Source organism: Mustela nivalis (assembly GCF_964662115.1).
Source record: "Mustela nivalis genome assembly, chromosome: 4".
NCBI lineage: Eukaryota > Metazoa > Chordata > Mammalia > Carnivora > Mustelidae > Mustela > Mustela nivalis.
In genome coordinates, this window is record NC_139023.1 from 19,773,278 (window position 1) to 19,845,366 (window position 72,089).

Sequence of the window (72,089 nt, forward strand, 5' to 3'; positions counted from 1 at the left end):
CAGGAATTACAACTAACTTTAAAGTACTGTCAGTTATGGAGCCATTCCAAATTAAAATTAAAAACAAATTTTAACTGTTCATGTTTCCATAATTACAAATATAATTGAATTATTCAATTTACTACTCTTTATCATGAATTAATAACCATTTTTCAATGCATTACATATTTTACCAAAGGTTTTACATAAAAATATGGAAATAATCAGGGAGATTTGTTTTCTCAAATTTATAATTTTTGTGTTTTATTACCTCTCTCTACCTCTCTTTGTCTCTTTCTGTCTCTGTCTCTTTCTGTTTCTTCCTTTTGTTTTGGGGTGTGTGTGTGTGTGTGTGTGTTTTCTTTTGTTTTTTGTTTTTTTTGTTTGTTTTGTTTTGTTTTTAGCACTAGATTTCAAACTAATTCTTGGTGATTTATAAAATAGTTAGCCAAATAAGTTTTCTTGGTATGTACAACAGATAAATACTGTAATATGATTTCTACTAAGATATTTGGGAAGTTTTTCCATTGGATTAGAAACAACAATACAGAGAAGAAAATACAAGAATTTATTTCTTCATAGAATTATCACTTAGTGACCATAATTGAAAGCACTCACCTCACAATAAAAAGTCCATTACCTGTTTCTATCCCTGGAATTTCCTTAGTATTGTATGTTGAGAGGCAGGTGAACTTACTGAGAAACACAATTAGCTTCTCTCTGCTGGCATCTGGACTGGTACCAATTGTAGACAATAAAAATGCCACAGAAAACCAAATTCTATCTCTATTGTCACTTAATCTCTAACATAGTTAAAATTTTAACTATCATTAACAAAACTTATTTTAATCTTTAAAAGGCCTGATTATGCCTCCACTTACAAAAACTTGTTTTATATAAGTTTTGAAGTAATAAGGTCTGTATAATTTTTGAAATATTATAATATATGTAATTGTATATTATTATTTTAGTCATGTAAAACATTGGTTTTAATTTAGAGACACATTTTTAAACTAAATAAAGCAACTAAAAAACATAACAACAATGACATAAATAATGTTATTTTTAAATTCAACAGAATATTCCTCAGAACCACACTGAAGTATAAGGAACAAGAGACTACATGTTCTCTCAGGCAATTTTCAAGTAAAGTGAAAATTTATATTTCTTGAAGGGTTTATTCCTGGATTTTTTTTTCCTCATGTTTTCTCACATAATGACTATGATTTTAAATACTCCTTTTTTTCCAGGAGTATATATTATGAGCAGAAAGGAAAATGCAGATTAAATCAAAAGGTACACAAAAGCCAATTACTTTATTCTTTAAGCTTTCTCCACAAATTTTGCTTCATTTGTATTTTTCCTTTTTTAATCTTTCAGTTTAAATGATAATGTTTCAGTTGTAATGGTAATGATTACATGAATTTTTTAATATCAGTGAAAGAAACATATATTTGGGATTTTTATGGCTAAATATTGAATTGAAATAACATAAAATAAGAGTAAGTATTTTTAAAAGTTGAAATACATAAATGAAAATCTCAATTTACTTTTTCTTATATATAATATTAAATATTTATCTTTAATTCAGCTTGTCTTTATTCTAACTGATAAGAGTTATGGTTAATTATATTAAATCTGTGTATAATAAATATGGTTCCCAAATAACCATTATATGAAAATGAGAAAGCAAGTCACAACTATTTTTTAAATATCACCAAAGGTCAGTACAGTTTCTATCATATTTGACAATGAATGTATGTTGACTATAGAATTATAATCATTTTCAAATTAAGTGAAAATTCATATCTTGTTAAGGTAGTATTTATCGTAAAAGTGTTCTTTCCCAATTGCTAGAGTTAATCTTACAATTAAAAATTAAAAGGGAAACAACAAAAGAGTGACTAGGGGATCAAACTGTGTTTATTTTATTATTTTTTTAAAGATTTTTTGATAGAGAGAGAGAGAGAGAATGAACACGAGTGGAGGCAGGGGTCGAGGCAGAGGGAAAATCAGACTCCCCACTGAACAGAGAGCCCAACACAAGCTTGATCCCAGGACCGGAGATCATGACCTGAGACAAAGGCAGATGCTGACTGAGTCACCCAGGTGCTCTTCAGACTTTGTTTAAATTCATAGATTGGTTCTTAATGATTTTATAGATATAATTCTCCAAATTCAGCTTTCATAATAGTAGCAACTTGGTGGGATTTTTGTAAACATTACTGGGAAAATTTATGTAAAATATTTATAATGTATAACATATAAGGTATTCGACAGGTATGAGCTACTATTGCATATAATTCTTGCACTATAAGTTTTTCTATCCATGAAAATAGTTTCTCTCCTTACTTTCAAGACCTTATTCTGTAGCTCAGCAGTTTTATTGTTTATTTTCTTTAGGAACAACATATTTTTTTTTTTTTTTTTAAAGATTTATTTATTTATTTATTTGACAGAGAGAAATCACAAGTAGTTGGAGAGGCAGGCAGAGAGAGAGAGAGAAGGAAGCAGGCTCCCTGCTGAGCAGAGAGCCCGATGCGGGACTCGATCCCAGGACCCCGAGATCATGACCTGAGCCGAAGGCAGCGGCTTAACCCACTGAGCCACCCAGGCGCCCAACATATTTCTTTTTATCTTTATTTCTTGTTAGTTAATCTTAGGTTTTTCGATTGCAAGTGTAGGCTTTTATTATGTATTCAAGTTGATTAATGTTAATATAAAGAAAATACATGGATTTTTACATAATTATTCTATAATCATCTTTTCTAAATTAACTATGTAAGTCTAGTTTTTTGTAGTTGGTTGAGTTTCCACTATCTTTCATCTAAGCTTATTTTAGTTTTGTGTCTCTTATTTCGATGTTAAGACTTTTGAGAATAATATTAGATGAAATATATATAATGAAGCATCTTTATTCTCAATATAATGATAATGAAATTATGATTTCGTAGTAATTTTGACATTTGCTGTTGAGCTGAGATAAATTTATTTACATGCTGTACAAATCTTTCTACTCCTAAATGAATAGCCACTTTAAAAAAATCAGGAATATATACATTGAACAGGAATACATAAAGTTTTAACACTTTTATGGTAGAAAATAATTGTTGTTATCCCTCATTCCATCTGTATATGCTTCACAACAGAGTGCAAAAAAACCCATAGTCAATAGTGTTGACTAACTATGATCAGTATTAATTAGTGCATATTTGTTTTAGATGTATAAATTGTATTAACAGTTAAACCAATAGTTAGAAATCATTGACTAAACTGTGATCAATAAATCACAGTTTATTGATTATAAACTGTGCCATTCTGAAATAAAACCTATAACAATGACGTTTTTATATTTTAAGTAATAAGACCTCATCTTAGTCAGTGTGGGATGCTGAAACAAAATATTGTAGATTTGAGGGTTTAAGCAACAAAGATTTATTCCTTACAATTCTGGAGGTTGGGAAGTACAAAATCAAGGTGCTGCTTGAGTTTGGGTCTGAGGCGAGCCCTCTTCCTTGTTCGTAGATGGCCACCTTTCCTCTCTATCCTCACATTATATACAGGTCTGTTTTTTCTTTTTCATTTATGGGCACTAATCTCATTATGGAAGTTTCACCTGCATGACTTCTTCTAAACCTAGTTACTCCCCAAAATGACATATAAAAATCAGGGTTTCAACATAGGAATTTGAGGGGTAAGGGTGAGACACAAACATTCAGTCCATAGCAGAGCTGCAAACAGGTTTCTTTATGAAAGAAGAATATTCCTAATTTTTTATCTAAATTTATAGCCATGATTTCCAGATTGTTGAAGCTATTGTGTTGTAAAAAAAAAAAAAAAAAAAAAAAAGGCAGGGGGAGAAAGAAAAAAAATGTATATGATTGGCTTTATTCAGGTGACATTTGGTAATACCTGTAGTCAATTTTGATTGCTACCACTGGATTGGGAAGTGTGTTACTAACTGCACAAATGAATCATCAAAGCCAAGGACACTGATAAACATTTACAGTGCACAACATAACCCCCTACAACAAAGAATTTTTCAATCCAAAATGTATATAGTGCCATTTGGGGAGATATCAATATAAAGAAAATAAACTATAATTTGGAATGTCATTTTTGTCAATCTTATTTGAAGACTGCATAGAAATTTGAGATTAGTTCTGACAAAGTGACACATTTTTTTTTCTTTCATTTTATGTTCTTGTAAGTATAAAGAAAAACAAACCAACGGTGATTTCTGTAAATTTGTATTTACTTATTTTAACTAATTTTATTTAAATTAAATTAGTTAACATATGGTATATCGTGAGTTTCAGATGTAGAACTCAATAATTCATCAGTTGCATATAATACCCAGTGCTCATACCCTCCTCAATGCCCATCACTCAATTACCCCACCCCCCAACCCATCTCCCCTCCAGCAACCCTCAGTTTGTTTCCTATAGTTAAGAGTCTCTTGTATTTTTTTCTCCTTCTCTGATTTGTCTTATTTTTCCTTTTCTTCCTCTATGATCCTCTGTATTGTTTTTTAAATTCCACATATGAGTGTAATTGTATAATTGTCTTTCTTTGACTTATTTTGCTCAGCATAATACCCTCCAGTTTTATCCATGTCAATGTAAACAGATTTCATCCTTTTTATGGTTGAGTAATATACTAATATTGTACTGCATATATTTATACCATAAATTCTTTACCCACTCATCTGTCAATGGATATCTGGGCCCTTTCTATAGTTTGGCTATTGGGGACATTGCTGCTATAAACATGGGGATCCAGGTGCCCCTTCTGATCACAACTTTTGTGTTCTTTGGGTAAATACTTAGTCACTACTCAATTGTTGGGTCATAGGGTAGCTCTATTTTTAACTTATTGAGGACCCTCCATACTGTTTTCCAGATGAATTTTTAAATCTTGTGACTAGTTAAATTAAACTTTCCCAACAACTGCAACCCTTTGTATTTATAGGGTATGGTGGGCCTCATTCATATGTAGATTACCAGCCAAGGGTTCTCTGTGACCTACCTCTGAAGAAGGTGTCACACACATGAGGCATGGACAGTTATTGATTTTACCTTCATGTATTTTATCCTGTTACCATTTTCCAGGAAACTTTTTATAGAGTTTCATGTAACACTTTATATCTGGGTTTTGTTCAAGTAGAATTTCATGGTTGGAAAGCATTGCAGAGTAAATACTGAGTCTAATTTAAAAGGAAACTGGAGAAGCACATGGGTATTGGGAGAAGACTTTGAGTACAGTAGGTAGGATCACCTATTAAATTATATTTCAAAAACATACTGTTAAGTGCTCAAAAGATGGAAACCTAGATTCTACATTGTGCCTTATCAGGGATGATAACTATGTCTATTTAGATAATTGCACACTAGTTGGGAATACATAGGAAAATGTAAGCTTGTAAGTGAGTTATGTTTAAAATGGTGCTAATAAGGTCAATCATGTGGATGCTTATAAATTTCCCTTATCAGGTTTTTGGCTGTCAAAATTTAAATTCAAGAATTCCTTATAATTGAGGGCATTCCCATGATAAGGAATTACTATTCTTTGACAAGTAAATTATGTTAAATTCAAAAATTGAGAAGTATAACTATGAAGATCATTTTGCCTCTTTCAGAAAATAACACATTTAAAAGAAGAAAATCTTAGCAACTTACTAAATATAGTTGTCATGTATCTTAGATATTCCCAAGAAGTACATTTTTAAGTATTTTATTATCCGGTTAACTATTTTTTCAGACCATATGGTATTTGTATCTATAGTATATGAACAAGTACACTCTGAATAATTTTTTAAAATTATTTTCTCCATCTGCTTGTTCTTATTTTTTTTTAATTTTCTCTCTAAAACATGATTTTAGAAAATCTATTTTTTATAAATTTGAGTGCATAAGAAACCTAATATCTAATTATTTAACAAAATCTGCCTATATCCTTTTTTGGTGGGAACAAGCAACTAGATGTTGAGTAAAAAGCCAGGACAATATTTTCTAACCCATTAATGTTAATGTAGCAGGTACTCTGTGTGTGTGTGTGTGTGTGTGTGTGTGTGTGTGTGTAGGTGTATAGAGCTGAGCCAGATAGGAAGATCAGTTTAGAAATGCTGTCCTTCCTTTTATCTTGAAATTCATCAATGCTTTTTAAATAAATTTTAACGCATTGCTCCACTAAAAACTGCCCCCTTTTTGTCAAACTTATCCTCATGGATGTTTTTGTTGTTTTTTTTCCAATTTGTACATGATAACTTATTTAAGTATAATCTTGCACATATGTTGCTGTTATATATATGTGCAAGATTATACTTAAATAAGTTATATACAAATTGTATAATGATTTGTAACCAATAATTTTGATAATTTCAATTACTGATGCTAAATAACTAATAAGTGGTTTACCTGGAATTTTCTCTAGGGTTAACTATAAATTTCTTAGATATTTAACCATTTTGCCCCTCAAAAATGCCAAATTCATATGGCTTTACCATAATATATATGAATTCATGTTATTTAAGTTTCTGATACTAAAAAATGTGTTTCCTAATCTCTCCTTTCTACATCCTGTCAGTTTTACCATCATTTCAGAATAAATTATTTGAACTTCTCTTCTAGCTTCAATAATTCTGTCTTCCGGTATATATATTATAATGACTAACATATCCATTTAGTTTTTACTTTCAATTCCATATTTTCCATTTCTTACTTTTATGCTTTTAAATCCTCTTGATGATTTTTATTTGCTGAATTTCTTCCTTATTTTCAAGCTTCACTTTTATATCATGAAACACAGGATTCCATTTTTATTATCTGTGAAAGATAAGGTCAATATTTGAAGCATTCATTTGTCTGAGTCTGCTGACTTTCATTTGTGGCATATATGCTGTTTCTATGTATTCTTTTTCTTCTTCCCATTTATTATTATTATTATTATTATTATTAACATTGCATCCATGTTACCAAGGCTTTTATCTAAGGTTAAAGTTGGATTTTTTCCAGTGACAAATTGTGTTTTCTTCTGTCTGTTGCCTAGGAGCTCTTCTTCTTTTTTTTTTTTTAATTTTTTAAATTTATTTATTTTCAGAAAAACAGTATTCATTATTTTTTCACCACACCCAGTGCTCCATGCAATCCGTGCCCTCTATAATACCCACCACCTTCAAACCACTCAGACCACTCAGATTGTTTTCCAGAGTCCATAGTCTCTTGTGATTCATCTCCCCTTCCAATTTACCCCAACTCCCTTCTCCTCTCTAACACCCCTTGCACTCCATGATATTTGTTATGCTCCACAAATAAGTGAAACCATATGATAATTGACTCTCTCTGCTTGACTTATTTCACTCAGCATAATCTCTTCCAGTCCCGTCCATGTTGCTACAAAAGTTGGGTATTCATCCTTTCTGATGGAGGCATAATACTCCATAGTATATATGGAGCACATCTTCCTTATCCATTCGTCCATTGAAGGGCATCTTGGTTCTTTCCAAAGTTTGGCGACCGTGGCCATTGCTGCTATAAACATTGGGGTACAAATGGCCCTTCTTTTCACAACATCTGTATCCTTGGGGTAAATACCCAGGAGTGCAATTGCAGGGTCATAGGGAAGCTCTATTTTTAATTTCTTGAGGAATCTCCACACTGTTCTCCAAAGAGGCTGCACCAACTCGCATTCCCACCAACAGTGTAAGAGGGTTCCCCCTTCTCCACATCCTCTCCAACACATGTTGTTTCCTGTTTTGTTAATTTGGGCCATTCTAACTGGTGTAAGGTGATATCTCAATGTGGTTTTAATTTGAATCTCCCTGAGGGCTAGTGATGATGAACATTTTTTTCATGTGTCTGATAGCCATTTGTATGTCTTGATTGGAGAAGTGTCTGTTCATTTTTTGATATGTTTGCCTGTTTCGTGTGTGTTCTTCTAATGCCAGAATGTAACCACCATTTCCACAATGATTTTTAGAGCACATAGATGCCATTACTTCAACTGCTAACATATATAGTTACAGACTTCAAATGATTAATTGTCGGGGTGGTAGTTTTCATGCCTTTCATACCTATTTCAAGACATACAATTTTCCTTTGTTGTGGAAGTTTTATACCTAGGAGAAGGTGTGCTCTGTTTGATGATATTTTGTATTTTGGGAAAGATCTCCTATGTGATAAATGTGAGATCACATTTAGCTTTATTTCCTTATTCCAAAACCTCATATAACTCTAAATAAAAGAACACACAAGGTCTTCAGAGTTGGACAGAACTCAAGGGAAAACATGTTTTTAAAGTTTGGTCTTAGGGCATCTGGGTAGCTCAGCTAGTTAAACATTTGGATCTTGGTTTAGCTCAGGTCATGATCTCAGGGTCTTGGGATAGAGCCCACTGAGGGCTCTGCCCTGAGTGGGAAGTCTGCTTCAGATTGTTTCTCCCTTTACCCCCACTTCTTCCTTCCCATTCACAAAGTTTGCTCTTTAACAATGTTCTTTCTTTTGTATGAGTCTCTGTTCCTCCCAACCGGACAAGTTTTTCAAAATACTATTTTTACTTTTCCCTGTTTGCTTTAACTATTTTATTGTTGAGATCAGTTAAGTAGAGGGGATTCTCCTCTTTTCTCTCTCTTCCTGTTGGTCCCTAGTTAAACTTAGGCAGTCCTATAGAACAGTTGTGTCCTCCAAACTTCGCCTTCTTAGTCTAACCCCAATCTATCCTTATCATAATTTAGCTTATTAAGCTGAATGTCTAAAATTCCCTCAATATTAGCATGGCTATATTCTGCTTCTGTTAAAATGACTTTTAACACATCGACTGGCTCAGAGTATAAGATAAATTAGGTAAGGAAAAGTCAATAATTTTATAAAATTTAGGAAAATTGAAAAACTGGGCCAAGCTGCCTTTAGATGATTCACATGACTAATGAAATTAACCTTGCTATATTTATACCAATGCAAGTTATAAATAGAAATGCAATTAGTGATATCTCACAGAGATATTAAATAGGCTGTGATTATTCTATCAGAAATCATAATGTTAATATAAGTAACAAAACTGTTGTTTTATGTCATCAAGAAAACAGTTCAGGGACACCTGGGTGACTCAGTTGGTTAAGCAGCTGCCTTTGGCTCAGGTCATGATCCCAGTGTCCTGGGATCGAGTCCCACATCGGGCTCCTTGCTCAGCAGGGAGCCTGCTTCTCCCTCTGCCTCTGCCTGCCATTCTGTCTGCCTGTGCTCGCTCTCTCCCCCCTCTCTCTCTCTGATAAATAAATAAAATCTTAAAAAAAAAAAAAAGAAAACAGTTCATAATTTTTCTCTACTGTCTGAGTGAAGGACGCCAAGGGACTGAGTTTCAAGCTTCATCCATAACTCAGTAGAAAGCAGGTAGATACCACTTAACTTTACTCTGTCTCATTTGACCTCTTGGTCTAATGAATATAAAATGATTTTAACCCCAAATGGTGAAAGAACTGAATAATTCATAATATATTTCATAAAAAGGACTGGTAAGAAAAAAAAATAATAACAATGGTGGGTTAAAACATCTAGCTAGTGATGTTTAAATAGAGAACTTTGCAGTTGGAGATAGATAGATAGATATTCTAAGTTAAACTGGTAGCTTAATAGAAGTTAAATTCTAAGTTAAACTGGTAGTTTAATAAAAGACATTATGATTTACCATAAGTACTTATAACAGTAGTCAAATAATGTGAATAAATAGGAGTGGGAGGGCAGGGAGCCTAGGCTGTGTTTAATATTAACTGTTACTATTAACTGCCTCATTACAAGAAATTGCTTCTTTAAGTGATTTGTGAATAGTGGTTTCACTTTATAGAAGATGATGTTATTTCTAGCTTTCTCTATATGCTGTTTCTTAAGGTTGACTTAACTGATCTCTGGTATTTCAGCAATATTATTCCAAAGAACTTGTATTTTGAACAAGTCACTGCTTGTTCAATGTACTGTATCTTTTCACTCTGACTTAGTCTCCACAAGGTAAATCTTCTTGCGGCATTGCCTATGAATTGCTAGGATTTATTCATCCAATGAAACTGGAAAGTTAATATTCTTAGCAATGAAAAAAGTGTATCTTGGGATTTTTGATCCTTCTTAATCCTGATCTGTGTTTTCCTCAAAGACAGTAACACTGGACAACTCTATATAAAATAAGGAGGTAGCTCTCTCTAAAGTATTAAAATCCTTCAGTTCAAAACACTAAAGTCATTTTTTGTGTATTTGTTTTGTTTTCCAGTTTTGTAGTTGAGAGTTTTCCATAGGCCAAAGCAGAGGTAAGATCATTTTGCAGACTGGCAAACTTAACTCAATGGTGTCAGTTGTAAATGGTGCAAAGTAGAGAATTATGACAGTCTGGGCACATTCAATTAACTAATACAGAGATCAGTGAAAATCTTAACAGTATTTTAAGATGCAAAAGAACAGCCCTCTTTAATCCCCATGAATGGTGTATATATTTTTTCTTATTTGTATTCTGCTGTACATGCATAATTTTATCATAAAAATATAAAATCATCTATAATCTTTCTACTTACATCCTAAAAGACTATAATCTTGTGTGAATTTGTTGTGCTATAGTTCCATTATTCTCTTATTGCTATTTACATGGTCTATTTATGAAAAATTTTAAATGACACCATAATAAACATCTATGATTTATTGCACATTTTGCTTATCTATTCATTTGATGGACACCTGGGTTGCTTCCCCTTTTGGCCTACTGGGGGTAATGCTATGATAAACATTGATGTAAGAATACCTGTTCAAATCTCTATTGTTAGTAGGCTGAATAGTGTTCTTTCAAAATCCATAAATTAAAGACCTAAACCTTAATAGCTCAGCATGACACACAATTAGAGATTGGGTCTTTAAATGGTTAGGTTAAATGAGGTCATTAGAGAGGGACCCTTAACCAGTATGACTGTTGTCCTTATAAGAAGAGAAGATTAGGACACAGACACACTCAGAGGGAAGACTATCGTGAGGATAGAAGGAGAAGATGACCATCTACAAGTCAAGGAGAGAGGCCTCAGAAAAAGAATATCAACCCTGCAGTCACCTTACACTTGACTTATAGCCTCTAGAACTATGAAAAAAACAGATCTTTTATTTGTTTGTTTAAGCCATACAGTCTGTGGTATCTTATTACCGCAGTCCTAATAAACTAACACACTTAAGTTTTTGGTAAGTACCTAGAAGTGGAAAATCTGGGTCATGTGTTTATTTTATTTATTTTTATTTTTTTTAAGTATATGTTTATTTATGCTAGGTCACATATTAACTATGTTTAGATTTTTGAGGAAGGATTCATTTTTTAAAGATTTATTTATTTATTTATTTGAGAGAGTGGGGAGAGAGAGCATACACACACACGTAGGGGGAGGGGCAGAGGGAGTGAGAGAGAGAGAAACTCAAGTAGACTTTGCACTGAGCATGGAACTCTGATATGGGGCTTGAGCACTGGACCCTGAGATCATGACCAGAGTCAAAACCCGGAATTAGTCACTTAACCAACTGTACAACCCAGGCACCTCCAAGAATAATTCACTTTTTAATAAACATTTGAGCATTTACCCCATGCAAAGATTTTGAGCTGTGTACTTAAAAACCCTGCTGAATACAACATATTTCTAAGGTTATACTTAAAATATCAGAGAAATATAAAATATGAAGCTAAATGCAATGACAGAAATGTTTGAAAGATATTAAGGTTTCATTCACCATGCCCTTAACAACACTGAATGATTTTCTCTCTCAAATTTAATAAACAAAATGGCAACAGCCCTATAGTAGTATCTTTGTACAGTATGTTGTAGAAGTCAAAAACTCCCTTTTTTAGCCATCCTTCTGTAATATGAAGGTGCATGTCCTCCCATCAAGAAATAGAAGCTATTTCTCTACCTCCTGAATCTGTTTTGGTCACATGACTCACTTTGGCCAATGCTTTAGGCAAAAGGATCCAAGCATTCTTGACAAGACCGCAACTATTTCTGTTGGGATCCTTGAACAGAAAACTTAATTTAACCTTCTGGAAGATGAAAGACTGTATAGAAAACTGAGGCAGCCCAGTGGATACCTGGCCAACTGCCAGACACGTATGTGAGGCTGTTAAGAATAATCCAGCCACCAGCCAGTCTGCTATCTGAGCACCCAAGAAGCCTGAAAGAGCCCTAGAGATTGCTCAGACCAAGCCAGATCAGAAGAATTGTTCAGCTGACCCTCAGAAAGAGGAGCTAAAGAGCATGGTTGTTATTTTTAGTTGGTAGAATGTTAGGCAGCATTTCAAAGGCTACTTTGAAAATATTTCACATAATTATATTTATTTTGTGAGTTAATTACCCTTTGTCCTTTTCTATATTGCTGTATCAGGGTATTCTGATCAATAGATTTGTACGTACATTTTCCTAGATGATCAAGGTCAATTTCTTCAGTATTCTGCCTTTGCCTTTAGTGAAAATAGAACACTAATTAACTGTATGTTGAATGAATTAAAGAGCTATTTATAATCAATATATATTTACCCTTTGCTATACATAATTTGATTTCTAATAATTTTTCAATAACTTAATTCATTTTGAAATGTTTCTTATATGGAAAAATTTAATCTAGATACCTGAAGTGATACAAATGTCACTTCAAATTTTGATATTGGTATTAGTTTGCCTTTGTGAATGTGCTTCCATTAATCCAGCCTTCGGAAAATTATCCTGGTGCCAGAAAAACCAGAAAGCCAGATTAACTATGGGGTTCATATCTTCTGTTTCCCCTCTTTCAGGGGTCACTGTCCTGTCATTACCAATGGTTAGTGCTTGAAAACCATCATAAGTACATCTTATCTAATTTATTTTTAGTTGTTGAAGACAAAAGTATAAATCTAGCCCTTATTACTTCATTTGATCAGAAGAAGACCTGAAGGAAAAAAAAAAAAAAAAAAACATAAGAAATCTGATGTGAACATCAGTCAAAGTAGACTTCAGAGGAAAAAACACTACCAGGGATAAAAAAGAACATTCCATAATGATAAAGAAACAATTCATCCAGAAGACAAAGCAATCTTCATTGTGTGTGCTTTTAAAAATATAACTTCAAAATAAATTCAATAAAATTTGACAAAACTAAAGAGAGAACAGACAAATCTATAATTGAAAGATAATTTAACACCCTTCTAATATTATTTGATACAATGAATACCCCAAGATACCAGCAAGTATATAGACTAATTGAAAACAAAACAAAGCGAAAATAAGTGTGTGATGCTTATAATCAAATAGCTCCAAAATACACATTTTTAAAATACTTATGAAGCATTCAACAACGTAGAATATACATACAATGAGCCATAAATCAAGTCTCAATAAATTTGCAAGATTTGAAATTATAGTAGATTCTTCGATCACAAGCATGTTAAGTTAGAAATCAATAAAAACAAGGTATCTAGAAGAACTGCTGTCTGGAAAATAAACAACACACTCTGCACAGTCAGTACAAATGTCACTTCAAATTCTGATATTGGTATTTTGTGTTTTTCTTTATTTCCAGCTTTACTATGTGTTAAACACATATATTCATCTTTTCAAAACTTAAATTTAAAATTTTTGTATTCTTTCTGTCTTTATTTTCTACTTTTATTTTTATTGTTGCCATTCTTCCTTTTACTTCAACTATAATATATTTCTGTCTGTGTAGCCTCTTGTGGATGCCTAAATCATTGATTTTGTACCTCTTTTCTGTAATATAAGTATAGGAAATTATAATTTTTTTGTTTTATAAATCTCTAAAAAGCTATACATTTCCCACAAGTTTTGATATAGTGTAGTATAACTATGATTCAGTTCAAAGTATTTTTTAAGTATATTTTTAAATGTTTGTGTGTGTGTGTGTTTTTCTTCAACTGATGGGTTTTGCAGAAGTGTGAGAGGCTGAAAAACACACTTTTGAGAGACACACACTGAAATATACCTGGGAATAAAGGGATACTATGCATCCTATTATAAGGAGGCACCAATAAGGCAATTATAGGGAAGTTTCAATTTACAGTATTTATTAATACTATTATGACAACTTTTCTGGAAGGCTGAAATCATATCAAAATGAAAATTTTAAAGAAAGAAAAGAATTTCTTATTTGTTAATTAAACAAAAATATTTATTTTAGAAACAAAAGACAACATTTTTTTGTCTAAAAATTCTTTTAGACAAAAAAATTTATTTTAGAAACAAAAGAAACAAAAGAATAAAATAATTTTTAGAAACAAAAGAATTTTTTCAATAACCAATAACAATTGGTTATTGAAACCAATAAGTGCATTTCAATTTATTAAACTATTAAAACAGAAGAACTAATTGGTTACCTTCATTGTATAAAACAGTGTTAAAATTAAATATTTATTCCAAATGAAAGTTAATAATTTTTGACAACTAATAAATAGAAATAAATTCTTTGGTAGACTACATCTATGAGAAACATACTGTCATCATGTTTAGAGCAAAATATTAAAAGGGTACCTTTAAATTAAATATATATATAGAGAGAGAGATTAAGATGCCAGGTACCATAACTATTATTGAATGTTAAACTTAATATAATTGCCAATTAAATAAGGAAAATAAAACTAAAAAGTACACCAAAGGACAGATATTAGAGAAGATTAAGGTTCTCACTTAGTCAGAGTAATTATTTAAACTATTAAGAATAAATTAGGTATGAGGTGCCTGGGTGGCATAGTCATTAAGCTTCTGCCTTTGACTCAAGTCATGATCCCAAAGTCCTGGGATCCAGCCTCGCTTTGGACTCTCTGCTCAGGGAGTAGCCTGCTTCTCCCTCTCCCACTCCCCCTGCTTGTGTTCCTGCTCTCACTGTCTTTCTCTTTGTCAAATAAACAAATAAAATCTTTAAAAATAAAAGGACGAATAAGGTATAAAAGATGGCAAATTATAAGATCAGCAATGATAAAATGTTTTTCTTATACATTATCATAGTGATATTAAAGGTATATAAGAAAATATTTTATAGTAGGCAATATATGTTTACATACGTATTAACTGAGAATAAATTTAACAAGGAATATATAGAAATAATCTGTTAATGATTACTAGACTACATAAGAGAAGCAAAAATTAAAATAATTACATTTAATGCATGGCAAATTCAATATTTAAATAATTCAATTGTTCCCAGACTATGCTATTAATTCAAAGCAATATCAGTCAGATTCCTCTAAGGTATTTTTTCGACCAGATAACCTGTTTCTAAAGTTTATCCATAAGACTAGATGGAATGGGAGTGGCAACTGCAAAGAAACTTATGAAAAGAGTGTAATATTTTACCGAGCTCATGATCCTTCTTTATGTTTACTACGCATATGATATTTACCTAAATATATGATAATAATGTTAATTCAAAGCAAAATATTAATTCTGGAACAGAAAAGTTAAGTAATGGAGGAGAAGCATGAGACTAAGTATTATAGTTTAGATTTTGTTAAATTTGGTCTTTCAAATCAGTACATTCACATTATTTGTTTATATTCACACCAGTTACATGTGAATGCATATGTCCAGATATTTAACAATTTCCCTCAGTAATGCGATTATATTTTTTGATCATTATCATTATTTTTTTTTCATTATTGGACCATATGACATGATATAACAATCTTACTTTCCTGAGATCTCTTGTCGATTTTAATTTCTGTTGGGTTTTTGTTATTAGATTTTCTGCATTCATACTTTTAAATGATATTAATTTGGTGTATGTGTGCATGAACTTGCTCAGGCACATGCATTTTTTTTGATGGGGGAGGGACAGAGGGAGAATCTTAAGCAGACTCCACACCCAGCACACAGTTCAACATGTGGCTCAATCTCACCACCCTGAGATTCTCACCTGAATGGGAATCAAGAACCAGCCCATTAAATAAGTCAATCAGAGAAAGACAATTATCATGTGATCTGTCTGATAGGAGGAATTTGAGAGGCAGGGCAGGGGTCTTGGGGATCAGGGAGGAAAAAAATGAAGCAGGATGGGTTCAGGAGGGAGACAAACCATCAAAGACTCTCAATCTCAGGGAACAAACTGAGGGTTGCTGGAGGGGTGGGGGGGAGGGAGAGGGTGGCTGGGTGATGGACAGTGGGGAGGGTATGTGCTATGGTGAGTGCTGTGAAATGTGTAAACCTGATGATTCACAGACCTGTATCCCTGGGGCAAATAATACATTATATGTTAATAAAATTAAGTAATTAGTTAATTCATTAATTATTTAAGAGAGTCAGACACTTAACCAACTAAGCCACCCAGGTACTCCAGACTCATGCATTTTTTGAAGTTAATATTAGCTTTATAAAAACTAATTTCTAGTTATTTTTCCTGTGTTTCTTTTTGTTTTGGATCAATTTATATGTTAAGGCAATTATGTGTTTTTTCTCTTACTTTCTAAAATATTAACTTTGGGTACAGAGACTTCATTAGGGGTAATTCTTTGTTAAACTTCTCATTGAATTCATTTATTTGTCTTAGGGTTTTAGAATTGATTTTTTTCTGGAGTCAGTTTTGATGTTTTTAGACTATATGATTTTAAAAAGGCTTTAAAAATGTTATTTTATTATTGACTTTGAACATTTGGTCGATTATATTTCTATACTTTTTTTTTCCCTGAATGATCCTTCCATATTCTATTTATGTCTTGAGCTTTTAATGTAGCTAAATATTTTTAACAAAATATTCTTATGATGTAGAAGAACCTCAATACTCTGCCTATAATTCATATCATTAAACCAGTTTAAAGATCAAAGAAGTGAAAAGTCCTATTAGTTTATCATGAAATAATTTCTCCACACCAAGATACCAAGTGAGTGATGTGACGTATGAACCAACTATCTGCTATATTTTATGTTTTTGTAATACACTTGTTTCCTTCATCATAATGCTAGAAAAAATTCTGTGTGCAGTCATTAGATGATTTTCTGGGCATGGTTCTCCTTCCAGATGTAATTTTATGATCATCCATTTTTTTGTTTCCCTTGCAATATACTCATTTAGTAGGAATTTGGTGAATATCATCTATGTACATTGCTCTGTACCGAAATTAATAATTTCAAAAAAAGTGTAAAATATGTTCTTTAGTTTCTGGCAATATTCATTGTGCATGGACCTCAAAGAAATAGATGAATGCAAGAAGAGATTGTAACAATATAAATTTATGTATAATACAAAGTATACAAATGTATGATACAGAAAACAAATATTATAAATAACAGAATATACTTCTAAGGACTTAATAGAAAGATAATAAGAATCTAGACTCAAACTGGACATTGAATAAGTCAGTTTTGAAAGGGTAGGGGAATAGAGAGACAATTGGAAAATTAGGTACTTGAAACAAATATTTTTTAAGAAAATTACTCTTCTTGTTTTCATTCCAATGAAATTTTGGTAATATTTGCCCAATGGAAAACTAAGAGTTTACCATGCAATAGTATATATGTATTCATAGGCCTTAACTGTTTTATAAACCAGAAGCTATATATTGTTGAAGTTGGTCATTGTTTAAGAAAAAAATGCATTATTTTAGTCTTTAGTCTCTCTGATGAATTTATTTTTCTTTTCAGATATATATATTGAATATCCATTTTATAACAGGTGAATATGTAGATAACTGAGCAAAGCCATGAATGAGAAAATTACTTTAGCTCTCATGAAATTTACATTCTAGCAAAAACAACAAAAAAGATTTAGAAGATTTAGTATATAAATCAAATAATGGGTGCTTTATGACAGGAGATATAAACCAAGTCAAAGGTTCATAGAAGGTCACTTGGATATGAACGTGATATGCCAACATATGCATTATAGAAATATCACAGGATGTGTAGTGTGAAAAATACTTGGAAGAGTCAATCTTGCACACAGAAAAATATGCAAAAGGTTTTTGTAGAACTATAAGCAGGAGATAATGATGACTTAAAAATACAAGTGAGAAGTGAGTTTGGAAAATGAATAGATTCGGAAAACATTTGAGAGAAATGCATTCTCTGGCCCTTATTGATTTATTATTGAGATAAATGAAGGAAAAGGTGTAAGTAGTAATTTTCAGTTTTCTGGTCCCAAACTCTGCTAATCCATTGTCTGGCATAAGGAGCATTGGTTAATACCACTTAGGTGGCCAGCTAAAACTCTTGACTTGGTCAGGAAGAGGCAGGAATAGATAAACTGTGGTCTGTGGGCCAAATTTACCCCACACCTATTTCTGTACATCAGGTTTAATTGAAACACAGCTCTGTCCATCATCAGAGTTGAATATTGGCACCTGAAGCCATATAGTGCATAAAGTGTAAAATAGTACCCTTTAGCCTTTTATAGAAAAAGTTTGCTGATGCCAAGGTAAAATAAAACACCGATATTCACTGGAGTTCACATGACTTTAGATAATCAGATGGAGTTACTAGATCCCTACCTCTGTATCTCTCAGCCTTGCATTTATGTTGCCTTCTTCTTTATCAGGCTCAGAAGCTTACTACACTAAGAGACAGAAAGATTGCCTCACCAATTTAAAAGCGGATTTTAAATAGAACAAATCATTCCCCCCAAACTGGCAAAACTCACAGAAGTCATTTGCTCCATCCAGACCTGGATCGTGTATCTTTACAATCATGGATGGAATAAGACTTCAAACTCACTTGGAGTATAAAGTAAGATTTGGAGTCCCCAAAGGAAAATAATGGTGCTGTTAACACCCACACCAGTACATAAAGTTAAGGGAGGTTTAGTATATTGTGAACCAAGAAGCAGTAGATTTTCAAAAAAATAAAATGAAATAAAATAAATAAAATAAAATTTGAGAAGAAAAATCTTTGAGGAAATTTTTTGAGAAAAATGACTGTTAATCATAATAGCAGAGAGAAATGATACAATAATAAAATAATTCTATTATATAGTACATATTTTGTGCTAGTCATAGTTTTAATGTTTGGAAAACTTTGCCTATATTGACTATTTTATCTCTCACAATACTGCTCTGAGGTAAATATTATTATACTCTTTTTGTAGATGAAACAACTGAGTTAAATGGAAAATGTCTAGGAATAATAAGAGCCAAATAATACTATTTATTTATGCCGGACACTTCACTAAGGAAAAGGAATAGTAAGACAGTGTTTCTTATAATTCTCACTCCTGACAACATATAATTATTGATGAATCACTGCTCTGGGCATCAGGTGCTAAGCAATTTATGAAAAGACAAAGTCCTTGTCCTCTTGGAAATTACAATCTACTATGACATAACAGGAAAAAGCTAGGAAATATTAGCTTTCAGTATCCATGTAGCATTAGCAAAATAGAAAAATATGCTTTCCTTTTAAATAAATGCTGTATATTTAGCTTGATTCTATATAGAAATGATCTATGAATTAATATTACACTGGGTATGCCTTCATCTTGCATGTTAGCATGAGTTTTGAGGGAAAGGAAGAGAAACATACATCTTTACCTACGATAAGATGTTTTCTCTACTGAACAGCAACCTGAAAAAGAATGAAACTGGACCAACTTCTTACACCACACACAAAAATAAATTCAAAATGGATGAAAGACCTAAATGTGAGATATAAAATCATAAAAATCCTGGAAGAGAACATAGGCAGTAACCTCTTTGACATGGGCTGTAGAAAATTTTTCCTATATATGTCTCCTGAGGTAAGGGAAATAAAAGCAAAAAATAAACTATTGGGACTGCATCAAAATAAAAGGCTTCTGCACAGTGAAGGAAACAATCAACAAAACTAAAAGGCAGTTTATAGAATAAGAGAAGATATTTGCAAATGACATATCTCAATAAGGGGTTGGTATTTTAAAAAATGGTAGTATTCAAAATACACAAAGAACATATAAAATTTGACACCAAGAAACAAAAAATCCAATTAAAAAATGGGCAGAAGACATGAACAGACATTTCTTCAAAGAAGATACACAGATGGCCAGTAGATACATGAAAAGGTATTCATCATCACTTACCATTAGATAAATGCAAATCAAAATCATAATGAGATATCACTTTATACTTGTCAGAATGGCTGAAGTCAACAACACAGGGAAAAAACAGGTGTTGTTGAAGATACAGAGGAAAAAGGAACATTTGTGCACTGTTTGTGGGAATGCAAACAGGTACAGCCTCTGTGGAAAACCATATGGAGGATCCTCAAAAAATTAAAAATAGGACCACCTTATGATCCAGAAATCACAATACTGGGTATTTACCCAAAGAATATAAAAATGCTAATTTAAAAGGATATATGCTACCCCTAATTGTACTATTTTTTTGCAAAACTAAATTATGGAAACAGCCTAAGAGTCCATTGATTAATGAATGAATGAATGAATAAAGTGTCTGTGTGTATATGTGTGTGTGTGTATATATTTATATCTATCTATCTATCCATATGGAAAATTATTCAACCACAAAAGGAATGAAATCTTGTCATTTGCAACAATAAGGATGGAGTTAGCATTATACTAAGCAAGATAAGTCAGAGAAAGATGAATACCATATGATTTCACTCATATGTGGAATTTAAGAAATGAAACACATGAGCAGAGGGAAAGACAGATCAAGAAACAGACTCTTAACTCCAGAGAACAAACTAATGGCTACCAGAGGGGAGGTGGCCGGGGAATAGGGGTAGATAGATGATGGGGATTAAGTAGTGCACCTGTGAAGAGCACAGGGTGATGTACGGAAATGGTGAATCACTATAATGTACACCTGAAACTAATATGTATGTTAACTAACTGGAATTAAAATAAAAACTTATTAAAAAAAGTTTCCTCTGTGTGTATAAAAAAGGTAACTTAACTTTGTTGTTTCAGAAAAGTAAGATTAAAGTTGTTTGATTTAATAATGTAATTGATGATTTATTACTGAAAGCAGGGAAAGGGAAGATCATGAGTATGGTTCGTAATTATTAATCCTTGCAGGATGCTAGTGTTCTTCAGTTAACCCTCCTCTAAATAGAGTGGCATTATTAACCTATTTTATCAGCATAGAGATGCTAGTGGTTACCTGACTCCTCATATATGATAGGCTGCAAAAGCCGGATTTTTTTTTTTTTTCCCCTTAAAGGCAGGATTTGAATTTGGTTGAATAATGCTGGAGCAACACACTTCTCTTCACTGGCCCATGCTGCCTCCACTAGCGCCTTCCGTGGGTGCTGGTTGTTCTCCGCCTTATGGGAAGATGGAGGCTTTGCAGTTGACTCAGAGAAGTAGGAACTTACAGAGCCTTTTCTGGTATGACCAAAGGATGAGAGAGTGGTTGAAAGCATTCTGCACAGTTGTAAGAGTAGAATCTTTGAACTCACAGTTTCATCATTCCCATAGTAAAGAATGGGAATTCTGGCAGAGTCTGGCTTTGTTCAATCAAAAACAAAGGCATGAACTGCAGCCTCCAGATGGGAAGCCTCCATGGGTTTTTCTGCCTGTGACACCTGGATGCCCAGTGACTGTGGTCCTTTTTTACACTAATCAGATTACAGAGCAAATTGATGCGTAATAAGCCCTTAATGAAGGAGACGATTATGGGGAACAGACTTCATTTGTGAAAGAAAGCAAAAGCCAACTTTCTTAATGTCTGTTCTAGTGAGGAAAATACTGTCTCCACAGTCCTCACAGTTCAGGAAGTCACAGGCAGAGAAAGAAGCCTGCTGTTTGTGTCACGTTTGCATTATTTTCCAGTAAGACTATTTTAAATGTTGCAATAAAGTAGAAAACAATATAATACCAGCATTTCAATAATAAAGATAGCTTACAGAAATAGTTAAGATTATACCCTGTTAGAGATGGAAACATAGTACTTTTGTTTCAAAATATTTAGAACATGCTCATTATGCTACATTAATTATATACTTTCTATTTGAAAATACATGTGACTTTCTATTTGATGATTATATAAGAAATAAACTTCTTATTTGATGATTATATAAGAAAATAACTTAAAAACAGAAAACGAGTATTTTGAAGGATTTTTTTTCTAATTTATAAGTTACTTCCTGAGTATTAAAACCAAAATTTAGTCTTAATTGTGTTATTACATGAATTTTTCTATTCGGTTATTTTAATTTGCGTAAGTGATATCCAGAATTTACACAAAGTCTAGCAGAACTCTAATATATGTATTGATGTTCTCAGAAAAGAATATTAAAGAAAGAAGAAACTAATAATAACAATAATCGTCCAGAATGCTGATTATATTACACTTAAAATGCCAAAGAATTGGGGCACCTGGGTGGCTCAGTGGTTTAAGCCACTGCCTTCGGCTCAGGTCATGATCTCAGGGTCCTGGGATCGAGTCCCGCATCGGGCTCTCTGCTCAGCAGGGAGCCTGCTTCCTTCTCTCTCTCTCTCTCTCTGCCTGCCTCTCAGTGTACTTGTAATTTCTGTCAAATAAATAAATAAAATCTTTAAAAAAAATGCCAAAGAATTGACACAATGATGTTTTATTTTAGATTGGATGATCTAACAAATTGCTTCAATCTTTTGTTTCTGATTCTTAAACTAGATTCTTAAGACCATTCTCTGTGTGGCAGGTAGGGGTGTACAGAGTAGATTAAATAAAAACCCAGGATACTGCTTGCTAAACCTGCTTATTACAGTTCTCACTTATAATCCAATTCAGGCAATTTATATAGGTATGTGTGTATGTGTTTGTGTATGCGTCTGAGCTCTGTGTAGCATGGCTCAGTTTTCTTACCTCAGAAAACCCCCCAAACCCTAGTTCTACTTATGGTATAATTATCAATATCACTGTCTCATAATTTGTTAATATTTAGATATTGATATAGATGTATGGGTAGATACAGATATTCTCTTCAAGAAATTTTCAGTCCATGACACCAGAAGCACACAGAAAGGATGATTGTGTTTGTATTAGGCATGTTAACAACACACAGGAATAACTCTAGTTCTAGTTCACTGGAGCAAATTTAGGGAAGGAGGACATTATACTCTGCTAAACGTCATAAATTATAACTATCTTGGCAAATGGATTTGTTATATAAAGTAGTTAACGTGTTACTCAGTGGATAGGTACCATTTAATACTTAACATTTTATTTTTCTCCTAACCTCCAACCATATTTTCTATTGTTTTTCCTGGGAATTGACTTCTCAATTTGGGGAACTGTCATTTTGACAGGGGTTAATGCCAAAGATCATCTTTGTGCATTTTACGAGAAAGTTTGAAGACAGCTGTGGTGGGATTTGCTTTATATTAAACTTAGTTTAGAGGAAAATGCAAAGCCCCAAGGTATAGTGTGAAAGCAGGACATTTCAAAGAACTGCCTAGCCGTTGGCCACTTTAGCATCTCTATGCCGATATTGCTGAAGTGTGTTTCTTTTTCTCTGCCATGAAAGGTATTAATTGTAAATGTTTCAGAGGCACTTTTTACAAAGTATAATCTTCTATTACTTTTTTCTTTTAGTTTTCAAAATACAGAGAAATAACAATATAGTTTTTTTTTATATATAATTTTTTATTTTTTATAAACATATATTTTTATCCCCAGGGGTAAAGGTCTGTGAATCACCAGGTTTACATACTTCACAGCACTCACCAAAGCACATACCCTCCCCAATGTCCATAATCCCACCCCCTTCTCCCAAACCCCCTCCCCCCAGCAACCCTCAGTTTGTTTTGTGAGATCAAGAGTCACTTATGGTTGGTCTCCCTCCCAATCTCATCTTGTTTCATTTATTCTTCTCCTACCCACTTAAGCCTCCATGTTGCATCACCACTTCCTCATATCAGGGAGATCATATGATAGTTGTCTTTCTCTGCTTGCCTTATTTCGCTAAGCATGATACGCTCTAGTTCCATCCATGTTGTCACAAATGGCAAGTATACTTTTATGTGACAGTATTTTTAAATGTTTTTGTGCTGTCCAGAAAATAATACAATAAAATCATCTTCTATTTATTTCAAGTATCAAAAATTTTACATATATACCAAACTATTTTATGCCATGAAAGTTTTAGGGTTTTCATACAGTTTTTACCAAAATAAAAGAATGTGGATATATGGAATCTCTCTAAATTGAAAAGGTTAAAAAATAAATAAATAACTGTGTGGCTTATGTAGTCCACACTCTCAAAACCCAGATATGGATGAATTAATCATCAATGACTAATATATATTTTGTATAGTCTGAATTTTATTAATTTGCATAATGAAGGGAACTTCAGCCTGTTGTAATCCATGGGAAATCAATCATCTCATGTACAGTGTTCACTTCCCAGCTTCGGAACTATAATGCCTGGAAATGATAAAGTAGTTCCCAGAATTTCAGTGTTAATTACAGTGTAGTACATCATTGAGGTCCTCCTTTAGGGAGGAAAAAAAAAAATCTTTCAGAGATCTGCATTACATCGCTGACCACTTCATATACAGTGTAATTGTATAAGAAACGCATTACTTTTTCTGATTTTGAGTTTACCTGTTTTCCTACTAACATATCAGAGGTATTTATCCCATGCTTTTTGTAAACATGTTTCTGGGGGAAAAAAAGGTACAAACCCTAACAAATACCTTAAAATTATTCTGGATCCCAGGTTAGGGTAGTGGATATTGTGAAACTGGGCTGATTCCTTCTTCAAGGGTTTCAAGGAACCCATATCCTCAGCTTATGAGAATAGCCAGATGGAGACCACTCACTGCTCTACCACTATACTGGGAACTGCCCTCAACCACAGAACTATGCCCTTGCTAGAATGTGGCCTGAGGCTAATTGCTCTCCTGTGGAGGAGATGGGATCTGAGAGTTATTTGGACAATGTCGAAAGCCCATCCCAACCCTAGAGCTCCTTATAGAACTACCTGAAACCTCTCTTGTTACCTATTCTTAGTCAGCTTCTCCCTCTGCCTAATCATGACTTCCTCAGTTTTTTACTGAAGCATATCTCAAAAGCACTCCAGAACAAACCTTCTGTCTGCAGCCCCCCATTTCACAGTTTGTTCCAGAAAGCCCGTATAAGGCTCATATGCCTGGAGTGGTGTTAGGAAGCAGACTCGAGAATGCAAATTTGGAGCTGGATCTCTTACCCATGTACTGGATATGCAAAATAGCACATGATTGTGTTGTGTGCCACTGGCGTGTCTGCTCATGTAATCCTCAAAGTTTCCTTATAAAACATTATTTTAAAATTAAGGCTTATGAATATTTCATATCAGTTATTCAGTCTTCTGGACAGCAATATCCAAATGAATCTTTCATACTGCTTGTATATAAATTCTATTTTTTGTTATCAGATTCAATAATTTATATTTCCAGCCATTCTAAAACAGGAAATACCACCATAAAAATAAATCATCTGAAAGGAGTCACCTTTCAAAATGGGAGGAGGAGTCACCTGTCCCATTTTGATCATTTCTTACATGTAGAAAATATTATTACTAACACAACAATAAAAGTAATAGAAGCTACCATTTATCTTTCATACTCATTAAGAACTTTACATCAATTCTCTTACTTTTTAACCCTAATTTTGAAAAGAAATTTTTGTTATTGATAAGTAATATTCATTTATCTAATTTTCAAAGCGAATTGTGGATGAAAGTTTTAACAGATTAAAAAATACTGATTTGTCGGGGGGCCTGGGTGGCTCAGTGAGTTAAAGCCTCTGCCTTGGGCTCAGGTGATGATCCGGGGTCCTGGGATCGAGCACCACGTCAGGCTTTCTGCTCAGCAGGGAGACTGCTTCCTCTCCTCTCTCTCTGCCTGCCTCTCTGTCTACTTGTGGTCTCTGTCCGTCAAATAAATAAATAAAATCTTAAAAAAAAATACTGATTTGTGGAATGATTAAATGACGAATGCCCTAGATATCATAAATGTCACAAGGTAATATCAACCCCCCCCAAAAAAAGACAATAGCAAACCCAGTTTAGAAGGTTCCAAAACCCAAGGTTATCCCATATGCTACATAGCTTCTTAGAGTGTAAAGAAAGTAATAGTTTAGGACCCATATATGGAATCATTTATCAGAAGAAAGATTACATATAATTAACAGATATAGAGTAGGTGAAGGAGAAAGAAGAAAGGATGACATTAAAGCTCAGCACATTACTATAGTCCCCAAGGAGCTCAGTGCTACCCCTTTTCTATCTTAGCTTAGAAGAAAGGCTGATGTTCATGAAAGACATTATCAAGGGTCCAAGGAAATTCCCTGGAACACAAAGTAGGGTGAGATATCAAGCAATAGAGGTTTTCTTTTTTCTTTTTCTTTCTTTCTTTTTTTTTTTTTTCCTGTGTGTAGACATAAACAGATGAAAAAAAAATTAAGGTTTTTTTTTTTTTTTGAATCTCTTTTTCTTTCTGTGCTCTCCCATTCCCTTTCTTCTAGAATACTGGTGGAGTAAGGCAGAATAAAATAAACACAGGAGCTTTCCTACCTCAGTAGACTTTTCTTCCTATTATTTATTGCTCCATCATAAACTGCCCTGTTAAAATGTGGCTTGAAAGAAAAATAATTTATCTTGTTCATAAAACTGTATTTTGAGCAGTGTGAAGGCTTATCTATGTGTCAAGCAGGTCAGCTGGGGAAGGTCAACTGGGACCGGAAATTCAGCTTCCAAAATGTCTCACACATCTGGTTATGGAGGCTGTCATCTAGTGTCTGAGCCATGACTATCATTCAGGAGTCTCAGTTTCTCTCCAGATAGGAGCCTCTACAAAGTTTCTTGTGTTCCTAATGGTGTGGTGGTTGAGTCCCAAAAGCTTGTGTTCCAAGAGACAGAAAATGAAAGATGCCTGTCTAGGACGTGGAACAAGAAACTGACACAACATAACATTAACCCTGTACCATTGGTCATGGCAATCACAGAGACATTTAATATTTAAGAGGAGACAGACCAAATTTATTGATATGGGGAGGATCAAAAAATTATGGCTACCAATAGCCCACAAAACCCCTGGAGGAACCCTGGCATCCACTACAAAAACCAAGAGGCTGATGTATGCAATGCTTTCCTCCTGGAGATGCTGGGGCACTGAAGCGTGACAGGGGGTGACAAGGAAGATAGCACCCATACTCTGAGGTCTCTAGAAAGGATCGTCATCAAGTATTAGGTGTATTTTTTAATTAGAAACCTCCCCACAGGACACAGTCTTGATGAATTGCTAAGGGGCCTCTTTCTTGGAAAGACTGAGCCCCTGAACCTATTGCTTCTTGTTGTGCCCTGGAGATGGTAACTGTTTAAGAACTCTTTTTCACTGGTTACTGTCCTCTGAGACCCACAAACATAAGCCCCATTGGCCAGCAGAGCCAAACAGTATGGAGGTGTCCCGCGGTAGCAGCCACAAAATCAAGTGCCAGACAGGGTAATGAGCTCCTTTCCGGGTGACACTGATTATTATAGTCCCATGTGAATAGGAACACAAGCCCCCTGGTCTCCGGAGCCAGGTGATCAAGAGGCATCACCTGGGTGACAGGTGTGAGAATCAGGGCACCGGATGTGTGTAAAGGCTTCCATCCAGGAGGTACTGATGCCCTGGAGCCCAGAGAGAAGAAGCCTTTAAGAGTTGTTTTTCAGAGGGACGCCTGGGTGGCTCAGTTGGTTAAGCAGCTGCCTTCGGCTCAGGTCGTGATCCCAGCGTCCTAGGATGGTGTCCCATGTCGGGCTCCCTGCTAAGCAGGGAGCCTGCTTCTCCCTCTGCCTCTGCCTGCCATTCTGTCTGCCTGTACTCTCTCTCTCCCCCTCTCTCTCTCTGATAAATAAATAAAATCTTAAAAAAAAAAATTTAAGAGTTTTTTTCAGATTGCTGCTGTTTTGTATATCTCCAGACACACCCCTATTGGGAGCCTTCCATGGATGTCTTAAGAGGGATGGGGTTTATGGCAAGATTGTGTGCTGGCTTCTCCTATCTGCTTTGATGTGGTTTTCTCCACCTTTGCCAGATGTGTAGTAGCCATTCAGCGGGCTTCAGGATTTTAAGAGCGAATTGTTCCATATGTAGCTGTAGACCCTCTGTGTCCATGGGAGGAGGTGAGTTCAGGATCTGCCCAGGTTGGAATCTTAAAATTAAACTTTTCCATTAGTATCTTCATGGATCATGAATTTCCTGGATTGCCATAGATCTTCTGCTTCTAAATGTTATGCAGGTGGTCCTTTCATCATCTGCCTGACCCCTGACTGGAGCTACATTTGCCATCCCTGTTCTTATGCTATTTTGGCCAAATTCTAGATAGTCATAAAAGGAAACTGGTATGTTCTCTATGAATATAATCCTTGGAAACTTGTGTCCACAGTAGGCTCCAGGACTCAGAGATCTTGTTATTAACAAATTTCCTTCTAGGAGGATAGTCAGTAATCCTCATACACCAAGCTGATTGGGAATCTCAGCTGCTGAGAGACTTCTATAACTAAATATGTAATCCCGATAATAAATGTATAGCAAATACTGAAAATGGTTTCCAACCAGGATTAGCCCGTTTGGGTCTCACTGTATATACATTTTCTAAATGAATCCAGATGCCCATCAGTAATTATTCTAATAAAATCAAGATTTTCAAAATAATGGTTTTATAGATGATAAACTTGAAGTCCAAGTCCAAGGAAATTAAGTGACTTATCACATATTTATGATAAAGGTAGTACTGAAATTTAGGTATCTTATTAACATTATGGGTTTATTAGAATATAGCTTAATATTCCAGAACACCAACATTGAAACACCAAAACAACTTATGTGCCAATATCCTTCTAGCTTTTAGTACATAGATGGGCAATCCATTCCTCTTTATATAGAAATATATTTAGAACTAGTATAACTTTATTTGATATAACATTTAGTAGCCTTTTTTATAGTTTGCTATTCCAAAAAGAGAGTATAAATCTGTTTTAAAATACTGGCATTTCCCAGAACTAAAGTAAATCTGAAAAGCAAGTGTGTGTGTGCATTCTCTCCATTTTAGTATTCTCACATTTCCATGAAATCTGGAAAGCAGCTTTATGGAATTAATCTATTTTCTAATAACTTTAATTGAGATCAGAGATAAGCAAATTATATCTCCTTTTTATGTGTAGCAATAGAATGTCATATACAGATTCTAATATCACAGAAAGTTATATCGAAACATCAGTGTCTCTGGCTACTTTACTTCTCTGCTTCTCTGGTTTCTCACCTCACATGGTTGTTTGAGGATTAGAGGTAATATATCCAACTCAGCTAGAACATCAAAGGACCTTAAGTGGTCTGCGTATTAAATTTCTATCATTGGTTCTCAGCAACTTTAGGTTTACCTAAGCAGACTGTGTAACTATTTTAAGATGCTAATATAGAAATATATACCAACATTAAGCCACATTAATAAATGGAAATACAGGCACTTGAACAGCCACATTATTTAGGAAGAGCCAGTCCTGCATGCAGGAACAATATCTTTTACTTAGATGATGTCCTATGAGGAACAGATAATGGTAGTTATTAAATTGTAATGGCTTTAGAAATAACTGGAATTTGTATCACTCAATGAGGAGGTCTTTCTCAAAGACACAAGTTCTGACTGATTATCAATCCTTGAGCTAATACATCAGTAGCATGAAGTTCATTAACCCGTCGGGACATTTTAGTCTTATAACACTGATGTTAAGTCTTATAATTATCACTGCTATTTGAAAGTATCAGGGAAAATCAAGTTCCTGATTGTGATTCTGGAGTCAACTTTTTCATTTTCTTTATTTTTAGTAAGGAAGAATAGTAATTTTAGATATGCATATAATTTTAAGGGAATCTTTAAGTCTTTTGAGTTGATTAGAACTGGATCTATGAAGTGACAATCAACTAATTGTACTTAAAATTGCTATGGTTTGTATTTTTATTTCTTTCAGCTATTTTATTTATTTGAAAGAGAGTGCAAATGAGGAGGAAAAGGAGAAGCAGGCTCCCCCTTGAGCAGGGAACCCAATGCAGGGCTTGATCCCAAGACCCTGGGATCCTGACCTGAGCCAAAGGCAGATGCTTAAGGGACTGAGGCATCCAGGTGTTATGTGACTTATATTTTTAAATGAAGAATCTTTAAGTAAAAATAACTAACAAGTGAAATCTCCTATTATAAGCCTAATAACCTCAAAGTGACCAAGAATAATCTTTGGAGATACTAAAACTTTATTTTTAAAAAGTGGGAAAACTATGTGCCTCTCTAATAAGTAGGTTAAGATATAAATTGAACTTTTTAAATGGCAAGACAGAGAATAAGTATAAAGTCAATAAACTTAATGAATATTGATTTAAAAATCTAATTTTTCTTTGTGTTTCTTTTCTCTTTGTGCTTCCTTTTTTATTATAAGAATAATGCAACATTTTCAACTCTCAAAACCCTTATACCAACAGTTCCTCATACACATTTCCTGCTAAATCAGAGTTTTGGAGTGTAATTAAAGATATTTAAGGCATAATACTTTACTTTTAAATGTAAAAAGGGCACATGGTGGCAACAATCTTTTTTTTCTTTCCCTAAATACTAAATTCTAAAAAACCTGGTAAATGAGTCTAAATCTTAGTTATGCCAGGTACTGTCTTGGGTAAATTTGTACTAATCTATCCCTACTGTGACTCAGTAGTCAATGTTTATCAATTTTAGGAATAATAATAATATTATTAGGGATAATTATAATGGTACTCCTACTGGTAAGAACAATATTTGACACTTCTCATTTTAAAGATTAGCTATATATCTCAACAGGTTTTTCTAGACGAATGTTCTTGCTTTTGCAAGTGAGACCTTTCTCTTCATTTTCGTCTGTAATTTGCTTCCCTGGTGTACAGAGCCAGAGTTTATGTGAGCTTTGAGGACCTAGTCTACCCAAGCAAAAGAAGACTTCTCTTTCCTTTGCATCCTTTTCCTGTAAGGCTGTAAAGACAGAGGGGTTTCTTTTATAGCAGGAATAGAATCCACTACAAATCACTCCAAATATGGAGAGTCTGAGAAATCATTTATCATAAAGGAAGACTATATGGGAATTGTGAGTTCAACAGAAAGAGGGATAAAAAGAGAAATGGAAGAGAGAGAGAGAGCGAGGAAGAGGTAGATTTTTTAAAAAGTTTGGAAACCTTAATGTTTATAGTGATTTCTTTTCCTCAAGTAAACAATACATCCAGCGTGTGTCATGACCAATTTCTTCTAATGGTTTACAAATGCATTTTGGGTACCAGGCTTTTACTTCATGAAAACAGTGGAAAGGAACCTCTAATATTATACAGATATATTGTCCCTAGAGAGCAATGAATAATATGCAAATCTCTAAGCCAGCATTTTTGTTTGTTTGTTTCAGTTCCTAGTAAGGCAAAACCTTAGGAATGACTGAGTAGGCCTGTAAAAGATGCATGGCCTGAGAAGAAAATGTTGTAGAACTAGTCTTTGGATCCAGTCTGAAGGATTTCTGTCCCATTCTCCAGTTTGACGTCTGGACACCTGGTCCAAAACATCCTTTTGTTTCTGCTTTGACTGCAGTATCATGTCAATTTTGAGTTTGCCTCCAAACACTGATTTTTTTTTTTATTTGACTCTATTAATATATTCATTGGGTTGGCCTTTTAGCAATTTTCTTTTCCTTTTTCTGACCATGATCTCAACAGAACAGTGCTCGAAAGTTGACTTTGACAACTTGGCATACTGCCTTCCCTCCTACTTTACAACCGTTTTCTTTCATGGATCTTCTGTGGGAGATATTTCAGCAGGTTTCAGTGACACCTTGATTCTAGGAGAATACCAACATAAACAAGCTGGCCTAATGACTAGTGAATGAATTCCTTTCCAAAAACATTCATGAGCGCTCCAGGGAAACATATACACTTGTTAGAGGTGGTCGTTCCACGGTATCAAGAGTTACACGGAGAGAAGCAATCTGTGATGCCTATAGTAAAAGAGAAGGGTCATGGATTAAAAATGTTTTGCTTAACAACAAAGGATGAAGCAGCTATAATGTGGAACCTCCCCTGAAACTTGGAACTTCGTACCAGCAGCAAGCATTGCGCCTCCTCTTAGCCCTACTGTGTGTCTCCATTTCTACACCTTCCTGACCCCTGCCCACCCTCACACCCCATTCCATTCTAAAGCAGTAGGACTGGCCACTGGTACTGAGGACTTAAAGTGTATTAATTTTCCTTTGCAGATTGCATCAGAATGTCCAGAAACAAAAGCAGTGGTGTCACTGTGGCCATATCCAACTGCTAAATTACAGTTCCAAATCACTCACCCGATGATGCAGTAAGATCTCCCTGTATATCACTAACAAGATAACTAACCCCCTCTGGAGCAGATAAAGGAAATGTCTGCTCAATTTGCTTTTCATTTACGTTTTTGTTGTTGTTGTTGTTTTAATTCCAACAAAGTATATATTCTTTTTTCCAAGTATTGTGACTATCAGTCTCAGATTTTAAAAATCTAGTGTCAATGCAGTTTATATCATGGAAAATTAAATTGATGGGTCCAATGAATATTTGTCAAGAATTTGACAAAAATTCCTGTCTAAATTACACAGATAATAGAGTAAAATTAACTCTCAAACAGAATTCCCTGTGGACAAATTCCTAAAACCTTCAGAATTGGATTGAGATCATGTAATTATTTCAGAAAATGGAAAAAAAAATCGTTGTTAAGGAATACCTGCCTGTTTTCTTGTGGGTGACAGAGGAACTAATGATCTTTTCTGAAGTGAATCATTGCCATAAGCCTTGCTTTCTGCCAACCAACCTCCAGCTGCTTTCTTCGACAAACTTTTTATTATGCTTATAATTTTTTTTGGGGGGGGGTTTCTTGTCTGTTCAAGTATTAGGACTTAAAGCAACTATTTTTCCTATTGCTTTGCCATTCCTTGACCTCTCTCTTTACCTATGGCACAACCGGAGACTAAAGAGTAATATACAAAATACCGCATTGAATATTAACAACACTTTTCATTCATCACCTATAAAATAGATAGTGAAGGAAAACATCTAACTGACAGCTGACAAAGCTTTTCTTGTCTTCACTCCCATGGCACAATTCTAACAGTTGCAGTTTTCCCAGATGTATAGGGATGCTGACTGTGCTAGTTGACATGCTGTTCTTAGCAAAATGCAATGTGTTCAATCAAGCTGGTAGAGCCAGAGTCCATAAATTTATCATGCAAATGTGAGTGGGGAGAAAGCCTTCTCAAATGATGCAGATGCACGGGAAGAAGCCAGGTCTAGCTCCTGTTTCCAATCCTACAGTGTCAGTGTTACTGTTTCCCTCACCTGTGGCCACATCTCTTACCACTGCTCAAAACACTGGTAAAATTTACTTAAAATGCAGGATTATCACAAAAGACTTTCCATTTAGGAAATGAGCACACGTCCACACAGGTTTTTCAGGCACGTTACATAGGCTATTACGTTGTTAGAAAATGTACTAGGGCAATACTTCCTGTCTTCACTGCAACAGAGGGAAAGAGGTGAAATATGCATGAGGTGGTTAGAATACTAAACAGTAGTAGGACAAAACTTGAATTTCATAATAAAGTTTAACTATTAATAAACAATGACTATACTGTCTTCCAAAATATGGTTATTTGCCAAAATTCACATTAGTAAATGTCAAATTTACAGACTACAGTCTCTCAAATTTGTATCTAAACTGCCCTAAAGAGTCTAAGAAAAACTTGATCACCAGAATCCCTATTTGTCTGAAATTAAATAAAAATAAATTTCAAATATACACAGTGGGCATTTAATGTATCATAGCAATATTTCTTAAATCCCTTTAGAAACATTTTTATATGTTTAAACCAGTGAGAATTAGAGAAATAATTGATTTGAATAGACTTTGCTAACATTGATATCTTGCATCTGTCATATGTCAGTAGGAACTATATTTTTATATATTAAAAAATATATATATTTTTAAAATATATTTCTGTGTGTGGTGTTACAGTATATCAAAAGTTTTCTTTTAATTCTTCACTAGAACTTTTTAATATAAGTAATTTTATTCCCGATTTTTCTTGTTTTTTTTTCTGGCTTTATACCTTCATTATTTCCATTCTGCTCTTGGGATTATCCACCAAGTTTTGTTTTGTTTTGTTTTCTCTTAACCATGTGGCATAATTTTATTTCTGTTATTTGTCCTAGAGTATTTAAAATGTATGTTCAGAGGTGCGTGGGTTGCTCAGTCATTAAGGTTCTGTTTTGGGCTCAGGTCATGATCCCAGGGTTCAGGGATCAAGCCCCTTATCGGGCTCTCTGCTCAGCGGGGATCCTGTTTCTCCCTCTCTCACTCCCCGACATGTGTTCCCCTCTCTTGCTGTGTCTCTTTTTGTCAAATAAGTAAAATCTTTAAAAATAAAATAAATAAAATAAATATGTTCATACAGAAACCTGTCCTTAAATCTTTATAGTGATTCTATTCACAATCACCAAAAACTGGAAAGACCCACATATACTTCAACAAGTTATATATAAACAATCTCTTGGACCTCCATCGAATGGAATACTATTTAGTAAAAACGAATAAACTACTCTTACATACAACTTGAATTGATCTCCAAGACATTATACTAAGTGAACGAAGCCTGTCTTAAAAGGTTATATATTTATGACATTTGCATATTTACATGACATTCTGTAAACTATACACTTGACAGTCTTTGCCTGGGTCCATGGATAAAGGACATGTGATTTAAAAAAAAAAATTATGTTTTTATTTATTTATTTGACAGAGAGAGATCACAAGTAAGTAGAGAGGCAGGCAGAGAGAGAGAGAGGGAAGCAGACTCCCTCCTGAACAGAGAGCCCGATGTGGGGCTCAATCCCAAGACCCTGGGATCATGACCTGAGCCTAAGGCAGAGGCTTTAACCCATTGAGCTACCCAGGCACCCCTAGGACATGTGATTTTAAAGGGATAGCACAAGGAAGGTTTTTTGGGATGATGGAACTGTTTTGTATTCTTATTGTTCTAGTTGGTTATATCAATTTCTATATGTTTTATAATTCATAGAGATGCGTGCTAAAACATAAATTTTAAAATATGATAAAAACAACTTGACGACCTAACAATGCAAGATAACTTTCACAGAGGCTGATGGGCATTTTTTTTTACCCCCACTGGAAATGAGAAGAATTTTGTGGAAATTATAATAATCTTCAAATATTGTAAGACTATCTTGTGCTTTATGCAAAATTTTCAAAATTAAGAATGTTGGACTTATTTACAACTATTACTGGTTTATAGAATCTCATTTATTTGACTTTGGTATTGCACACTCTTATTATACCATTCTTTTTCAGCTCTGATTTTGTTAATTTAAAACCCAAACTTCTAGGTCAACAACTGCAATCAGTACTCCACTAATTTTAGATTATTAAAAGGATCCTTAGCTTTGTTGGCCATTCAGGGAGGTCACAAAGTTGAGGAAGAGAAGTGACTGGATTCTTTTTCTTCCCTCTGGTATTATAAGTCTCTTTCTGAGTTTATTTAAGTGACTGAGAGCTGCCAAGATCTTTCAGTTTGGAAATTGGAGATACTTAATGCTTGAGCACATGGCTCAACAACATTAACATTTTAAACTTGGCATAAGCCTCAGTCTCAGAGAAAAACAGCTGCTTTGCTAAGTACTGTTGAAGGGGGGACTGCGAGGGAAATGATCATTAAAAAGTTTAAAATAAGTGGAAATGCTATTCTGTGCTATCATTAGAAAGTTTTGTGAAATGTTAGCAGTTGAGGAAAACCTTACCCCCACCTTATTAGATATTACACTGAGTGGGATACATGAACGGGGGAAAAAGCACAATTGTTGACAATTGTATTAAAACAGAAATTTATGGGGTGTCTGTATGGTGCAGTTAAGTGTCAGACTCTTGGTTTTGGCTGGAGTGGTGATCTCAGGGTGGTGATCTCAGGGTGTTAAAATCAAGCCCCTCATGGACCTCCATACTCAGCAGAGAATCTGCTTAGGACTGTCTCTCTTTCTCTGCCCCTACCTCCTGCACATGCACCCACATGTGCTCTCTCTCTCTGTGTGTGTCTCAAATAAATAAGCAAATCTTAAAAATATATATATAATGTAAACCTAATAATTCTTTGGAGTTATTTAAGATGTGTTTCTGTATCTCAAGTCAAATATGTCATACACTTTTGAGGGGTATTTAAAAGGAGAGTGTTTGATGTAGCTTCCTCAACAATACCCCAGTGTCCTCACATCTAACCTGTTCATCTTGGGACATTTGCTTTGAAGCATTTACCCATTAAAGGATATTTCCTTTAAAGATTTGTTTATTTGAGAGAGAGAGAGTGTGTGAGAGAGGGGGGGTGGGGGACAGAAAGAGAGAGAGACAAAATCTCAAGCAGACTCCTTGCTGAGCATGGAGCACTATGTGGGGCTTGAAACCAAGACCTTGAGATCAAGACCTGAGCTGTAACCAAGAGTCAGATGCTTAACCTACAGCACTACCCAAGATCCCCAAGACTGGCATAAAATATTGAGTTGAGGAAAGATGACTCGGCTATTTCCCGTCTCTCATCCTGTCCTCTTCTTCCTCCTCCCTCTCTCCTTCACTCCTTTTCTTTCTTTTTTTCCCCCTTTTTAAAAATCTTAACACAGGGTGCCTGGGTGGCTCAGTGGGTTAAGCCTCTGCCTTCGGCTAAGGTCATGATCTCAGGGTCCTGGGACTGAGCCCCGTATCAGGCTCTTTGCTCGGTTGGGAGCCTGTTTCCTGCCCCCCACACATTCTCTGCCTACTTGTGATCTCTCTCTCTCAAATAAATAAATAAAATCTTTAATAAATAAATAAATAAAAATGAATTTTAACGCAGAGTGACATAGAAATTCAGTTCTATAATAATCATATAAACAAAAGATAAGGAAGAAATAAATGGTTAAAACAAGTTAGAGGCAATAAATCACAGTGAAATAGTATACCATTTGTCTTGTCTTCTTGAACATGTCATAAGTTGGTCTCAAGAACCTTAAAAGTTTGGACATAGTTCTTTTGTTTTGTTTTTGTTTTTAAGATTTTATGTATTTATTCAACAAAGAGAGAGAGGGATCACAAGTAGGCAGAGAGGCAGGCAAAGAGAGACAGGGAAGCAGGCTCCCCGCCAAGCAGAGAGCCCAATGCGGGGCTTGATCCCAGGACCCAGAAATCATGACTCCAGCTGAAGGCAGAGGCTTAACCCACTGAGCCACCCAGGTGCCCCATGGACATAGTTTTCTATATGCATTTTACATATAGATATGTCTCTGTTATTTGCTTTTTTGAATGTTACCTAATATAAAACTTATGTTAGATGGAAATAAATATAGATTTTCATCACCGACTCAATTCATTCTCTATTTTGGCTTTGAGCATCTTAACCCACAGCCAGTTTTGTTTCATTTACATTCTTTTGAAAATGTCTAGCGTTATTCAGATTCTTTACTTAAAACTCAGAGTAGAGGATGTCAATTCCTTCTCAGAAATCAGTGAAATTCCACCCACTCTCAGAAAGCATATGTGGCCTGTGAACACATCATCCAAAGTTTAATCACCAGCAATTTTTTTTTTTAAGTAGCATGTTTGCCATAGAAAAGAATAGCCTTTGATAATAGTTATGTCTGAAATACCTGTTCAAAAAAATGGATCACCATGTTTAGAATCTCTTTTTCTTATTTTTTTATTCAAGTGCATTCTGGCAAATGATGAAAAAAAATAGTGTTTACAAAACAGATGAATAGTTAATATCCTCCAGTTTTATGCTATCATTACTTTTGAACACTTATCACAGTCTTAGACAATCGCCTTTCTAAGGAAGGTTAATTCTATTTAAAAATATTTATTTATTTATTTTAGAAGGAGAGAGTGGGAGCAGGGAGGGACAGGGAAGGGGGGAGAGAAACTCAAGCAGACACTACACTCAGCGTGGAGTCCCACGCAGGCCTCAGTCTCACAATACTGAGATCAGGACCTGAGCCAAAACCAAGAGTCAGATGCTTAACTGACTATGCCACCCAGGCAACCCAGAAGGTCAATTTTAGTTTTATAGTCATGTCAAACAAGAGCATTCTAAGGCTAAGATATTGCATGTATATTATATATATATGTATATATATATATATACATATATATATAAACAAAAAATAAATATCTCACTATAAAGACTGCAACTGAAAAGATAATCTTAAATATTGCTTTATTGATTGTGTCACAACGAAATAATTCTAATATTGTGTTTATTAAGTTTTACTTTTTCTTTAGGAATAAAAACAATTTCAGGGTAGTGTTCTTATTTTTTCACTGTGTTATGTTTGGAAAAAAATAAGTCAACTAAAGAGTAACTCCTTCTTTTTTTCTCCTTTGTGTGTAATGGCAGTAGTAATTCAGTAATGCTGCCCTGGAAAGCTAATAAAATGTCATCTCGCTGTCTCCTTGATCTCTGTCTTTTAGAATAATACTTTAAGAAAGACAATAGCATACAGAGAATATCCAAAAGCAGTCAGGTTTCCAGCATTTTCATTGAAAGGAAGTTAGTCTCCCTTATTTTCACTGTGTATAAGTAGGTTTAACAAATCCCATTATGTACCTTCTATAGCTCATGTTTTGCTAGAGAATATCTCCCACTTTCTAATGATCATCTCATCCCCCTCTTCCTGTCACCATGCTGGGGGGAACAGTAACCCATTAAGTTTTGCTTTATTCATTGAGAAAAAAAACAAAATGCTAATGCAAGTTTTCTCGCCAGAATATTGAGTTTCAGTTTTTCCTATACTGTCATGCACCAATTAAGAGAATTCTTTCATGATTTATTCCTTTCTTAAACTTATAAGGAAAGTTTTTTGAGGTTTTGTTTTGTTTTATTTTATATGGTGAACACAAAAATGTTCACAATCTATAGTACTTCCATAGATTCCATTATTTTATGCTGTAACTACTCATAATTAGTGAGTACATAGAACTTGGTTACAATCATAAGATAACACAATAGGAGAGGGTCAGACTAAGTATAATTTATTCAGTCATCATTTTGCAGAAGGGTTTGAAGCTTAATTAGCTAGGGTGTACAGGCTGATCTAATGAGAATGACACTTAAGAAAGACCTAATTACTCAAAATGATTTCACTGGGACACAGGAACCACTGAACCAGGTAGAACTTTTGACATTAATATGGTAAGAAAATAATCATAATAACTAATCTTATATTATATGTCATATATATACTATATATAGTATAATACATAGAGTATAATACATACTATTGTATTATACATAATAATAATAGTTACTATACACATGAACTATCTATATATAGAATATATTTACATATAGTAGAATATATAGTACTGTATATACTGCATATATACTATATATACTACTATATGTATACTACTAACTAGATAGCTCTCCTTATATATTATATATCTGTATCTCTATATATACTATATATCTATAAAGAGATATAGATACATACAAGAGTGTATAAATATATATCTACAAATATATTACACACAAATACTATATACTATATATCTACAAATAAATCTTTAGTTATATACCTACTTTATATTTATCTCTCTCTCTATATATATACTTAGTAACTCCTTAAGCCATTTCCTTAAGATGCTTCATATCCCCTCTATAAGATAAGCATTTTTATCCTTGTTTTACAAAAAAAATTGAAGTGGCTTTAATTTGTAAAAACACAAATTTGTACTTCATTAACTGATGACATTTCCAACATTTCAAGGTCATCTTTGCAGCTATGGAACTTGCGGTAGAATAGATGCAATGCTATGACACAAAATCTCGACCTTGGAATTTGCTTTAAATATAAGAAAGTATTACATCATGAGCTCAGATGTATCCATTAATGCATTCTGATAAACATCTTATATTGTATGCTGTGGTATATAATGGATAAAATACCTGGGGTTTGCTGAATTTATTTAATAAGATATTCTATAATTTTGGTAGTTACCTAATATAATGCTGTTAAATCTAATCAACATATGTCATTATCTTTCTCCTTACATATATCAACAATATGAATTTGGGAGACTAAGTCCAAACCTTTCAACTGTATGGACCTCAAAAGTGCTTTTAAACATAAAATTAACTTGTACAAAAATTATTAGTTTAATAACAATATGTGCAGCTATATTATGAGATTTTTCCATTTAAATAACTTCTGAAAAGCCATATTATAATTTTGATGCAAATTTGCCATGAAAAAATACTATCAAAAGATATATTATGATTTCAGATTTAATAATTGATCCTGCATGTAAAATAAATAACTTTTATTGTATGGAACAATTAATTTCTCTTCATAGATATTTATGTGTGAAATTAAATATTTCATACATTCATTAATTTTATAATTTTAGAAACTAGCCACTCTGAGGTGAACTAATCAACTTTTCCATTTGTGTAAAAGCTAATTCTTTAATGGGCAGTAATAATTTTCTCTGCCTAATGAGTCATCATGCATGCCCTGCATATTGAGCACTTGAAATAGTCTTTTTATTTTCATCATCATCAACAATATTGTACTGTGTCTGTCAGTATCAAAATTTTGATCTTCTGATTATATATGTAAATCCTTCTTCATTTTAACTGTGCTGTAAACATTAACATAATTTTACCCTTTAAAAGGCCAGCTATCATTTCATGAATTCATGAACTTCTGAAAGTGCCCTTGTTTGTTATTTATTGATTCTCATTAAAAGCCTGCCAAAATTTAGAAATGGGACCAATGTCTTGAGATAGAAGTGCAAAATGGCACTTTTATGACACTTGCATATGGATGCAATAAAGGAAGCGTAAGTCAGCCCACATATTAAGCACAATGCCTGTATTTGTTTGTACACTGGCAATTTTAGTATTTTTATGAGTGAGATGTGAAGCCACTGTGATTTTGCATGAGGAATCTGAGGCCAGAAACTGTAAAAGCAAACTGTTTCTTAAAACTGTAGCATATTGCTATACTTATTTTGCAGAAAATATGAAATATGAAAGAAACTTATTTTTCTATAAATGAAAAGATAATAATTTATTTCCTAGGAAAATACTATATATAAGGAACCAAATGAAATACATTATAAAATTTATTTAAATGAGCATATGATAAAAACTCAATACTTTTCTTTCAGTTAAACAAGTTTCATCCCCATACTAAGAGCTTCAACTCTATTATGTAATCATTGAACTTTTGATACAAATATCTAACCCCCAGTTGACTCCCATTGCATCCATATCACTATCTTTCCCTCACGTAAAATGTTAAGTAAGAAAAAAAGCGAAGCAAGTCATTTATTTTTCAAGATTATCCATGACCTTAACAGTGGAAAAGTAGAGGATGCCTGGGTGGCTCAGTGGGTTAAAGCCTCTGCCTTGGGCTCAGGTCATGATCCAAGGCTCCTGGGATAGAGCCCTACATAAGGCTCTCTGCTTGGTGGGGAGCCTGCTTCCCTTCCTCCCTCTCTCTGCCTGCCTCTCTGCCTACTTATGATCTCTGTCTGTCAAATAAATAAATAAAATCTTAAAAAAATGTTAAAAATATAGAAAGTAAAATTTTAAGGACATGGGGAAGTTCAAAGAACAGTTAGGTTTAAGAGTGATGGGCAGCTAAAACAGATGTGGGCAGTACCTAAGAGCAAATTAATTTTTCCAGGATTTTTAGCAACTAAACATTTACAACCTTAGTGTTGTTTCCATATCGATATTATTGTCAAATGAATTCTATTTTCTACCACCTTAACTTTTGACCTAGATCAATGCATGAATTTGTTGCACTGTGATCAATCATTATGATTGTTATTAGCAATTCTGTGCTTCATGGCAGACTATTGAAAATAACCACAGATTAAAAACAAAAACAAAAAACAACAGTCAACTTAAGGAAAACCTATACTATTGTAGTTAATTTCCTAGAGCTGTATCACATGGACATGGTAGGGCGTTATGATACAGAACACTTGCTTCCTATAGATATATAAAGTTTCAGATTAAATAAAAATTTTTGAAACTAGTTTATTCTGTAACATTGAAAAATTATTAATTCTCTGTTGACCATAGTAGTGGTCAATCTTTTTGAGATGAACACATCTGTATCTCAGTAGCTCTTTGGGCCCAAGAAGTATTTAGTTCATCATCAATTATCCTCATCATATATGTCAACATCATTCCGCAGGTTTCTGTATGATTAGAGAAAAGGATTACTAGCTGAATTTTCCACAAGAAATATTTTTATGCATTTCCTCTATTCCTAAATATGCACCCCGCTACACTCTGTATCAGTGTGATTATTAGATTTCCCACAAACCATATGCATTAATAGATTAATGCTGATGGAGACTTTTTCGAGAAGAACTCTTTGATTTCAAGCTTCCAACTCCACATCTCCTATCAACCAACTTAGTGTGTAGGAGTTGAGAAAGTAGAGGTGGTAATATCAGCTTTTACATATATATATATATATATATATATATATATATATATATATATGCTAACGGTTTAATTTTTATAGTTCTTGGCATATGTTAATTACTTGAAGGCGATATTTCCCCCAACATGGCTTCTGACTTTCCCACTTTAGCATTTTCAACTTTAGCTCCATTAGTACTTCTCTTTTCCTCAGATAGGAACACTTCCCACCTAAGCACTTACCACAATTTTAGATGCGCTTCAACACATAATTAGCCTTTTGAAAAATAGCTTTAAAAAACTTAGAATACATTTGCAACTAAATGAACACGGGAAAAAAAAAGTTATTTCCATTACAACTAAAGCAGTCTGAAAACTGATAAAAAGTCAGAAACTAGTTGTTAAAATTGTCTATTTCAGAAAAAAAATAATTTAACAATATATATAAACCTAAATTTTAATTATCTTTTGCCAAGCCACTTTTGTATATACTATATGAAATATTCCTCTCTTTTAATGTGCATACAGAGATACAATTGTAACAATTCCCCCAAAATAGATATTCTTATTTCCTAGTGCTAAAGGTTAGCAAATTATGGTCAGTGGGCCAATCATTTGACTTTGCAAAAAAAGTTTTATTGAAACGGACTCATCCCCATTCAATAACTTAGAAAACAGGTGACTGTTTACTTACTACAACAAAAGAGTAGTTGTAATAGACAATTTATGAGCTGCAAAATTTAAAATATTTACTCTCTGGTCCTTTTAGAAAAGTTGCCAGTGCCAACACAGGAGTATGTCTTGATCAGAGTTTCTGAAATAATTTGTGCTGTGATATATGTACATGCTGTATTAAAAGTAACTTCCACCAGCAAAGCTGCTACAGAAGTTCTTGAGGTTTCTATTTCACCAGCAGCTCTTAAAAAAGAAAGATGTAAAGATTTGCTTACTTATTTGCGAGCGTGCGTGCATGAATGAGTGGAGGTGGGAGCAGAGGTGGTGTCTTAAGCCCAGGCCCTGCTCAGCACAGAGCCAGACAGGGGGCTAGATTTTAGGACCCTGAGATCACGACCCTAAGATCATGAGTTGAGCCAAAATCAAGAGTCAGAAGCTTGACAAACTATACCACCTAGGCACCCTAGATCCCTATTCAGTGCCACTTTTTTAAGAACTCTTCAAAATCCATCCACTGATGATCTCCCTTCCAAGATTCTGCTTCCACACCTCTCGCTGAGTGTGCAGTGTGACACTAACTCTCTACAGCCAGTTGGATAGAAACATTTCCTCAAGTAGATAAAAACTGATTTTCTTCCTCAGGTATTAGTTATCCATGAGTGCTTAACCTATAAAGTGACCTACACTTGAAGGCAGAAGCTGTCATGTCAAAGATGCAGTCTTGAACAATACATGATATTGAACAAATGGAAAGAAATAGCTACAGGGGAAAAAAAAGTAGAAGTGAAAAGACACACCAAAAGGAGCAAAGACATGTATTGAAAGAGAAGAGACACTGTTTTAATTCTAAAAAGAATTCCTAGTTTGAATTTTTTACCAATCTATTTTGGTAGAAGAAATTGGAAGATATTGCATCCATAATCATGAAAAGAACATGACTTAACATAAAGAATTGGGTTTTTAAAAAGTGTTTTGACAAGTTATAAATACAGTTGTTAAATAAAATAATCCATATGAAAATTAGAGATATAAAGTAAAAAAAAAAAAAAAAGAAGAGAAAAGAAAAAAGAAAATAACAGAAATAATGAGAGAGAGAAAAGAGAGGAAAGGATGGAGGATACATTACATGGGAGGTATGAGAGACATAGAAAATCATTTAAACAGGTTTGATATTAGAATTATAGGAGTTCCAGAAGGAGATAACCTAGAAAATATATAGTAAAACAGGTTTAAATGGTCAAAATCACTAAAATGAATTTTCGGCTTGATTTTCCTAAAATCTGAAAATACCTAGAGCAAATGTATTACGTCGCCATAGGTCTTCGTTGAGTTACTAATTTGCCATTCATCTTTGTGGTATATCATTCTCTTAGTTGCCAAATCTAATCAGATTTATGATGCCAATAGCGTCTTCCCAAACCCACACCATTTTTTTTCATGTCACTTAACCTTTTGAAATTAACATTTATGTGAATATGTGTTTGTTTGTTTTTACGAACACCTGTTTCCCTCATTCAACTCTGCCCTCCATGAGAATAAGGGCTATACATCAATTTTCAACAGTTTGTATGTTCCACACTTCTCATCAAGCCTAAAACACAGTGTGCTTTGCATTCATGCAAAATCCTGACATTACAAATAATTATGAATTACTGAATGATTTTTAATTAGGAATTGAAATTACTATTTAATATGTTTTGAGTAATATCTAAAGGATGGTAACTTCTGAATGGAAGGGCCATTTCTCTTCTGTATTTTACACTTTAGCATGTACCTAATAGAAAAAAAAATCACTCAATTTATAATTTTACAATAAAAAAATCAGAAGTAACTGTTACTAAGGAGATAAAAAGTTGGATTGTTCTATTTTGCCTATCCTATTTTAAATGCATTATTATATACAATGATCTTCTTTAGTATTCTTGGAGTATTAAAATTCCCCATTTATGTTTCTCTTTATGCTTTTCCTCCTATTAGAGGAGACAATCTGTAAATATTAATATTGTAATGATCTTTCAGATGAAAGAGGAAAAAGGGACTGCCATTGCCAAATTATTCAATCCACTTAAGGGGAAAATCAATTTTGTAACATGCAGGTGTTATAAATATGGTCACATATATGCAAATATCGGTGCTGTCTTATATCAAATGCATGTGGTTACATACAATTAAATTGACATTGAAAAACAAAAGATTAACCATGAAATATTATGTGCAACATTACACAGTTATTCATACAACTGTTTTGCTGATAGAAAAAATACAGGAATGATAAATTAAAAAATGGATTTTGGGATTTCATTAAATGTGGAAGGAAGTTGTTTAGAAAGATCAAGAAGACCCCACATTTATGGGTTCCATCATAGTGGCCGTATGTTGATAGAAAGTAAAATAGGCAAGGCCACTATTAGGAAAAACTGACACTAAGTAAAATAAAGCATGGTTTGATCAAGGAAACATTAGTAATAGATGCAAACCTTTATTAGTAAGCAAAAATGGAAATGTCTTTGTATTGGGGAATTTGAGAGTATTTAACAGAGGATTTTGTATTTGAGGGTCTTAAATAATGAATTGAAGCTTTCCAGAGAAAAGGGGGTAGAATGCTAAAGAGGAGAGAAAGCATATGTATAAGAATGGGATAAAGAAATAAAGTGGTGAGGACCTTGCTTGGAGAACCTAAAGGATTTGGTGAGTGTAATATAGGGTCTAAAGAATGCGAATGATGGAAAACAAAGGTGAATGGCTTGCTATGAAAACTTAGAACAAGTAAAGAGGTACATAGTCATTCTATAGGGAATGTCATGTTTATACAAGACCTCAGAAAAAGAGTATTTTTGTTTAGTGGATCATGCCTCTAAAAACGTCGAAGTGGGGAAAGACAGAAGAAAAGAGGAAATGGACAGAGACATAGTCAGCAGAATCTAGCAAGAGTCAAAAAGAAAGTGAGTGGTCTGACCAAAGAAGCTCAGTTCGAGGAGAACCGCTTAGGAGATGAAATCTGCAATACACAACCATCGGTTTTAGTGTCAAAGTCAAAGTTAGCATAAATAAACTGGGTTTTTAATCTTCATATTTCTAGGGCCTTTAAAAACAACAACAAAAACTTTCCTTTAAGGTGACATAGAAACAGTCACCAAGGGCATTACCCATTATCTAATATAAATTTACAAGTAACAGTGATATTTGTGGTTTTTTTAGTTGTTCAAACAGTTCTTATTGTTGAAAACAGATATTAGTAAACATCTTTAGGATGAATGAGTAGATAGATAAATAAACTTGACAACAGATTTCATGTACTTCCATGAAGAGAATAAATGGTTGTAATATTAAATAACTACAAGTAGGTCATATTCAATATATGTTATTTATAGGTGTCATATATTATTGTATATTATTTTCATATTTTTCATATTTCATATTTTCATTGGTTGATATCATTCTGAATGCAATTTCTATTGTGATATTATTATTTTAGTAGTATGTTTTTCTTCTAAATGTGATGTAAATATAAGCACTGCCAAATAAGAGAAAATAAATTTTGCACTTCCCATGGCTAACCAACCTCAAAAGGTTCTAGTTTTAACCACTCAAGTACTTTCTCAAAATAACAAAAACAAATGCTTTTCTTTATCATTAACTTTTCAAAGCCTGCTGACTTTTGTGAAATCACTGCAGCTAGGCTCAAATGGTGTATGAAATGAAAATTTCCTGCCTAGCCACTGCACATAGGAAACATCATGACAATGTCTTGCAATCAATGTTCTGCTCAGTTATTTTTTGTAATACTGAGGTCATGGAGTAAAACTTACTGAGGAAGAGAAGAAGGGCAATCGAAACTTTTCTTCAAGTGTTATTTTGATTTACCCTTTTCTGCATACGCTTAATTGGAGATAGTAGATCAACCAGAAAACAAGTGCTGCATTCAACTGGAGTAGTTACGGATGCTCCAATCCCAAATATTGCATGTATATCAGAAATTTGTATATAAAAGTGTTCCCAGTTGGTGAGCACCAGCCACAGTTGTTATGCCAGGTTTAAAAGCTTTGTGACCCCAGAGAAGGTTCTGGCTTATCTGTCTTTTGTGTTTTCACAACAGCAGCTTTGGAAAGTAGGCATTCTTCCTAACATATGTCTACTGCTTTTTATGTCTATTGCATTTTATGTAAAATGTGGATACAAACTGACTTGGTTTATTAAGAGATATGATAACAGCTATAGACACATAACACAGCACATAAACTCCCCCATAAAAGTGTTTCTATTTCCTCTTGTAGTACTCAGTTTATTTTCTTTTCATCTGTATAGCTAGAATCCAATGATATATAGCAGAAGAGGTATCATATTCCATTTTTAAAATGTGCCTTTCCCAAAAGACAAAAACAAAAACACATAGACATGCCATATATTTATTCTTGTGTTTGCACTTTTTCTTATGAATTGCATTTATTCAATTTCCAAGGCATTTAGAGCAAGTTCATTTTTGTTCTTGTTGTTGTTGTTTTTCCCCTAAGCCAGTATCAGTATAGGTGCAGGGGTGACAGGAGAAGGCATTCATTCACTGAGAGCTTCCTTTGTGCTAGCAATTATTTTATGCACCAACAGAAGCTAGAACAGGTAGTCTTAAGCAATGTTTCAAAATGAATCCTTTTTTTTTTTTTGCATTTGACAATAAAGAGAAAGGAAAAATAAGCAGCAGCCTATTTATCTATGAATTGATTTTGTTTCTGTTGTTTTTATTTTTATTTATTTATTTATTTATTGTTCTGTGGAACTAGAATAAAGAACCAGGATGTTATAATGCAGAATCACCAAACTTATTTTATGAAAAGGGTAATTGTAAAACCAAAGTCTGAAATTCAGAAGAAAATTACTATATAAACTGTGGCTAGGTTCTCAGACAAGGTGATAAATGCCTAGTCTGTAGTATCATTTCACATTACTATTCAAAGAGGACTAGGATCAGAATTATAAAATATGACTTATAAAACTTAGAATTTCCCACTTATCATGTGATTTTATGTGACTTAATTCCTCCTGGTGAGTAGCACTATTTTAGAAGGGGGTGGGATTATGGACATTGGGGAGGGTATGTGCTTTGGTGAGTGCTGTGAAGTGTGTAAACCTGGTGATTCACAGACCTGTACCCCTGGGGATAAAAATATATGTTTATAAAAAATAAAAAATTAAAAAAAAAAAAGTAATCAAATTTGAAAGCATTCTATATTCCGGAAAGTGCCATAAAAATTGTATTGGTGTCCTAGACCTGTCATAAAACAATACAAAACAAAAACAAAAACAAACAAACAAAACCCACACAAACTGTATAGATTAAAACAACAGAAATTTGTTTCATAGATCTGGAGGCTAAAAGTCCGAAATCAAGATGTCAGCAGGACCACAGACCCACTGAAATGAGTACAAGAGTCATTCCTTGCTCTTTCTAGCTTCTGGAAGCATTCTATTCTTCCATCTTTGTATGGCATTCTCCCTCTGTTTCTCTGCCTTCACACAGCCAACTTAAAAGGACTCAGTTCATATTGGAGTGGATACTCACTCAACTCTGTCCCTACCTCCACTTCACAGAGTGGGCCTCTACCTCAATATCACCTCATCTTAATTAATTGCTACTGCAACCACCCTATTTACAAATGAGATCATATTCTGAAGATATGAGCTTCCACATAACTTTTTCGGAGAGGCACAATTCAACACATGACATAAATATTTAAATACTATACTGTTTATTAGTAGTTAGATTCTGATAATTTATGCATAAAATGGACTTTTTATCTTATTAGAAAAAAATAGCACTCATAGCTACTCATGGATATATAAAGTAAAAAGTGTGCCAAAAGAAACAATTGTTTGTTCCGTGCCTACCAACATTAATTATATAATGAATTCATACTTTTAACACGCTGTCTTTAACAAGTAAGGTTTGTTAGGAAGGTTTGTGTTGTACTTTTCATGTTTTTGTTTTTGTTTTTGTTTTTTAACCTCATTTGATTCCTTCAATAATCCTGTAAGTAAGAATCCATAAAACCATTTCAAATAAGAAAAGTGAAGCTCAGACTGGTAATAGTAATTCACTCAAAATTATAAAACACAAATAGCAAACTGGAAACTAGAACAATTTTAACTCCAAGTATAACAATTTTTTCATTAAAACAATTTTTCTTATCATCCCATATATACTTTCTGATAGCCATAGTTCATTGGTCATTGATTTAATGACCAGCTTCTTATGAGAAATAGTCTTTGCATCTGGTCAACATTAAAATGGGATGTGCTTAAAAATGATTGAGTAGGAACACTTGGGTGGCTCAGTCAGACTTCTGACTCTGCGTCAGGTTATGCTCTCAGGGTTCTGGGATCAAGCCCTGTGTGGGGCTCTGAGCTCAGCCAAGAGTCTGCTTGTCCCTCTCCCTCTCCCTCTGTCCCTACCTCCATTCTTTCTCTCTCAAACAAATAAATAAAATCTTCTAAAAAATAAAAATAAATGAGAAATCTGTCTTCTTGCTCCAATCCTTATGCCTATTTAACAGCATCACAAAGCACCTACCAATTCAGAACAATAACTTGAGACTCATCCTTGTGTTTTTGTTCATCACCACCTCCCCCTCCCATACTGAAGCAATAACCAAAGTCTAAAACACTTTCTCAGAGACTCTATTTTTTTTTTTTTTTTTTTTTTTAGGATTTTACTTATTTATTTGACAGAGATGACAAGTAGGCAGAGAGAGAGGAGGAAGCAGGCTCCCTGCAGAGCAGAGAACCGGATGCAGGGCTCCATCCCAGGACTCTGGGATCATGACCTGAGCCGAAGGCAGAGGCTTTAACCCACTGAGCCACCCAGGCACCCCTCTCAGAGACTCTCTATTGTTCTGCAGGTCTGCCCCGTCAAGTTCTCTGTGAACAGTTACCTAAACCAGTGAAGAGACAAACTGATTTCATGTTAGCAACATTGTTTTTCTATTTCAAATGGATGCAACAACACAGTACCACCTGAGTTATTTTACTAAATATTATAGCACTTCACATTTTAAAAAATATGTATATAAATTGTATTTAACATAATTTAATATAATATCAAAATCCCTTAGTAATGAAGGAAGCACACTTCATGTTCTGGTTAAATTCTACCTTTTCCATAGCTCTTTACTTCTTTACTCCCTATCCATCTGATGCAAATTTTTGCTATTTTCAAATTTGTGTTTGTCATGCTTTTATAATAATCATATGTTGACATTTATTATGTTGTAGACACCACTCTAAACACTTTAAATTCTTTAACCAATTTTCATCCTTTCAACAACTCCTTGACGTTGAGGAAAAAATTATTTTTCTAATTTTAGTACATTTGCCAACTATATTATGGAGGAGTTAAATAATTTGCCTAAGACACACAGCAAAAAAAGCTTCAAATGAGAGTCTGTACCTAGGAGGCTGCTTCCAGAGTCCATTACCTTAACTACTTTACTAACATTTACCATACTGACATTGTTTAGGTCGTATTCTTTGCATCCAGTATTTTTTTTTTAATCCCCTTCCCCATTACCATAAGGTTTCTTTGTCTCTCTGGCAAACTTCTTCCCATTCTTTAAAACCTGTTCAAATTACATTTTCTTTTCCAACCTAGTCTGTTCACTGAGCAAGAAAATATAATTTCTTTATTATAGCTTATACAATAACATATCCTGATATAACAACAATATTACAAATAGTCCACTCTATTGTTTAACCACATAGTCAAACTTTTGTTTGAGAGCACAAGGCCATAATAAATACAACATTACGCCATATTCTAACTATCTAGTGTGTACGTATTTCTTCTCATCAACTGACATGATTCTTGAGAATAAATGTTCTATTTTACTTATTATGATCTTCTTTAGACCTAATGTGGTGGGTTCTAAAAATTTAATAACAAATTAGAATTAAACTGAATACTCTATCCTTATTCTTCAGTGTAAATAAGGAACTATTCATCTTTATAATTCAAAGGGGAAAAATGAAATATATTACCATCTGTGAAGTGGTATGAGAGAAATATTGTAAGACTCAGCAAATGGAATGGTGATAAAATGGTACCTATGTTTGTCACTATCAGAGAAAAGTTACTTTTAAAAGGTGATATTTAATTTACATTAGCCTTTGAGATATAGTATATTGATTACAATTCTTATATAATAATTTTGACCTAACATATTCTCATCACCAAAATTTATTGACTAATAAAAGTGGTAGAACTTTGATCTCCCTACCTTATGCATATGGTAGAAATGAATGAATAGGCTTATATTCATTATGAAAATATAGCCTGAATCTAGTACACTAATTTATACTAAATTATTTGGATGTTCCTTGATTTGGGGATTTTCTTTTTTTTTTTTTTAAGGTTTTATTTATTTATTTGACAGAGAGAGAGAGAGAGATTAAGCTTGAGCAGGGAGAGCCAGAGAGAGAAGCAGACTCCCCGCCGAGCAGAGATCCCATTGCTGGGCTTGATCCCAGGGCCCTGAGATCATGACCTAAGCCAAAGGTAGCCTCCTAAACTGACGGAGCCATCCAGGCACCACATTTGGGGATTTTCTATCTATAATCTGTGAATTAAAAAATAATAATAATAATAATTTCAGTGTTTTGCATGTCAACCAACTCATCCATGAACTCCAGGTAACAGCTACACAAAATTGCAATTCGTTCAAACATGGTAAAGGCCAGCACACATTTTTAGATTTTAAAACTTTAAACACTTTAAAGAACATGAAGTATCACACTTCTGTCAAGACATGCAATTTCTCAAAGTAGTCCATCAAATATTGGAATTTAAAGCTGCTTGGGAAATTTCATTTAAGTAATGGATATATTACAATTACCACACTAGTTTAATATTCAGGGCCCTACACAAATTTTGAAGTAGAGAAATTTTCTTGGCCATCACCATCTTCAACTTTTGTAACTTTCTATTATGAAAGGATGTGATAAATAATATTTGTTTGTAGTGACATTCTTTTCAGAAATTTTAATAAGATGGCCTTGTAGTTCCCTAAATCTTTAGTATGTAAAGATAAATGGTGGTTTCTGATAGTAACAGGCGAGGATATTTTGGAAAGAAATCACACTCAATATCTCTCAAAATATACCACATAAATGGCTAATTGTCAGCTGCTCAACAAAACCCATGTTCTCCTTTTCTGTAAGATACTTCTTTTCTCTCCTTTAGTGGTTTGTGGCCACATGACAGACTCTGAGGTAATGGAATGAGAAAGAATGTAATAAGCATCAACTGTAGATCTGATACATAAAAACTTCTTTTGTGTTTTTCTGTACTCACTGCCACTTCTAGCTGACCTTGAAAACCATGTACTAAGGAAGGGAGATCTTCCATTAGCCTAGATCCCTTTTAAAAAGTGTGGAGAAAAAATACCTGCCAAACTGATTTGTCTCCAGTTATTGCATATCCTCCTTGCCTTAGATGTCCCTGATAATACACACTATATATAGTCTTTATATTTTCAAATGTTTATTGTTTATCTTATGAGAAAATGGGCTAATGCTAAAAATTTTATGCAAAAATATGCAGAGACCTCATTTTGACAGCCTCTACAGCTTGGGTCTTCATGTTTTATTGGATTGTATAGAGGAGGTCAGTCTAATTTTTATACACTTACCTTCAGTGCTTGTTTTACCTGCTCATTTGATATGCATATCATCATAGATACATGTTTTGGGAATGGCTTTTGGTTTCCAAGAGCTGAGTATTTGAAGCCTTGTCCTCCTCGCTCTACTTAGATGTACCTCATTCCCATTCTTAATTTCTAAAATCGAGTCCTTCTTAGAGTATACTATAACCATAGCTGAAAATAAAGACTTTATAGAAATTTAAAACAAGTCACCTTAAACCAATCACACTCTCAGAGTAATAATCACCACAGAATCAAAAGAATTTCCCTAATTTTAGTGTTTTGTCACCTTTTCACATTATGATGACATTGTTTGGAGGAAATGCCTCCTAAACTTCCAATTACAAATTTTCTAGGGGTAATTCTCAAGTCCCCTCTACCATTTAAACTTGGTATGTGATCTAAGCAGGACTTGGCTTTCACCTCAGAAGCAAAGTTTTGGCATTTTATCAATTACATCTTACCACAGTGGTGCAACACAACTGTTAGGTTAGTCACCTTCATACTGATAAGTTATCATATCTTTGTGTGGCAGTTGAGGACAATAAATGAAGATTCATGTGCCTCCATTGACCTAAGTACTGTACATACCTAACTGTCCAATAAGGTCTTTGACAATAATCACATGCTACCTTACATGTTAATAGTAAAAACCAATGTGTATTGATTGCTTAAAATGTGCCAGTTATATGCTAAGCATATCATGAAGTATCTTCTTTAATACTTGTAACAACCCTATTGGTTGTAGACTATAATTATCCCAACTTATAGGGTAGTAATCTTTCCAATAAGCAGATCTAGACAGAGCTATGTTCTAGTCCTAGATAGTGTGATCTCACATGAACTTTTTCCTATGGCATTATACCAGGCTTTCTTATCAGGGTATGTTTTCACAACATGCTGCAGAATTACATAGACCATGAATTTTATACAACAAAAATGGGCAAACAGCATGAAAAGCATTTTGCAGAGTAAGCAATGTGTAGATATTAAATAATTAAATACATGTCCAACCTTACTAATGATTATACAAATACATAACACTGCCACAATTATTTGCATTGCTAAAATAAGAAGTAAGAAATCAGATCATGCTAAGATCAACATCAACATATATTCTTTTTTATTACTCAAAGTAGAAACTAATGTCGTTTAAAAAGATAGTTGATAACAGCATTCAGGATGCTTGTTACTTATTCTAATCTAGAGAGAGGCCAGGGAATGGGATAAGTGTAGAACACATAAGTCAGTATAAGTTCATGTTAATGTCAATATGATATCCTCTAGTAGGTGGGCAAGACAGGATATTAACAGGTGTTTTTATATTATTAAAAATAAAGAATTTGGGGCGCCTGGGTGGCTCAGTGGTTTGGGCTGCTGCCTTTGGCTCGGGTCATGATCTCAGGGTCCTGGGATCGAGCCCCGCATCAGGCTCCCTGCTCCACAGGAAGCCTGCTTCCCTCTCTCTCTCTCTCTGCCTGCCTCTCTGCCTACTTGTGATCTCCGTCTTTCAAATAAATAAATAAAATCTTTTTTAAAAAATTAAAAAAATAAAAAATAAAAAATAAATAAAGAATTTATTTTTTATTTAAAAAATACATAAATAAAGAATTTATTTTAAAGCAGAAATGAAAAAGCACATGAGAAACTGTTAGAGGAAAAAGAAAAAAAAATTAAAAGACTTCTTTGATTCTGCAAAGAAAATGAGAGACCAACAAAGTAAGAAATGGAACAAGAGACTATATTTCATGGAAACAACAATTTAAAAATCATGCAATAAATAGGATTTGGATAGACTGTGCATTTTAGTATGGGAGGGACAGTGCTAATAGTTCGGTATGCAATGACACACAGACCCAGGATGAGAGATTTCATTTAATAATGCTCTCTCTCTATGCCCCAGACTTAGCACATACCATATGGCCCAGCCCCCAGTAACTTCAGTCCCATTTTCTCACATAAAGTCAAAATAGGACCTAATCATTTTACATCTGCACTCTGTCCTGAGGCTTTTCTACTGAAATTGGGTGAATCTCTCTGTGTGTATTAATGATTAAGAGTGCAGTTCCTGGGGTCAGATTGCCTCTGTTGGAATCCCAGGTCTACCATTTACTAGTGACCTAGTAAAACAGGGAAGATAAATGTTACTACTTTGTAATTTATTGTGAGAATTCATGAATTCATGTCAAAATCTATAAAATGTTTTTTGAACATCATTTAAAGCACAGCAAGTTTAACACTCATTAACTACAGTAATTTTAATTTTTTCATTATATATACACACACATCTCAAAATAGTAGTTGACACAAGCTTTACTTTTTTATTCTAATTTAATTTACTGAATTACATATATAAAATTTAAAATGTGATTTACTGCAATCCTTGGGATTTATTTAGTAGATAATTAGTAGGTTTTTTCCAGTTGTGAGAAACAAAAAGGAAAGTCATAATTTTTTTTCCTTAAAGTTTTCAACTTGGGAAATTTAGATTTTTGCCATTTAGATTTAGTGTTATTAATTTAAAATACGATTTACCTTATGGTCTTTTAATGATTGTCTTAGTTAAATTTATGAGCATAGTGGACTTTTTCCTACTATTTAAACAGCCATATATTTTTGTTGTAGAAACAATGTAAAAGAAACAAATTTAAAATAATATTAGCCTTGCTAATTTAACATAATATCTACACTACTCATCTTCTTTCTTTATTTTATAAATATAAGCTGATAAATTGTAATACTTTTTCACAAACATAATGACTTTCTTGGAGAGTATAAACATGAGGTACATAGAAATGTAAATTTAATACTTAGGTCCATGCGTGTAATGATAATGTCAATTTTTTAGGTAATACTTAAAAAGATATTCAGATACTACCAAGTACCTCTAAATTTATTATTTTTGAGCTTATCTTATTTATTCTATGGGCAAAAATTCATTATTTATGGCTTGAAACTGTCACATTTTCTCAGAATTGTCCTCAGAATTTATGATAAAAATAAGGCCTGAGAATGAGCATAGTAAAATTACATTGAGCTCCTTAGAGGTATATAAACCAAAAATAAATGCCATGAAAGTGCATAGTGTCCTAGAATACTCTCAGACTAATGATAATCTGTACATATGATACAGATTTGTGGAAATCTTTCAAAGACTTCTAGAGAAGATACTTTAATATTCTGAGTACTTATCTATCTACATACATAATACAATTAATATGCAAATAATAAAAATAATATACAAATAAATATATATCAATTTATTATATCACTTATTAAAATTTATTAGAAGACCTATTTTTTTGTTTCTTTATTGTTTTAGGCTATCTTAATCTTGCAGTATTTATTTGTTTTGCCAGAGCAAAAGCTAAATTTAGCACACTTAAGGATTGTTGTCTTTCCTTTATGTATTCCATTAATATAGGCTTTTTGTACACAAGCTCATGTGAATGTGTCCTTAAAATATTACACAGCACTTAATTGTTAGCTATCAATTAATATGAAGCATCAGTTCCTGAATATATATATATGTATATATGTATATATATACATATATATATATATATTTCCCCCCCCAAAAGAAGACATAGGTGGCCAATAAGCGCATGAAAAGATGCTCAAAATCACTAACCATCAGGAAATGCAAATCAAAACCACAATGGCTATCACCTCACAACGGTTAGAATAGTTATCAGCCAAAACCCAAAATATAAAAGTATCAGTGAGGATGTATAGCACTATTGGTGGGAATATAAATTGCTGCAGCTACTATCGAAAATGGTATGGGAATTCCTCAAAAAATTAAAATAGAACTACCATACAATCTAGGAATTCTATTTCCAGGTATATATCCAAAGAAAACAAAAACACTAATTTGAAAAGACCTGTGCAACACAGCATGATTTACAATAGCTAAAATATGAAAACAACTTAAATGTCCATTAATATATTAATGGATAAAGATATGATATACAATGGGGATGCCTGGATGGGGTCAGTCAGTTAAGCATCTGTCTTTGCCTCAGGTCATGAGCTCAGCATCTGGATGGAGCTCTGTGTTGGGTTCTATGCTCAGCAGAGTGTCTGCTTGTCTTTCTGCCCCTCCCTTCTGCTAGTACTCTCTCTCTCTCTCTCAAATATATATATATATATATATATATTTTTTTTTTTAAAGATGTAGTGTATACATACAATGACACATTTCTCAGCCATAAAGAAGAATGAAATCTTTCCATTCTCAAAAACATGGATGGACCAAGAGAGCATTATTATTTTTTTTTAAAGATCTTATTTTATTTATTTGTCATAGAGAGAGAAGCAAGAGCAAGCACAGGCAGACAGAGTGGCAGGCAGAGGCAGAGGGAGAAGCAGGCTCCCTGCCAAGCAAGGAGCCCGATGTGGGACTCGATCCCAGGATGCTGGGATCATGACCTGAGCTGAAGGCAGCCACTTAACCAACTGAGCCACCCAGGCGTCATTATATTAAGTGACATAAATCAGGCAGAGAAAAACAAATAACAACTGCATTTATTTTATTTATTTATTGTATGTATTTTATTTAAGTAAATTATGTTTTTTTATTTATAAATAATTTTTGTATTTATTTTATTTATTTTTTGTATGTATTTTATTTGTGACATAAATCAGACAGAGAAAAACAAATCCCAACCACTTATACATGGAATCTAAAAAACAAAGAAACAAACAAACAGACTCATAGATATAAAAAACAAACTCATGGTTGCCAAACCAGAGGGGGGCAGAATAGATATAGGTGAAAGAGATTAAGAAGTACAATACTCCAGTTATAAAATAAATAAGACATGGGGGTGAAAGGTATAGCATAGGGAACATAGTTAGTATTGTAACAACCCTGTATGGTAACAGATGGTAAGCAGGCTAGCTATGGTGACCAATTCCTCATGTATAGGAATAATGAATCATTATGTTGCACACCTGAAACTAATACAATATTGTACATCAATTATTCTTTAATAGAAACAAATATCTAACAAAGTAATAATGACTTCATTTTATCATTCAATTAACAGAACAACAAAGTTTCATAGACGGAATTGTACTCTGTGTTGACTTCTAGATTCTGACCTAAACATTCTCGTGTTCCCTGTTTTCTTTTTGGAAATATGAGAATATGTATCAAAGAATATTTAAACCAAATATTCTTCTAGGAGTTAATACACAAGACAAACTCATAGATTGCCAAAAGAATTTCTATCTGATCACGTTACATACAGCATTACTAACTTAGGGGAGGAATTGAAAGTTACTTAAATGTTTCTAGTTTTATTATAGCCACAAAATTCTCCTTCTGTAATTAAAAAAATATTGAAAAGTGATATAAAACATTTGGCTAATTGTTAAACATAGTTAACAATACTGCATTTCTTAAACAACATCAAATTATTCAACATCTATGAAATAAATTATATTTCATATTTCATTTTTTGTAATTTTTCTCACTTTATATACTCATTTTTGGCAGGATAACAAACCTTATATAGTAGTTCTTTATCCATGGTTTTGCCTACCATATTTTTGGTTACTCATGGTCAGCTGTTGTCTGGAAGCAGATGATCCTCCTTCTGACAAGCTGTCAGAAAGTCAATAGAAGCCTAACGCTACATCATAGTACATACACTACTCACCTCACTTTATCTCATCATGTAGGCAACTTGTCATCTCACATCATCGCAAGAAGGGTAAGTACCTTACAATAAGATATTTGGAAAGACAGACCACATTCACTAACTTTTATTTCAATTACAGCATAGTGTTATAATTGTTCTATTAAAATATTATTAGTTATTGTTGTTAATCTCTTACTGTGCCTAATTTATAAATTAAACTTTGTCTTAGGTATGTGTGTATATAAAAGAAAAACATAGGGGGTGCCTGAGTGGCTCAGTGGGTTAAAGCCTCTGCCTTCAGCTCAGGTCATGATCCCAGGGTCCTGGGATTGAGCCCCACCAGCATCAGGCTCTCTGAGCAGCAGGAAGCCTGCTTCCCTTCCTCTCTCTCTGCCTGCTTTTCTGCCTATTTGTGATCTCTGTCTTTCAAATAAATAAATAAAATCTTTAAAAAAAAAGAAAAGAAAAAAGAAAAACAGTATAGAGTCAGTATAGGATTTTTTTAATTTATTTATTTTCAGCATAACAGTATCATTATTTTTTCACCACACCCAGTGCTCCATGCAATCTGTGCCCTCTATAATACCCACCACCTGGTACCCCGACCTCCCACCCCCACCACCACTTCAAACCCCTCAGTTTGTTTTTCAGAGTACATAGTCTCTCATGATTCACCTCCCCTTCCAATTTACCCCAAGCCCCTCCTCTCTAACTCCCCATGTCCTCCATGTTTTTTGTTATGCTCCACAAATAAGTGAAACCAAATGATAATTGAATCTCTCTGCTTGACTTATTTCACTCAGCATAATCTCTTCCAGTCCCATCCATGTTGCTACAAAAGTTGGGTATTCATCCTTTCTGATGGAGGCATAATACTCCATAGTGTACATGGACCACATCTTCCTTATCCATTCATCCGTTGAAGGGCATCTTGGTTCTTTCCACAGTTTGGTAACCATGGCCATTGCTGTTATAAACACTGGGTTACAGATGGCCCTTCTTTTCATGACATCTGTATCTTTGGGGTAAATACCCAGGAGTGCAATGGCAGGGTCACAGGGAAGTTCTATTTTTAATTTCTTGAGGAATCTCCACACTGTTCTCGAAAGAGGCTGCACCAACTTGCATTCCCACCAACAGTGTAAGAGGGTTCCCCTTTCTCCACATCCTCTCCAACACATGTTGTTTCCTGTCTTGCTAATTTTGGCCATTTTAACTGGTGTAAGGTGATATCTCAATGTAGTTTTAATTTGAATCTCCCTGATGGCTTGTGATGATGAACATTTTTTTGTGTGTCTGATGGCCATTTGTATGTCTTTATTAGAGAAGTGTCTGTCCATATCTTCTGCCCATTTTTTTTATATGATTGTCTGTTTTGTGTGTGTTGAGTTTGAGGAGTTCATTATAGATCCTGGATAACTAGAGAATCGATTCCATTTACTATAGCACCAAGAACCATAAGATACCTGGGAATAAACCTAAACAAAGAGGTAAAGGATCTGTACTCAAGGAACTACAGAAAACTCATGAAAGAAATTGAAGAAGACACAAAAAGATGGAAGACAATTCCATGCTTCCATGCTCTTGGATCAGAAGAATAAACATTGTTAAAATGTCTATACTGCCTAGAGCAATCTATACTTTTAATGCTATTCTGATCAAAATTCCACCAATATTCTTCAAAGAGCTGGAGCAAATAATCCTAAAATTTGTATGGAATCAAAAGAGACCCCGATGTTGCATCACCACTTCCTCATATCAGGGAGATCATATGATAGTTGTCTTTCTCTGCTTGACTTATTTCGCTAAGCATGATACGCTCTAGTTCCATCCATGTTGTCGCAAATGGCAAGATTTCATTTCTTTTGATGGCTGCACAGTATTCCATTGTGTATATATACCACATCTTCTTGATCAATCTCACAAAACAAACTGAGGGTTGCTGGGGGGAGGGGGTTTGGGAGAAGGGGGTGGGATTATGGACATTGGGGAAGGTATGTGCTTTGGTGAGTGCTGTGAAGTATGTAAACCTGGTGATTCACAGACCTGTACCCCTGGGGATAAAAATATATGTTTATAAAAAATAAAAAATTATATTAAAAAAAAAAAGAGACCCCGAATCACTAAGGAAATGTTGAAAAACAAAAATAAAACTGGGGGCATCATGTTACCTGATTTCAAGCTTTACTACAAAGCTGTGATCACCAAGACAGCATGGTACTGGCATAAAAACAGACACATAGACCAGTGGAACAGAGTAGAGAGCCCAGATATGGACCCTCAACTCTATGGGCAAATAATCTTCAACAAAACAGGAAAAAATATACAGTGGAAAAAAGACAGTCTCTTCAATAAATGGTGCTGGGAAAACTGGAGAGCTATATGTAGAAGAATGAAACTCGACCATTCTCTTACACCGTACACAAAGATAAACTCAAAATGGATAAAAGACCTCAATGTGAGACAGGAATCCATCAGAATCCTAGAGGAGAACATAGGCAGTAATTTCTTCGATAGCAGCCACAGCAACTTCTTTCAAGATATGTCTCCAAAGGCAAAGGAAACAAAAGCGAAGATAAACTTTTGGGACTTCATCAAAATCAAAAGCTTCTGCACAGCAAAGGAAACAGTCAAGAAAACAAAGAGGCAACCCATGGAATGGGAGAAGATATTTGCAAATGACAGTACAGAATTAGTATAGAATTTAATACTCTTTGGTATCTGTAATTTTAGGCATTCACTGGGTCTTAGGACGCATCCCCCATGCATGAAGGGGACTGCCGTATGACTGGTTCCACTGAACCATGGTATGAGTGTTGTGGCAATTTTAAATGAGTCTGAATAATTCCTGCATCATTGATGATCTCATTTTAAAGTGTCATAATAGGTGTTAAAAGCAAGAGCTCTAGAATCAGACTTACTATGAGTTCTAAGATTAGTGACATTGGACAAGTTATTAAAACTTTCTATCATTTGTAAAATGGAAAGTATAATAAGAATTATTATACTTTAATAATTATTATACTTTAATTAATTATTGCCATTGAAGCATTTGAATGGTACCTGGAAGAAAATGTGTCAAATAAATGTACTTATTATTTTTCTGCATATCTACTAATATTTAATATTCTACTTACCTACTAATATTTAAAATATTTAAATATTTATACTAAAAATATTTAAAACTAATATTGTAATGTCTGAAGTCTTTTTACAAGCTATATACATGTATCTATCACACACTTACCTGAATGCCTAAGTTTACATCCTAAGTACAACAAACATTTTGTAAATATTGATCTACTACTTACTATTACTACTACTAGTAATACTTTTTAAAAAAAATTAGTTATTTATCTGACAGACAGAGATCACAAGTAGGCAGAGAGGCAGGCAGAGAGGGCAGGGGGAAGCAGGCTTCCTGCTGAGCAGAGAACCCAATGCAGGGCTTGATCCCAGGACCGTGGGATCATGACCTGAGCTGAAGGCTGAGGCTTTAACCCACTGAGCCACCCAGATGCCCCTAGTAGTAGTATCTTTAATTATTCTTTCAGTTTTACAATCAAAACCACTCATACTCACAAAAATATGTCATGGAGTTAATAAAAGTTACGACTGACTTGAATCAATGTCTTCTGACTACTAATTCCATACCCTATCCTTCTCATTACCCTTGCAGACCTATACAATTAGTTTTTAGGAACATTACAAAATGTAAACTATTTAGAAACATTACAAAACCTCTGTAAATCTATGAAAAAAAATTGTAGGTTATGACAAAGCTGGAAAGAAATAAACAATGACTCTTTTTATTTTTTTAAAGATTTTATTTATTTGACAGAGAGAGAGAGAGAGAGAGATCACAAGTAGGCAGAGACGCAGGCAGAGAGAAGGAAAAGCAGGCTCCCTGCTGAGAAGAAAGCCAAATGCTAGGCTCCATCCCAGGACCCTGAGACCATGACCCCAGCTGAAGGCATAGGCTTAACCCACTGAGCCACCGAGGTGCCCCAACAAAGGTTCTCTTTAAACAGCATAGTAATATATGTTTCTTCAATTGAAAATATATTATGGATTCAAATGTTTTCACTTATTAGTTCTTTATAGGATTGTGGGAGAAAATATCATATCAGTATTCATTATAAAACTCCAAACCTGATAGCCATAAATGTTTCTTTGTAACATGTAAAATCTTTAAAAGCATTATAAATATTATAAAATAAAATAATGCAAGTTGCTTTAGACTAAGAACATGTCATTGCTAAGCAACGGGTTTGGGCCAGCACTTTTGTTTGTTTTTATAGGACGCGACTGCAGCATTTTTCTTCAAAAAATTATGTCCATATTTGCAAAACTCAACCAGGGTGAAGAATTTTCATACAAAATCTGAAGAGAGCCAACCATACTTCTAAAGTTAGCATAATAGGAATTTCAAAGGTAAATTCCAAATCAAAGACTTTAAATATCTCAGATTCTATAACACAACCTATGCAAAGCAAGATCAGTCAGTAGACTCCATTTCTCACAGCAGCTTTCAGACTGAACATTATTTTGTGGGTGGTTATTCATTCTGTGTTGCCTATCTTCATGATATCATGTAGAGTGAGAAGGGGAAAGGGTGATTATAATCAGATACCATAAGCAGTTTTATTCTTTACAAACAGTATCACCTCACCAACAATATTTATTTTCTTCCATGTGCAAAGTTATGTGTATAGTGTTATGGTGCAGTAAGTTATGAAGATAAGGCTCATGGCACAATATATACCCTTTGAAATCCACCACTTACCAGAAGACTTAAGGTACAAACATGTGACAATCCAATCATAGTAGTATGAGGTAGTAAGGTAATATGCACTGCTTAGGTTAAAAGGAGTGGGAGAATTAACAGGGCATTAGAGAACAAAAAAGCAAGCAATTCTGGGTAGTTTGCTTTGGATTTATATGTGTATATGTGTGAGATAAGAGATATTCTATGTTATGAGAATATACATATAAGCGTGTATGTGTATATGTAACAATACTGCATATGATACACATATACACATATGTTTTGTGATATCTATGTCTGTTCTGGTTGAGTTCATTTCAGTTAAACTCAGCACTTCCTGGCTACCATATGTATACTAAGTTTTTCTTGAGTGTACATTTGTAGGGTCCCTGGGTGGCTCAGTTGGTGAACTCATTGTCTTCAGCTCAGGTCGTGATCTTGGAGTGCCAGGATCCAGGCCCACATCAGGCTCCCTGCTGGGCAGGGAGTCAGCTTCTCCTGCTGACTTCTCCCCTCTCAGGCGCTCTCTCCCTCTCTCTAAAATACATAAATCAAATCTTCCAAAAAAATGTAAATTTGTAATAAGGTGAGGACAGGCGACTGATGAATAAATCTTTCAATTGTGTAAGCATCCAGCAGGAAAGGAAAAGGTAAAAGGTGGTTGAATAGATCTCCAGCAGAGGGTAACAGACCTTCTTTATTTCAGTTGTTTCTTTTTGTGCCTTCTAATAAAATGTCTGAGCTGGAGCTAGTCCTTGAAATGACATAAGAACCATTCTAACATCCAGTTTCCTGTTAATAAGTATAAATGGTTTTGTTGTAAAAAAAAAAAAATAGTTGTCTAAACTAGATAGCTCCCTTTTGCTAACTAGTTTGGATTTCATGTAAAAATGATAAAACTATATTTTTCATCTTTGTTTTATATTTATATTTTGAATGACCGTGCTTTGTCTGACAGAAACAGAGGCAGCCAAATACACTTAGACTAAGATCTTTAACTGAAAGCAATGGCTCTGGATAATTAGTTTATTTTTCTTTTCTTTTTATTTTTTTGGTAAACTTATCTATAAAATAAAGAAAAACGTCTTATCTACTCCATTACATATTGGTTGAACTCAAGTCTGTAAATGAGTGTTAAGTAGTATACATATTTTATTCAGTCCTTTCAAGTTCATATCAAGACTTCATTATGTATGCAATATGTAAACTATGAGTCATATTATCTTTGACTTTCTCTCTGCTTTCAACAATGTGCGTGATATTTCTTCAAGGTGCTACTTGACAATGTGAGGATAGAGTGTTTTAGCCAAATACCTGTGGAGAAGGTGATGATGCCTTGTGCCTTCAAGATGGTGCCAGCAAGCTTATCATCCATCTTAATTTCTCACGACATGTTTATCTACTTAATTCACTGTGGCATGAAGGAGAGATGAAGATTGTATGCTTTAGATAAACTCAACAATATGCAATATCCTTTGTACTTCATTAGACCTATATATTAAAAAGAAAAGAAAAAGCAAGAAAAAAATAAACCCTCTGTTATTTAAGTAGCAATTTAAGAGTTCTCTTTACAATTCATGACAGCAAACAGATTTCAAGAAGAAGCTTGTGCACCAACAATCATAGATCAGAAACAATCTACTACATGAATACTCTCTTGCCCTTTAAACAAAAGTTTATATAACTTTGTTAGTGTTATTTTCACAACTCATTATTTATTTATTTATTTATTTATTTTTAAGATTTTATTTATTTATCAGAGAGAGAGAGGGGGAGAGAGCAAGCACAGGCAGACAGAATGGCAGGCAGAATGGCAGGCAGAGGCAGAAGGAGAGGGAGAAGCAGGCTCCCCGCCGAGCAAGGAGCCCGATGTGGGACTCGATCCCATGACGCTGGGATCATGACCTGAGCTGAAGGCAGCTGCTTAACCAACTGAGCCACCCAGGCATCCCTCATTTTTTTTTTTTAATTCTGTGCCAAGAAGTACCATTGTGGGGGATTAAAATCCAATAGCACGAAAATATGTGGGAAGGATAGAAGTATGAGCATATTTTAAGTTAAACTATTACTTTAAACTGAAGACTAAATAATGTTTATCTATTGCTCAGAGAAAAGATTATATGCCATTTTTAGATGCTATATCTTTAAAGTCTCCAGAATTATGACAGTATCTAAATTTGTTAGTCCCAAGAATGATACAAGTAGTTATATTCACCAAAATATAATATAAAGCCTACAGATTTATTTTAATAAATGTATTTAAATAAATTTTAAGTGGAGTTTCATGCATGTTTTATCTAATATCGACTTCTTAGTAGTTGGGGGTTTGTGGTATTTGAATTATATCTAGTTCAATGTAATATTTTTAGGCTATTCATCTGTTCCAGATGTTCACATAGTTTTATTATCTATAATTTATATTTAGTAGGTTACCAGATGCCCCTACCCTCTTTCCATGGCACAGGGCTCCCTCCTCTACACCAGTACCATTTGACAGAGCAGCACTTTCTCCAGAAATAGATGCTGTTTTCCAAAGGATTGTATTGTCCAAGGCTTGTCCTAGATATGCAAGAAATAAGGGCATGAGGATACCTTATATTTAAGCAATGCTATTTAATCAAAGAATCTTAACTTTTCTCTCGCTTTCAGTCACTGGTTTTCAAATCTTAATTTATTTTCTGAAAAATAAAGAGAATGAAAGATGCCTCTTTTTTAAATGCCAAGGCAGTTAGCACAGAGTGTTGTATTAGTTTCAGGTGTACAATAGACCAATTTAGTAATTTCATTTGCTTTTCAGTGCTCATCAAGATAAATGTGACAGATGCCTTTTAACACTATAATTCATAGGTATGTGCAGCATGTCAATCCTAATATTTTGAAACATAATCTCATCACATAGAACATAAAATATGTTTTGATTTTTCAATATTTCATGTTAACAACATTATGGGGTTTATTTCTCGTATGAGAAAACACACCAATGAACGTACAATTCCAAAGATGTGTTAGTGTCTAATTCCATCTTGTGAGAATTTGTAATGAAATGGAAAATAGATCGTTAAACTATAGAATGCTTCATGGAAGACAAGGTAAACTTGAAGGATGAAAGGTGGGTTGACATTGTTTTCAACAATCCAGCTTCATTATTTTAAACACGTAATACATCTATAATATTCGACCAAACAATTGAAATAAATGTTAATTTCTTTCTCTGGTTGTGTGTCCATGTCATGAATTGCAATGATTTTAAAAATTATAATGGAGGGATTTGTAAGAATCTGAACTGCTTGAGGAATGATTCACTCTTCAAGTTGGTAGTATTGTGTCTTACTCTCCCATGTATAATCCCAAAATAATTCACCATGATTAATGTTAGGATAGTGAGCCAACAGAAACAATAGTGATTTCCAGTTATTTTTTGCTATTATCATACAGGAATATTGCAATTTAGTACTATTATTTTTCTCAAAACTTAAATGAATGGAAATATAGTCTTCAACAAATAAGTATAAACTGAATGATACTAATTTCCTGTGCTATGGTTGTGGGTTTTTTTTCAGTCATGGTAGATTTAACATTAATGATAGCTTCCAACCTGATAGCTCGGGAAGTGATGACCTGTGTATATTCTTAGGAAAGTAATCAAAAAGGTACTAGGCATCTTCTAAAATAATACCTTACGCTTGTGTTTGAATCTAGAAATTCATCAAGCTGTCTACTTTTTATACCAGCTTACTCTATACTCTTTCTTCTGAAGTTCTGTTACATAATATGTTATTAGAAATTCTTGGTAACAGATGTGTTTACAAATTCATAGTCTTCCTAAATATATACATGTAATACAATCATTAAAGTATGTTACATACTCTAGTTAGCAAATTGGTTTTCTGCCAGGATATACAGTAGTAATTCTGAAACTTTTTCTTGTGTATATAAGGATAAGTTAAAAAAGAGTATTGTAGATAAAGAGAACTAGGTTTGTCACTGTTGGAGAAAGAAATAATAAATATAAGTATTACTTATATTTCATTATTCATAATATTATAAGTAACAGAAGGAGACTAGAATGATTCCTTGTGATACGAAATTAGAATCAGAAGTATCAGTATGATACAAATATATTAAGTGATACATAAAATATCATATCTAGATACATAATATCATATATTATATTATAACTATTATATATTGATAGAGTAGTATGAATGCATATGTATGCAGTTTTGTGTGTATGAACATATATATAATCATATATATATACATACATGTTATACACACACACACACAAACACACACACAATTTCTATGCTGAATCCACTGAAAGGGCCTCAAACCAATGACACTCTAGTAGCAGTGAACACAACTACGGTCTAGATCATGGTTTCTAAATACCATTTTCCATTGAAAAGAACCAGAGCTACTAAAACAAGTACTTGATTCCAGAGCTGCTATAGTAAAGATACAAAGTAAAGCAAAAAATATTTTGTGTACTGGAAACATGGCAGTGTTCCAAAAAGAGTGAGATCATTTCAAAAGGACAAAGGAGCCAACTTGAAGAAACTACCAAAGGCCGAACTGGACCATGTAAGCAACAAAATAAACTGTAGTATTGAATTATAACTGATAGAATAAAATAAATATCCATGAGTTTCATAGTTATATAAAATAGTAATTGAATAATAAATAACTGTGGGAAAGAAGGGACAGTTCTTCATTATATGAGAATTCAAATTTTAAAATATAGAAGGAATGAAGCAAATATAAAATCACTATTAAGGGGTGCCTGGGTGGCTCAGTGTGTTAAGCCTTTGCCTTCAGCTCAGGTCATGATCTCAGGGTCCTGAGATCAAGTCCTACATTGGGCTCTCTGCTCAGCAGGGAGCCTGCTCCCCACCCCCCCACCTGCCTCTCTGCCTACTTGTGATCTCTCTCTGTCAAATAAATAAGTAAAATATTTTTAGATTAATAATTACTGCAGGCTGGGGCACCTGGGTGGTCCAGCCAAGTAAGTGTCTGTCTTTGGATCGGGTCATGATCTCCTGGTCCTGGGATCAAGCCCTGCTTCAAGCTCCCTGCTCCATGGGAAGTCTGCTTCTCCCTCTCCTTCTGTCCCCCCAGTTTCACTCATGCTCTCTCTCTCTCTCAAATAAATAAACACAATCTTAAAAAATAATAAATAATTCTGATTTGAGCCAAATCAGAAAATATCAGACAAATCCAAGTTTAGCAACATTCCACAAATAATTTATTGATCACCTTCAAAAATTTAAGGATCACAAAAGACAGGAAATGACTGGGAACAATCGTAGACTGGAGAAGATTAAGGAGACACAATGACTGAATTACTTCATAAAAGACATTCTTTGCAACTTAAAGAGTTATGTTATAAAACAACATAAGTGTTCAACAGTGGTATTGAATTTTTATAGATGAATCTTCTAAACATTGCTTGTATTTTTTTTTATGAAAAGATTTAGAAATCTTTAATCAAAGTATTCAGCAAATGAAACTCAAGAACAATTCAGCTTCCAAAGCTTTCAGGGAAATGTAATTATTGACAATCTTGCAAACAGGCAGACATTGTAATGTATCTCTGTAAAAAGCAAGGGAGCTAACAAATGTAATAGAGATCTCAAAGGATATCCTGGGATTTAACTTGAAATTACCAAGTTGCAATTTGGAATGTCTTAACTTCAGGTACAGAAAATATTTTAAAGGAATCCATATTTCTAATGAATAAATTTATATTCTGTGGTGGAATTGAATAAAAATGAGAAGACATTTTTTGCTGCATTAAATTGAGCAAAATATAAATAGTCCTAGAGAAAATGGATTTTTTTTTATAAGAACAATTTTTGGAGAAAGGTAATTTTAATGGAGGCCAACAGTAAATTTCTATTAAAATAAATAATAAGATTGAAATATTTACACATTTAAATATAAAAATATTATAATTAAGAATATATTTGATTTCAGAGAATATGCTCTGAGCTTACCAAGTACCTCAGCATCTGCACAGTATTTATCAGTTAAAACTATTAATGTCAGCAGAGAAAACTTAGTTAATTGTGTGCATAATACCACATTTAGTAACCATAAAATTCAACTTTAAGTGATATTTCAGGGAATTATATGAAAAAATATGGATATCTTGAAAAATGTACCCTTCAGAGCAACAATATGGTATTAGTGACATAGTATTAGGGATAGACACAGCTAAGAAATTTGGTGGCTATGCACCATAATTATTATACTCACTATATTACTTCTAATGTTTGATTAATAAATGCATGTTTTATTTTAATGCACATATGTTGTTTTTATTACATTCTAAAGAATAAAAAAATAAAACCTCATTTGAAACAGAAACAAAAACCCATAATGCCATTATGATAAATTTAATAAAATTAACAATAATTTCATGTTAAAAAGAAAAATAATTTTTTCTTAAAATAGTGCTTGAATAAATTACAAATTTGTTAGTTATTCTATAACTCTTCCAAAAAGTATAACACTTTTATGAACTTTGCCTCCCTTTTACTCTTAAAGTGCCTCTAATGAACAATATAGATTGTTTCATTAAAAAAGCTATTTAATAGATAGAGTATCAATTCTCTTACTGCAAACATACAATCCAAATAAGAAAGCAGAAATAAATAGTGTCCTAGATAAGAGGAAATGGGAGAGAGGTGCATCCTGCAGTGCTAGGATTGTAAGCCAGTACAAGACGGTCAGGAAGGTTATTTGGGCAGAGCACAAGGAACCCCGAAAGTTGAAAATGCTTCAGCTATGTGAAGAAAAGAGAAAGCGTTTAGGACAAAAAGCACAAGAACAAAGCCAGAAAACATTTGGGAAACCCCAGAGATTGAAACTGATCAAAGACCAATGTCACTGGGTATTGTGACTCAGGAATAGTGGCGTCAAGTAAAGTTGGATGAGTGGGCAGCGAACAGAGATGCCTTTTTCTAGTCTGGTTCTCTAGGAATTTTTCTCTATGATGGAGATTTTCATATAGAATTTTTTTTTTCTGAGAAGTGTTCTCGATAGCTTGTGTGAAATAAACAAGCACAACTTAATGTACAGAGTTGAATGGATGTGTGTAGGTCATATATCATAGATCATATATATTACAGATCATACGTCTCCTAGGAAATGGGTTGCATCATTGAGAGTGGAAAAAACTGGAGCATTATACGTTGCCTCTTACATGCTTTGGCTAAAAGTGAAACAAGTCACTCCCACCGACAGCCTGTTAACTAGAGTAGTAATTTGGCCCTACTCAGTTACATGGGATCTGGAAAATGTGTAAGAAATAGATAGACTGTTTGGTGCAGTTAGGACCACCATACAGGAAATAAAAGAATTATTCCATGTAATCAGTATCTATCTACATCGCCTATTGTAGCCTAATAAAGACATCAATGACATTTTTTAGGTGTCACCACACGTGAGACTAGCATTAAACAGAGAACTACGTGTATAAGTAGAAACTCAATACATATTTGTTGAATAAATAACCTTGACATTGAATTGAATAAATGGCATTCCATGTATATTCATTTTTTATCAATTTTTATTTGCATTGTTATTTCAACATTCTACACAGATTTCCTCCAAATGCATCCTCCTTGCAAATTTTTGTTCCTCAAATCTTGAATTAACTGAAATACATGTTTTAATGTTTCAGCACCAAATAAATGTCTGAATAATTTGATAGAAGGAATATGATGAATAGGTACATATGGTTTCTGCATGATGGTCATCTCTTCTTTTAGAAATATTACCCACATAGTATCTATTCTTTTTTTATTGTACCCAGCCTGAGTGAACTATCATATTTATTTCAAATATGTATTCAGAGACAGAAATATTACCAACAGCGTTCTTTACGATCCTGTTGGCCTTACCCTGAGATAAACTAGGGTCAAATTTCATTTATCGCTTGACAACTATGAAGCTTATTCTGATCAATAGGTTGCAATAGCATCCAGCTCATCTATCTGAACAACCACAGGTTCCAGAGCAAAGACTGGAAGAGGACACGTCTGTTCTTTAAAACGACATACTTCCTGAAAGCTATGCACCGTCACAATATTTGCCTCTTTAAGTGTAGGCAACACTAATTTCAGGTGGTAAATCAGAATAGAGTTTTCCTAAGTGAAGGTGAGATAGGTAGGATTGGAGGGGAAGATGAAGGAGATTTGGGATAAGAGACACAACACTCTGGCATTCATTTAAAAAAAATATATAGCCTTGGTTTCCCAGATCTAGAGAAGCTTCCCTATGGCATGAAATTGCTTGGGAAATGGAAAAGTTTTATATCTTATTTGAAGTGATGATTGCTTGGGTATATACATTTACAAAAACTCATCAGTTGCCTGCATAACAGCTGTGCATTTCATCTTGTGTAAATTTTTTTTTTCTCAAAACAAAATAGAATATAGCTTCTCTGGAAACTCCAAAAATTAAACCACATCAAAAATGTGAAAGAGGTAGTGATAACAATTCCTACAGCATTTTTCATTTAATTTTCCAGTAGCATAAGTGCAACACCGAAGGTATTGAAGAATAATTATCAAAAGTAATAATAGTGTCAGAATTCATATATTCTACTAATTATTCCAGTCACTAACAGTTAGTCTTCAGTTACTCCAAAGCAAAATGATCTAGTTCTTAGCATGTGATACACATCTATTCTTCTAAAAATGGATTTTTTAGGGGGCGCCTGGGTGGCTCAGTGGGTTAAGCCGCTGCCTTCGGCTCAGGTCATGATCTCAGGGTCCTGGGATCCAGTCCCGCATCAGGCTCTCTGCTCAGCGGGGAGCCTGCTTCCCTCTCTCTCTCTCTCTGCCTGCCTCTCCATCTACTTGTGATTTCTCTCTGTCAAATAAATAAATAAAATCTTTTTTAAAAAAAAT